This window comes from Vicia villosa, linkage group LG7 (assembly GCF_029867415.1).
Source record: "Vicia villosa cultivar HV-30 ecotype Madison, WI linkage group LG7, Vvil1.0, whole genome shotgun sequence".
In the NCBI taxonomy this organism is placed as follows: Eukaryota; Viridiplantae; Streptophyta; class Magnoliopsida; order Fabales; family Fabaceae; genus Vicia; species Vicia villosa.
The window spans coordinates 112,090,726-112,162,814 of record NC_081186.1 but is presented as its reverse complement, the minus strand read 5'-3'; the positions used below and the strand labels follow the sequence as shown (position 1 = coordinate 112,162,814).

At 35.1% G+C, this 72,089-nt stretch overlaps 2 protein-coding genes and 1 non-coding gene across 3 annotated transcripts in view; 2 read left to right on the top strand and 1 right to left on the bottom strand.

Moving 5' to 3' along the window:
* Positions 1–19,581: 19,581 nt before the first annotated feature.
* On the bottom strand, positions 19,582–19,688 carry LOC131621143 (small nucleolar RNA R71). Its single transcript, XR_009289472.1, has one exon. It is a non-coding gene; the product is annotated as a small nucleolar RNA R71 (small nucleolar RNA).
* A 17,899-nt stretch (positions 19,689–37,587) lies between these two features.
* On the top strand, positions 37,588–39,907 carry LOC131618300 (jasmonoyl--L-amino acid synthetase JAR6-like). Its single transcript, XM_058889552.1, has 4 exons — positions 37,588–37,877; positions 37,981–38,082; positions 38,452–39,242; positions 39,350–39,907. Exons 1-4 carry the CDS (start codon positions 37,588–37,590, stop codon positions 39,889–39,891), a joined length of 1,725 nt encoding a protein of 574 aa, XP_058745535.1. The 3' UTR covers positions 39,892–39,907.
* Positions 39,908–61,227: 21,320 nt separating this feature from the next.
* The window catches only part of LOC131618299 (jasmonoyl--L-amino acid synthetase JAR6-like), a 10,942-nt gene continuing 80 nt past the window's right edge, over positions 61,228–72,089 (top strand). The window contains exons 1-4 of the mRNA XM_058889551.1: positions 61,228–61,517; positions 61,622–61,723; positions 62,093–62,883; positions 71,612–72,089. The exon at positions 71,612–72,089 is cut by the window's right edge and continues 80 nt beyond it. Of these exons, the coding sequence (XP_058745534.1) occupies positions 61,228–61,517; positions 61,622–61,723; positions 62,093–62,883; positions 71,612–72,089 (1,661 nt within the window). The remainder of the gene's footprint in view (positions 61,518–61,621; positions 61,724–62,092; positions 62,884–71,611) is intronic.

Here is a 72,089-nt window from a genome sequence, read left to right as displayed (position 1 = left end):
TTTCAATCTCTGATTCATAAGACTGCCCAGTCAACAGTTCAAATGGTCAACAGTCGACTAGTTTGACCTTAAAGTCAACTATGGTCAAACCACTGTCAAAACTCCTGATTTTTGATCAATATCAATATTTTGAAATCACATTCATCATTTGATCAAGGGTTGATTATGATTCGTGAAGAAAAGCTCAAAAATCAACAAAAGATCAAGTTACTAAATTAGGTTTTTGAACTGAAAGTAAACCCATCTTTGACTGGCCATAACTCTCTCATACTTTATCATAAATTCCTCAACCAAAGCTTATTCTCAAGGAAATTCAATTCTCTACAACTTTGACGTTGGGCTCAAGACCAAGAAATGCATCATTTGAGAAATATGGACTACGACATTATAGGTCCTTCTAAAAGTCAACAAAAAGTCATCTTTTTATAAAGAAGCATACATGAACATGGAAGACTCTATTGAGATGAAACCAAAAGGGTCATTTAGAGGATTCTTTGAGATTTATAAAAAGTATAAGAACACCTCCATATGATTAAAAATGAGAGAAATATGATTGGCGCAAGTTGGTCGATTTTCAATAAAAGCTTGAAACCCTAATTGGCTAAATTCAAATTTTTAAGTATTGGGCCCATATTTTTGGATTTCCCACGTGATCATAAGCTTATAAGAGGCCCATGAGTTAATATTTATTTATTTTATGATTTTATTCCAATTATTGTTGATTTTATTCATTTAAAATCAATTTAATCCAAATAAAACCATAATTAAATAAAAGGATATTCTATGAATCATCCTCATTCACTTATTCAGATCCAAATCTCATCTAAGGGCTAATAATACTTGGAAAATATGTAACAAATAGGGTTGCACTCAAAATAGAAAGATTTGGTGCATGAATCAAACCAAATTTTTTCCAATCAAAGGGCATTGTTTCTTTCCAAAGTCATTGACCTAATATCACACCCTATATATGGCCAATACATTCAGCCTCAAGGGACACGAATGAGCAGCCTCCAAAACATGTTCCAAATAGCCAAACTTTCAAAAACGTACAAAACCTAGGGCATAACAAAAAAAGATATTTTGCAGCAAGTTTCGGCCGCCTACAATTATCCTATCAGCTTCCCGAGGTTCTCAAGGGTATATCTGTATCCTCCAGCAAGACCAAGCACGCCCAGAACACCATTGTTCAACTGCACCAGAGGTAAGGTCCTTGAAGTATTGAATCCATTTATTTACGTCTTACTAATTGATTTGGTGTTCATGATTGTGTTTAGGAGTTCAATTAGAACTAGTTTGACGTGTCACATGTGGGAGTTGGGTCTTGAATCAAAGATTGCCATTGTTAGGGCATCAAGAACCCTCACTCTCGTTTTCCTAGTTGCAGGCCATTTCAGACGAAAGTAACCCCACCACTGAACTCGCAGCCCCCAAAATATGCGATCTGGGTGGTTTCCTTTTGTTGCATCGTTTTTTTTCGCAGGTTTTGGTGTGATGGCTCGTCGGAGATGGTGACCGGAAGTCACTATTCCGGTGGTCAACGTTCCATGGTTTTTTTGACTCTGGCGTGGCAGTTTCTCGCGATGCAATTGGTTGCTTACAATGTTGGGGCCCACTTTGACTTATATGTTGAATTTTTGGTTTTACTCTGTTTTTTATATTTATTTATTTGAGATTATTTTATTAACGATTAACCAATGTAGCATTGTTGGCAAGAGTGAGAGAGACGCAACTTAGATGACCTGGGTTCGAGACCTGTCCAAGGCGTTTACTTTTTAACAATTGTTTGATTTCAGATCCAATACACGCGGCTGCACATGTCCATTATACACTCGCATGCGCTAACCATTGGATCTTCAACGATCAGATCAGAAGGACCAAAATCGTGCCCCCACCATGAACCTTCAAGAGACGGCTACACAGAATCAGGCGCTCACCTCCTTTGGGCCTAAATATTTTCTGATCCACACCCCTGTTTTTGGACTGCACCCCTTGGCCCATGGTTCTTTCTATTTCTTTTAATTTTCTTGATTAGTTTTTACTAATTTATTTTAATTGATTTTTTTTTTATAAAAGTCAACCAATAAAAAAATCACAAAAAAAATTAGTTTTAGGTTTTATTTTAACTAATTATTTTAGAACTAATAATTTAGGGTTGGTTTTAATTTGGTAAATAACTTTAATCAACTTAATAATTAGACATAGATTTTAATCAATTAAATTTTATTTTTGTATATATTTTAATTAAATCATTAATTTTAATTTCCTAATTAAATAATTAATTAGTAATTATATTAAGAGCAGGTTTTAATTAATTCTAATTTTAATTCTCCTTAACCCTAATGTTTCAAACTCATATTTTTCTCCCGATTCTATTCTCATCTCAAACTCTGATGTTTGGCGCATGTATGTTTAATTTTCGTTATTATTATTTAAAATTCTAGAAATCGATGTATAGGTTGCAAGGACATTTTTGTAATAGCGTAGGATTTATCTTTCTGCTTTTTTACTTTCCGCACTATAACTGCTACTATTATCTGTTTAGATGCATGGCTAATAGGATTGTATGGCAAGATAAAATCAATCGTTCGATCACTAACATCAAAATTAAATATAGGAACATAACACACTCTCTTTTACTGTTCACACACTCACCTCTAGGGTTTCCCCTCTTGGTTGCCTTTCGGAAAATAATAGTCAAGTCCCTTGAAGCGTAGGGATACCTTAGAACATGCTGCCTACGATTCAAGATCATTATTGTCCCTTCGGAATAAAGATCATAGTCCCTTCGAGCTGCCTACGATGAAATGATCTAGTCCCTCGAGTTGCCTTCGATAAATGATGATAGTCCCTTCGGATTGCTAAGGTATCCTTACATGTTGCCTTTATGACTATTCACATCTCATAGGACTTCCTACCCTCTTTATGGTATGGATAGTCTCTATGACGATTTGATGACCCTTCGATGACCCGCACATCCAATGTATAAGACTACCCACCCTCAAATGGTATGGATAGTGCTATCGCCCAAGGAAAACTTTAAAGTATGGGAAAGACCTTTCGAACTTAGGGGTAGGTAGCTTTTAAGTTCTTGCTCACAACAATTCAAATCAAATACTTTTCACATCATGTTTTCTAACATTGTCTTTTCAGACATTTCAAAATCAAACTATTTTTCTAAACACACTACTCTTTCTAACAAACAAAGTGAGCCAAGCAATTAAGAGCCCATGGATAACCATGGATGCAAAGGGTGCTTACACCTTCCCTTTGCATAACCTACCCCCGAACTCAATCTCTTTTCAAAGAAGTGTTAGAACAAGAATTGTTTTGATCAATAATCTTAGTTTTGATGATAACAATGTATATGAATTTTGCTTAAGATAATGTGGTACTCCAATCCTATGCAATTTCCTTTTCAGGAAATATATATAGAGTATGCACAAATCAGCGCTCAGAAGCTTTAACTCAGAAGGTTCAATATGCAACTTCAGTACATGGTCTGGCAAGACATCAGAAGATGGTCAAGCAGAATCAGAACATGGTCTATAGAAGCATCAGAAGGACTTGAGTTCAGAAGCAGAAGCACTGAAGTCATGGTATCACGCTCAGAAGCACTTCAAGATCAGAAGATCAGAAGATGCTCTGCACCAAGCTGTTTGTACTCTGATGATATTCAAACGTTGTATTTACAAAGAACAAATCAGAATCAAGTACTAGATGGCAGGCTACGCTGACTGACAAAAGGAACGTTAGAAGCTATTAACGGCAACGTCAGTAGTCACAGCAAAAGCAAGGCTCGAGGTAGTTGACAAAAGAGTGAAACATTAAATGCGATGCTGTAAGGAATACGCAAAGCATTAAATGCTCCCAACGGTCATCTTCTCAAACGCCTATATAATGAAGTTCGGATAAGAAGCAACGTTAACGACTCTGAACAAACGCTAATACAATCTTGCTGAAACGCTGCTCAATTCAAAAGCTATCAAACTTCATCTTCAACCTCACTACATTACTGTTGTAATTTTTTAGTGAGACTAAGCTTAATTCTGTAAGAGAAATATCACAGTTGTGATTATCGCTTTTAAGAAGCATTGTAATACTCTTAGAGTTTGTTTACATTAAGTTATAAAGGACTAGAGTGATCAGGTTGTGATCAGTATACTCTAGAGAAGTCTTAGAAGGTATCTAAGCAGTTGTTCCTAGAGTGATCAAGTTGTGATCAGAAGATTCTAGAAGACTTAGAAGTTGTCTAAGTGGAAAACCATTGTAATCTCGTGTGATTAGTGGATTAAATCCTCAGTTGAGGTAAATCACCTTGTCTAGGGTGGACTGGAGTAGTTTAGTTAACAACGAACCAGGATAAAAATACTTGTGCAAATTGTTTTTATCTTACGAGTTTTGAAACTACACTTATTCAAACCCCCCTTTCTTAGTGTTTTTCTATCCTTCAATTGGCATCAGAGCGCCGGTTCTAAGGTGCAAGCACTTAACCGTGTTTAGAAAAGATTCAGGAAGAGAAAAACGCTAATTCAAGATGGTTGAAACTCCACCTCCAACATCTACATCTGGCTCCGCTGAGCAATACAATGGTAATGGTAACAATGGTTACACTAGACCACCAGTATTCGATGGTGAAAACTTTGAATATTGGAAAGATAGACTTGAAAGTTATTATTTGGTCTAGATGCTGATCTATGGGATCTTCTGTTGGATGGTTACAAACATCCTGTTAAAGCTAGTGGTGTAAGGCTCACTAGAAGCGAAATGACTGATGAGCAAAAGAAGGAATTCAAAAATCATCACAAATGCAGGACTGTTTTGCTGAATGCTATCTCTCATGCTGAGTATGAGAAGATATCTAACAGGGAAACGGCCCATGACATATATGAGTCTTTGAAAATGACTCATGAAGGAAATGCTCAAGTCAAGGAGACCAAAGCTCTTGCTTTAATCCAGAAGTATGAAGCCTTCAAGATGGAGGATGATGAAGACATTGAGAAGATGTTTTCAAGATTTCAAACTCTAACTGCTGGATTAAGAGTTCTGGACAAAGGCTACACCAAGGCTGATCATGTGAAGAAGATCATCAGAAGCTTGCCCAGAAGATGGGGCCCAATGGTGACTGCATTCAAGATTGCGAAGAATCTGAATGAAGTCTCCTTGGAAGAGCTGATCAGCGCCCTGAGGAGTCATGAGATTGAACTTGACGCAAATGAACCTCAGAAGAAAGGTAAGTTTGTTGCATTAAAATCTAATTCTAAAAAATGCACTAACGCTTTTCAGGCTGAAGAAGAAGATTTTGAAGAATCAGAATCAGAAGAAGAAGAAGATGAACTGTCCATGATTTCCAGAAGAGTTAATCAACTCTGGAAAAGCAAGCAGAGGAGGTTCAAGAGCTTTAGAAGCTCAAAGAAGCCTGAAAGAGGAGAATCTTCTGGAGGCAGAAGATCTGACAAGAAAAAGGTCGTTTGCTATGAGTGCTATGAGCCAGGACACTTCAAGAGTGAGTGCCCAAAACTTCAGAAGGAGAATCCCAAGAAGAAGTTTCATAAGAAGAAAGGTCTTATGGCAACTTGGGATGATTCAGAATCAGAATCAGACTCTGAAGACGAGCAGGCAAATCTTGCACTAATGGCCACAGTGGATGATGGATCAAAATCTGCATCAGAATCGGATTCTGGAGAGGTATTTTCTGAACTATCTAGAGAAGAGTTAGTTTCCAGTCTAACAAAACTTCTGGAACTCAAGTCTCAGATTAGTATCAAATACAAAAAGCTGAAAAAGTTATTTGAATTTGAAACTAAGAAACTTGAAGTGGAAAATTCTGAACTGAAGGAAAAAGTTTTAAAATTATCCAAAGATATTGGATCTCCTTCTGTTTCTGAAAAATCTACTCCAAGTCTGAACAATATTCTGAAAGAATATGACTTAAGTTTCATAAAGTTTTTATCTAGAAGTATTGGCAGAAGTCAACTTGCTTCTATGATATATGCTGTGTCTGGAAACAAAAGAGCTGGCATTGGTTATGAGGGTGAAACCCCATACAAGCTTGAATCTGTGGATGATATGAAAATATCATACAAGCCTCTGTATAACCAATTTAAATTTGGCCACTCCCATGATATTAGGCACACATCACATGCTCAAAGCTTTCACATAACACACACTAAGAAGCATGTGACACAACCTAAGAAATATCATGGAACTCAGAACAAAAACTATCATGTTGTTCCTCCGATTTTTTATAATGCTAAACCCAAGTTCAATCAGAACTTTAGGAAAACTAACAAGAAAGGACCCAAGAAAATGTGGGTACCTAAGGAAAAGATTATTCCTATTGCAGATATCCTTGGCTGCAAAGAAGACAAAGCACAACATGTCATGGTACCTGGACTCTGGGTGCTCGCGACACATGACGGGAAGAAGGTCTATGTTCCAAGACCTGGTGCTTAAATCTGCTGGAGAAGTTAAGTTTGGAGGAGATCAGAAGGGCAAAATTATTGGCTCAGGAACCATAAAGTCTGGTAACTCTCCTTCTATAACTAATGTTCTTCTAGTAGATGGATTAGCTCATAACTTATTGTCCATAAGTCAATTAAGTGACAATGGTTATGACATAATCTTCAATCAAAAGTCTTGCAAGGCTGTAAGTCAGAAGGATGGCTCAATCCTGTTTACAGGCAAGAGAAAGAACAACATTTATAAGACAGATCTTCAGGATCTTAAGAATCAGAAGGTGACTTGTCTCATGTCTGTTTCTGAAGAGCAATGGGTCTGGCACAGAAGATTAGGACATGCTAGTTTGAGAAAGATTTCTCAGATTAACAAACTAAATCTTGTCAGAGGACTCCCTAATCTGAAATACAAATCAGACGCTCTTTGTGAAGCATGTCAGAAGGGCCAGTTCTCCAAACCTGCATTCAAGTCTAAGAATGTTGTCTCTTCCTCAAGGCCGTTAGAACTCTTGCACATTGATCTGTTTGGCCCAGTCAAAACAGCATCTGTTAGAGGGATGAAATATGGATTAGTCATCATTGATGATTATAGCCGCTGGACATGGGTAAAGTTCTTGAAACACAAGGATGAGTCTCATTCAGTGTTCTTTGAATTCTGCACTCAGATCCAAACTGAGAAAGAGTGCAAAATCATAAAGGTCAGAAGTGATCATGGTGGTGAATTTGAGAACAAATTCTTTGAGGAGTTCTTCAAAGAAAATGGTATTGCCCATGATTACTCTTGTCCTAGAACTCCACAACAAAATGGAGTTGTAGAACGAAAGAATAGGACTCTACAAGAAATGGCCAGAACCATGATCAACGAAACCAATATGGCTAAGCACTTCTGGGCAGAAGCAATAAACATTTTGTGTTATATTCAGAATAGAATCTCTATAAGACCTATTCTAAATAAGACTCCTTATGAATTGTGGAAGAACAGAAAGCCTAACATTTCATATTTTCATCCTTTTGGATGTGTTTGTTTTATTCTGAACACTAAAGATCATCTTGGTAAGTTTGATTCTAAGGCACAAAAGTGTTTCCTTCTTGGATATTCTGAACGCTCTAAAGGCTACAGAGTATATAATACTGAAACATTGGTTGTTGAAGAATCAATCAATATCAGGTTTGATGATAAGCTTGGTCTTGAAAAACCAAAGCAGTCTGAAAATTTTGCAGATATTGATATCTCAGAAGTTGAAGAACCAAGAAGCAAGGTTTCAAAAGCTGAAAACCAAAGTAGCAAAGAATCTGAAGATCAAGTTGCTGCATCCTTGGAGAATCTGAGAATTTCTGAAGAACCAACTGTCAGAAGATCGTCTAAACTCACGTCTGCTCACTCAGAAGATGTCATTCTTGGAAAGAAAGATGATCCTATCAGAACAAGAGCATTCCTCGAGAACAATGTTGAATGTCAATTAGGTCTGGTTTCTTTGATCGAGCCAACTTCTGTTGATCAAGCTCTAGAAGATACAGACTGGATAATTTCCATGCAAGAAGAGTTAAATCAGTTTACAAGGAATGATGTTTGGGATCTTGTTCCAAGACCTAAAGGATTCAACATTATAGGAACAAAGTGGGTCTTCAGAAACAAGCTGAGTGAGAAGGGAGAAGTGGTAAGAAACAAAGCCAGACTGGTTGCTCAGGGTTATAGTCAGCAAGAAGGGATTGACTATACAGAAACCTTTGCACCAGTGGCCAGGTTAGAATCTATTCGTCTATTAATTTCGTTTGCCACTCAACACAACATCACTCTTTATTAGATGGATGTTAAGAGTGCCTTCTTAAATGGTTACATAGATGAAGAAGTTTATGTCCATCAACCTCCTGGTTTTGAAGACTCCATGTCTCCAAAACATGTCTTTAAATTAAAGAAATCATTATACGGATTGAAACAAGCTCCTAGAGCTTGGTATGAACGTTTAAGTTCTTTCCTTCTGGAAAATGGTTTCACTAGAGGAAAAGTGGACACTACTCTCTTCTGTAAAACATTTAAAAAGGATTTTTTAATTTGTCAAATATACGTTGATGATATTATCTTTGGAACAACTAATGCTACGCTTGGAAAGGAGTTTGCTGAGTCTATGCAGGCTGAGTTTGAGATGAGCATGATGGGAGATCTCAAGTATTTTCTTGGGATTCAAATCAATCAAACATCAGAAGGAACGTATGTTCATCAAACCAAGTATGTGAAAGAACTTCTGAAGAAGTTTAATCTTTCTGACTGGAAAGAAGCCAAAACTCCTATGCATCCAACATGCATCTTAGGTAAGGATGAGGTAAGTAAGAAGGTAGATCAGAAGCTGTACAGAGTTATGATTGGATCACTTATATATTTAACTGCTTCTAGACCTGACATTCTGTTCAGTGTTTGTTTGTGTGCTAGATTCCAATCAGATCCTAGAGAATCTCATTTAACTGCTGTTAAGAGAATTCTAAGGTATCTGAAAGTTACTACTAATGTTGGTTTAGTCTACAAAAGATCTGAAGATTACAACTTAGTAGGATTCTGTGATGCTGACTATGCTGGAGATAGAATTGAAAGGAAGAGTACTTCTGGAAGTTGTCAATTTCTTGGAAGTCACCTAATCTCCTGGTACAGCAAGAAGCAAGCAACCATTGCTCTTTCAACAATAGAAGCATAATATGTTGCTGCTGCTGGTTGTAGCACACAAATGCTCTGGATGAAAAGTCAGTTAGAAGATTATCAAATATTGGAGAGTAACATTCCTATCTTCTGTGATAATACTTCTGCTATTTGTTTATCTAAAAATCCTATATTGCATTCAAAAGCTAAACATATAGAGATTAAACATCATTTCATAAGGGACTATGTTCAGAAGGGTGTTTTATCTTTAAACTTTGTGGATACAGACCATCAATGGGCTGATATCTTTACAAAACCCCTGGCTGAAGATAGGTTTAAATTCATTCTGAAAAATATCAGTATGGATCTATGCCCAGAATGAGAAGATGAGAAGATCTTATGTATGGTTATCTTTTGAAATGTGACTGGATTAGTCTTTTATAAGAAGTTCTGATTTTAATCAATTAGAAGTAGTGACTCGGTTATTACTAACGCTTCATTGTCTAAGTTGATTCAGAATATCTTTTAAAGTAAAACAACTGTATCTAGCTTTCCAGATGGTAAACACGTGTCTACCCTATTTGGACAAGCATGCGTGCAGTTGAGGAGGCGCCTTTCCTAGGTAACTGTGCTAATCACTTCATTTGTCATAGTTCTCTCTCCTCTTGTCACGTAACATTAAATGCCATTCATCATTTCTTTTATTTCTTTTTCGTTTTATATTCTTCAAACATTTCATTTTCCCTCTTTCATTTCTCTCTCTTTGCATTCAGTGTTTCTTTGTTTGCTATCTTTCTCTCATTCTCTGCATCAAGCATAAACCCTAGTTTTTCGTCTTCAACCTAGCATTCATCATGAATCCATCTTCAAGTATCTCTCCATCTGAAGGAATGTCTTCTTCTCAACTGGTTTTCAACAAGTTTGGTTTTGCTCCTCTGAAAACGTGCTCCATGTCACCATCAAAAATGGAAGTACTGTGTGAGTCCCCTGTGGACTTTGAAAACTTGGCAGCATATGATTTCAAGCCAGATGCTAGGATTATGGCTCAAGGGTGGGCGAACTACCTGAATAGATTGGTTGGACCAATTTATCCGGCCCTTGTGAAGGATCTCTGGGCGCATGCAACCGCCAGGATAAGGAGGCAGATCTCGTGGTTCATAGGAATAGATTTCAAGTCTGATCTCACAGGAGATCCAAGTTCCCAAGAAGTCTCAAGTCAAGCTCCTTCTTTGATGCTGTTATCAACATTTGTCCAAAGGAAGAAGACTTTCTTGAGATATTGGATGAAGTTAAGCTCCAAAAGAACTTGACTTCTATGTTAAGGGAAAGTCCTATGAACTGACATGCTTCCTCTTCCTTGAGCAAGAAGGGAAAGTCGTTTTTTTTCCAGTTCCTACTTGTATTCATTTATTTTCTCTCCGAAGAACTTCTCGTCTGGACAAGCAAGAAGAGACCAATGCAGAGTTCAGAGCCTTCATGGCAAGGCAGACTGAGAGCAACAATGGGATTCATGAGATGCTAGCCAAGATTATGTCTAAGCTAGGGTCTTAGTCTTTGAGTCTTAGTTGTTTCTTTTTTTTGTTGCATCTGTTATTCTGCATATCTCTCTTGTACTTCTGTTTGCCCTTTCAATGAAAAATCTTTTTGTTTCTTTCCTTTTGTCTTGTTTTTACATCTGAATCTTTTATTCTTTTTGATGTTATGACAAAAAGGGGGAGAAAAGTGATAAATGATCTGATTTATATTATCAGTTGCTAGGAAGAAAAGCCCCCACATTTCTAACAGAAGTTGCAAGCTTTGTGTGTTTCTAAGTGTTTTGCAGGATTGAAGATATCTTTCAAAGTTCAACATTAGAAGCAAAACCCTGGGAAACGCAATTTTGTAAAAGGAATAAGCTCATGGAAACTAAAGCAAGCTGAGTGCTATGAAGCTTCAGAATCAAAAGCAAGAAGGAAGAAGTGTTATGATATTCTGATAGAATATGCATTAACTTATTTTCTGTCCTTACATGTTCTGATAACCTTATGTTTATACTATATATGATCTGATGCATTCTGTATGCTCTGATATATATATATATGTGTTATGTTCTGATTCATTCATGCTTTGACTTTTGTTGTATAGTTTGTTCTGTAACATTTCAGAATGTAGAAGATGCTCTGATGATGCTCTGGTACATTCAACAATGTTCTGATACAATCTAGCATGGAATGATTCAAGAAGAAATTCAAGCTCTGAAGCTGTCCTCTGGAAGCAAGAATCAGAAGCTGTGAATGTTCTGAAGAACTAAGCATGTGTGTTCGTCTCAACTGAATCAGAAATACTCAGGGAAGTCCTTTATATTTAAATTTCTTCTGGTATTTATTTCAGGGGGAGATTGTTAATCTCAGGGGGAGACATATTCACACATTATGTTTATATGCTTATGCTATAACTGTGTAATTGTCTTTAGCCGTCTGTTATTCTGATTGCAAATTCATATCATTTATATATGTTTTTGTCATCATCAAAAAGGGGGAGATTGTTAGAACAAGAATTATTCTGATCAATAATCTTAGTTTTGATGATAACAATGTATATGAATTTTGCTTAAGATAATGTGGTACTCTAATCCTATGCAATTTCCTTTTCAGGAAATATATATAGAGTATGCACAAATCAGCGCTCAGAAGCTTTAACTCAGAAGGTTCAGTATGCAACTTCAGTACATGGTCTGGCAAGACATCAGAAGATGGTCAAGCAGAATCAGAACATGGTCTATAGAAGCATCAAAAGGACTTGAGTTCAGAAGCAGAAGCACTGAAGTCATGGTATCACGCTCAGAAGCACTTCAAGATCAGAAGATCAGAAGATGCTCTGCACCAAGCTGTTTGTACTCTGATGATATTTGAACGTTGTATTTACAAAGAACAAATCAGAATCAAGTCCTAGATGACAGGCTACGCTGACTGACAAAAGGAACGTTAGAAGCTATTAACGGCAACGTCAGTAGTCACAACAAAAGCAAGGCTCGAGGTAGTTAACAAAAGAGTGAAACATTAAATGCGATGCTGTACGAAATACGCAAAGCATTAAATGCTCCCAACGGTCATCTTCTCAAACGCCTATATAATGAAGTTCTGATAAGAAGCAACGTTAACGACTCTGAACAAACGCTAATACAATCTTGCTGAAACGCTGCTCCATTCAAAAGCTATCAAACTTCATCTTCAACCTCACTACATTACTGTTGTAATTTTTTAGTGAGACTAAGCTTAATTCTGTAAGAGAAATATCACAGTTGTGATTATCGCTTTTAAGAAGCATTGTAATACTCTTAGAATTTGTTTACATTAAGTTGTAAAGGACTAGAGTGATCAGGTTGTGATCAGTATACTCTAGAGAAGTCTTAGAAGGTATCTAAGCAGTTGTTCCTAGAGTGATCAAGTTGTGATTAGAAGACTCTAGAAGACTTAGAAGTTGTCTAAGTGGAAAACCATTGTAATCTCGTGTGATTAGTGGATTAAATCCTCAGTTGAGGTAAATCACCTTGTCTAGGGTGGACTGGAGTAGTTTAGTTAACAACGAACCAGGATAAAAATACTTGTGCAAATTATTTTTATCTTATGAGTTTTGAAACTACACTTATTCAAACCCCCCCGTTCTAAGTGTTTTTCTATCCTTCAAGAAGGTCTTTCCTGTTCTTTTATGCCTTTCCTAATTGGATAAAATAAAAGTCGGTGGCGACTCTTGCTCACCGCAACATTGTTGCTTATAACAATAAAAGTCAGTTCACCGAGTTATAACCAGACTATATTGGAAGGAGAGAGTCGTACATTAGACTATATGAATGTCAGAACGAGTCGTATATTAGACTAAGTCTGAAGACGGGAGTCGTACATTAGACTACCTTTGAATGAGTGATATTTTGGATGAGTAACTGAAAGATGAGTCAGAAGGAGTCGTACACTAGACTATATCTGAAATGTGCCCACAAAATAAGTCATACACTAGACTGTATTGGAGATGAAGCTTTTCCGAATGAAGATTGGCAATATAATGTTTTGCAGGATGGGAAACTTGAAAGAGAATTCTCCTCAAAATGAACCTTTGTCTTGATTGTATCTGATGACGAATAAGTTGTTAATAACATTCGTCTGTTCGAGAATTAACCTGAAAAACCAAGTTAGTTTCATGCAATGTTTTGATGCATGGAATATAATGTTCTCAAAATAAAATGAGAATGCTATATGTATGTATTTGTCATGATATGTTATGAATGATGTATAAATGTAACCATGCAATTGAAGCATGTTGATGACTCCATATAGAAAATTCTAATTGGGAAAATAAATCCCTGCGGGAGATGATGACAATGTTTCTTTGCCCTGATCTTAGAATGTCCTTGATGGGGATTCCTTCCTCATGTGCAAGGATACTCAGTTGAGGATTTTAGTTGTCGCTTGGGGATGAAAGTAACTTGAAGGATCTGATCTTGATATACTCTAATAGGGGATGAAAAAGATGAATAATCATATGATCCATTATCTGACCAAGTTTCAACTATGAGTGTTAACCTTACTGGGAATGGTGAGTTTGAATAAACCATGATGGAGAAGAGACTTGTATCGGAGAAATTGTAGTGTTTGAGATGTGTACTCCGTTGGGGAATCACGTCTCTGTTGGGAAAGAGATCATTTGAAGATAACTTCTTGAGGATTATCCTGTGGGGATATTGCGGTGAAAACCACTCTGTGAGGAAGATTCCCTGAGATTTCAATTTTCATTGCCCCTATGTCTTCAAGTATTTCGTCACTTATTGTTGGAAAACATTTTCTTGACCATATGCGGACCTTCCCATGTGGGAGCCTATCTGCCCCTAGGGTCGGTAGTCTGGTGTACCTGATGCTTGAGGTTATTGTGAACCTTTGATGAGATACTGACATCATCTTATACTAGTCACTAAGTGGCTTTTGCCACATGCCCCAAGTGATAGACTTGCCCTTCTGGCCGTTCAGCGCTTTTGAGATTTTTTTTTTGAATTTGGCTTGGTTGCCCCAGATGAATGGGATCATGTCATGCCAATGCCCCTTGTATATATTTGCCTTTAGCCAAATGAACCAGGCGTGGGAAACATTTCTGCTTTTCGAAGTACTTCTGAAGTTATTTTGTCTATCGGGAAGATTTTTAGTCCTTAGTCATACCCATGCAAATTCTTCCTGATGTCAAACAGTTGGACTTATGTAGACAAAGGTGTTTATTTTTTCATAAAATGCGATGCATATGTCTGGCTTGAAGTCTTTTTTTTTTAAAATAAAAAATAAAATAAAATAAAAGTTTGTAAAAACCGTGACATCAACTCAAGATTTTATGGTAAGCCTTAAGGAGTCAGGATACCTTTTTGTAACAATATGCTTTCGAACTAACCATGCTTCAGTTAGGACTTTCAAGGGTTGTAACGAGGCCAGGATCATGGTTTAAAGAACAAAGGATAATGGCTCGAAATTTATTTGTGCCCAACCCAATCTTCGTGATGTTCTTCAGTCCTATACTCAGTTGACTATATGTTGAAGCTTCAAAAGAGTTTGGAATTGTAACACTGGCACTTGTGATGGTTCAAGAACCAAAGGTTTATTTGCAAAGGCAGTCATTATCATTCTTTTTTTTTTTGTAATATTCCTCTTTTGTTGAGAGTTTGTAGTGACCTCTTTTTGACTTTGTTATCCCTAACTTTTGCCTGAACTATTTATTTTGGAGTTACAATCAGCGGGATGTTTCTCTTTTCACTAAGTCTTATTCAGAGGTTTTGACTTAACGATCTTTTCTTTTTCAGATATTGACTGCCTGACTTAATGATTACGGGGAACCATCGTTGATCGTGTTAAATAACAACTGGCATGATTTAGTCAACTGAGAATCTACCCTGCCCCAGGTCATGATTAAGGGTTTTAATCTGCGCGAGAAAGAAACTTCTACCTCTTAGGCTCAAAGGGGTTTACGAGAGATTAACATCCTTATATCTCCACTGTTTAGGAATTGAAATAATGCCTGTACATCGTCAGCATAGTCTGTTCAAAAGCATATTGTATGAGATTATGGTATCGTTTTCGTCATCCTCCCTCAAAAGGCTTACAACTTTAACAGGTGTTGAGTACCACAAAAAGAAAACAAAGGTAAAGACACAGTTTTAAACATCATGAAAACACAAGAAATAATTCTAGCCAAACATATGCAGTACATTAACAATTATTATCAAAACAACCAGAGTCTGTCATAAGACGAATGTTTAAAAACAGAAGAGAAATTGTAAATGAAAACGAAACTAAATATCTAAAAGTCCATTCTTCTAGACGTCCCCAGAATTAGCGATCTTGTTATGATTAGGCATTGGAGCAGTGATCACATTAGGAGTCTCAGGAGGGTCAAACTCAATTTCCCGAGCATCAATCATATCTTAGATCTTGTTCTTCAACGGCCAACAATCATTTGTATCATGTCCAGGGCTATTGGAGTGGTATGCACACCTTGCATTAGGATTATAGCGAGGAGAGGAAATGTTGGGCTTCACAGGGGGATCCCTCACGGTAATCAAGTTTGCCTTCAGCAGATATTGCAATACCTGAGCCGTAGTCATATTGATCTTTGTGAACTGACGCCTAGGCATGTCTTGCTTGTTTTGACGACTTTGTTGTGGCGCCGGTGTAGAGATCATAACTGCCCCAACAAATTGGCTACGATTACTCTTTTTCTGACCATACACAGCATTGGTTTCATTTCTCCCACTATAGGGCTTCTTCGTAACACCAGAAGAGGTAGCCACCTGAATTTTCCCACTTCGAATGCCACTTTCGACACGCTCCCCAGTCAATATCAAATCAGTAAAACCAGTTGATGAGCTTCCCAGCAAATAACTGTAGAATGGACCAATCAATGTACCCACGAACATATCTACCAGCTCCCTATCACCCAAAGCAGGTCGAACTCTTCCAGCTAAGTCTCTCCACTTTTGAGCATACTCCTTGAAACTTTCTCTCGGACCCATGGACATGCTCTGCAGTTGTGTACGAGTCGGTGAGAGATCAGAATTATATTGGTATTGCTTGTAGAAAGCAACAACCAAGTCCTCCCAAGTACGGATATTGGTACCCTCCAGCTGATAGTACCATTCGAGTTGAGTTCCTGACAAACTCTCTTGGAACAAGTGGATCCACAGCATCTTGTCAGCGGTGTGAGGTTGGATCTTCCTCACATATGATTTTAGGTGCAATTTGGGACAAGAGACTCCATCATACTTTGCAAAGGTCGGAGTCTTGAACTTTGGAGGGATTACGACTCCTGAGATGAGCCCTAGTTCCTCAAAGTCTAGCCCTGGTATCTTTTGGATTTCCACAGCCTTCATTCGTTCCTCCAACTGTTTATACTTATCCTCCGGATACTCTTCGTCATCATAGTAGTACTCTTCCTCTTCTTCATCTTTCTTGGCAGAACCATCATTGCTCTTTTGATCGGTCTTGCCACTATCACCATCATCTTGTTCAGTCTCTTCTGGGATCTCGACTTCTTTGGCTTTTTTGAGAGGGCCTCAAAATCTTCTTCCCATGTTGAAAACACCCACATGTTTCTTGGCCTTCTTCTCCTTCTTAGTAAGGAGTGTCTTCAGCTCCTCCTGCCCCTTTGCCAAATTCAGGATCATGGCTTGGAATTCAACATTTTGTGCTTGCAGATCCTTAACTGATTTCTCGAGAGGATTCATTTTCTTAGCTGAAATAAACAGCGAGAATATGAGTACCCTGTCGTAGAAACCTGTTATGCAATGTTGTGAATGATGTGTATGTTTATGCAATGTTTTCAAGGACCTTGAAATTTAAATTTGTTTAAACCAATAAGAAAGAAACTTTCATTAATAACGTTAAAAAACATAAAATTGTTTGCCATTTTAGGCTTTACAAAGAAAGAAACTGAAATAGCAAAAACAAAAGCATAAAAAGAAGGTCTTCAAGTCTCCCATGGACGCTTTCGCTTTGCACCAAGGAACGTGTTGATGCTTTGCTCGTCCTGAAGTTGCTTTGTGAGCTCTAATACTTTCTTCTCTTTGGTGCGAAATTGAGCTTCAAAGGTGTGATAACATGATTTTATATCGTATATTTAGCTTGAAATCCATAGATATTTATAGCATTTTCCGTTTATTATGTTAATTTATTATGATATTACGCGTGTTTTTGCTTTGTTTCAGGTTTTACACTCTTACTATGCCGAATTGTGAAAAAGAGAAGAAATGGAGCCAAAACGACCCTTTTCTATGCCTAAAAGACGTAAATTGGGTGCTGAAGTAAAAAGGGAGTGCAATTAAAGGCCAAGTGTGCTAAAAGAGGCCCAAAGACTCAATGAAGCAATCCAGCCCACGAAGGAAAGCAGCCCAAGCCACACAAGTAAGCAGAGACGCACGTCTCTGCCACCTCAGCAAAAAGGGAGACGCACGTCTCCACCTCCCTAAATTCTCTCCACTTGAGACGCACGTCTCAAGTCTCCCTGAAGAATAGGAGACGCACGTCTCCACGTCCCAGTCTGCAGAAGTTCCTCTTTTCACGCAAAGCAACTGCAAAGCCCCTCCTATAAATAGGACCAGTCACTTCACTTCAATCTGTCCGATTTCCTGCCAACGAAGTGCTGCCGAAATTGCACCGCGAACTGCTTTTTCCTTATTCTGCTTTCATTTAACCGTTTATTTTCTCACAACGATTTCTACACTGGAAATTGTTGTGAACTTTTCGTAGATCTAGCCTTACGTTAGATTTATCGTTTTATTTCCTTGTTTTTATTTTCTGCCATTTAAATTCCGAAGAACGATCCAGCCAACCTGTGGTGGAAGTTCGAGTACTTCAAGATTCAATTCAATTCAGATTTATTTTAATTCAGGTTTATTATTTACCGCCTTTATTTATATTATTATTGCATGATATATTATATGCCAATTAATATGCCTATTAATATGAACCAAATTTATTTATGCATGTTTAACCATATTAATATGTCTGGCTAAATTACTAAAGGTGTCGGTATGTAAAGTAAGTTAACCGTAGGGATCCGAAATAAATTGGCTTAAATTATGTTTTATTAATTATCACTTATTTTTGGTTTATATGTCTAGTTTAATTAGTAAGTCTTAAAACCAATAGAGCGAAAGTTTGAGGGCTTAAGACGGTCAAAGGTTAAAACCGATAGAGCGAAAGTTTGAGGTGTTTAACTGGATAGTAGACATAGGACATTAGTTTTAAGGATGGCGAAAGCGTATTAAAACTAATTGGAACTTATTTATTTTCAAAAATTGTTTTTACACTCGAGCGGGATGGCGAAAGCATACGTTAGGGTTATTAGCTTGCTCCGAGTCAACAGAGCGAAAGTTTGAGATTAGGAGATTTAAATAGATAACAACCTCGTAAAATAGGCATTTTATTAGTTACATTGTTTCCAAAAAGCTCTTCTAAAATCTAATGGGATGGCGAAAGCGTACATTAGGATTAGGATAGTAGTCTGAATCAACAGAGCGAAAGTTTGAGACGAGGATTTTTAATCAATTGGAATTAGTAAAGATTTTTAATTTAATTATGCAAAAGCCAATGGACCTTCGGATTACCTTTAGTTAAACGAAATACATACTGATACCTGTCTTTTATTATTATTCTTTATTTTCTCACAATCACTTTCCCTTAGGAACAATCGAAATTTTAGTACTCCTAGCTTTACATAGTAACCTTAGATAACGGTAGATCGATTCATAGTCCCTGTGGATTCGATATCTTTTAAAACTACACGACACGACTGTGCACTTGCAGTTATCAGATTTATAGACACGTAAAGTCGCGATCAAGTTTTTGGCGCCGTTGCCGGGGACTATTTAAGTCGATATCGTAACTCACTGTTACACCGTAGAGACTAGGACAATTCTTCCCTTTCTTTTTGAACGATTGTATGCCAAATACTCGTTCAGAAGGAGGAGACTTAATACAACGAATTAACGAGATCGAACGTTTCATTAACGTCAAACGTCGAGCTCGCAATCTTCCCGAAGTAGCAGAAATTCCGATTAATCAGGAATTGATTTTTACTGATCAAATCAATCAAATTACCCTGAAGTTAGAGATGGCTGCTATTCGTCCTCTTAGAGACTATGCCACTCCTTCGCGCGCTGAACCGCATTCAAGTATCGCACCACCTGCGATTGAAGCGAACAATTTCGAACTAAAACCTTCACTGGTCCAAGCTGTTCAACAGGATCAATTCTCTGGAAGCCCTGTAGACGACCCCAATCTCCATTTATCCGTGTTCGTGCAATACGCCGACACTATCAAAGCCAACAACGTTAGTTCCGAAGCTATTCGATTACGCCTTTTCCCTTTCTCCTTGAGAGATAGAGCGAGAGCGTGGCTTCAATCCCTGCCTTCCAATTCCATAACTACGTGGGACGAATTGAAGAGAGTATTCTTAGCGAGATATTTTCCGCCTAGCAAAACTGCTATGCTTAGAGGTCAAATCAACGGATTTACCCAGAAAGATAACGAATCACTCTTCGAAGCTTAGGAACGTTACAAGGACATGCTTAGAATATGCCCTCATCATGGACTCGAACCATGGCTGATCATCCATACTTTCTATGGTGGTCTCTTATATAACACTAAAATGACTATAGATGCCGCTGCTGGCGGAGCATTAATGGACAAACCCCATGATGAAGCATACAAACTCATAGAGAACATGGCACAAAACCATTACCAATGGGGAGGAGAACGAGCCGCTCTAGAGAAAGCCCAAACCAAAGGAGGAATGTACGAAATAAGTGGTATAGACCGCGTTAACGCTAAAGTAGACGCTTTAACTCAAAAGATCGAGAATTTAACCATCACTCCTTCAGCCACCGCTGCCGCTGTAGCACCTAACTGCGAGATTTGTGGATTGACTGGGCATGTAGTTGCTGAATGCCAACTCTTGACTGGAGTCCCATCTGATCAAGTAAATTACGCTCAAGGAAACCCTTATTCTAACACGTACAACCCTGGATGGAAAAACCACCCGAACTTTTCTTATAAGAACAACAATGCGTTGTACGCGCCTGGACAAGCACCTGCTGTACCACCTGGCTACCAAAAAGCGCCTGTAGCTGCTCAAAACACCCCTAGGAAGTCGAACCTAGAAATCATGATGGAGAACTTCATAGCTTCCCAACAACAAACCAATAAAGACTTCCTGAATCAAAACATCCACAATAGCGAGCAACTAAAACAACTATCGAACAAAGTAGATGCTTTAGCTAAGCATAACAAAATGTTAGAAACTCAAATCTCACAAGTGGCTCAACAACAAGCACCTACTGCTGCCCCTGCTGGCACGTTTCCTGCTCAACCTCAACCAAATCCTAAAGGACATGCGAACGCGATAACACTACGAAGTGGAACGAATTACGATGGACCCATAGATCCTAGAACCCAAAACGTACCCATGTCACAACAAGAGCCAAAGGAAACCCAAAAGAAAACAACTGACGAACAAACTGTTAAGACTGATGAGAACAATAACGAAGTGGAACCCGAAAAAGAGAAACCTTATGTTCCACCACCACCTTATAAGCCACCAATTCCTTACCCTCAGAGATTAGCTAAATCAAAAACCGAAGCGCAATTTAAAAGATTTGTAGAACTTCTGAAGCAATTAAACATAACCATACCGTTCACAGAAGCCATAACTGAGATGCCTTCATACGCTAAGTTCTTAAAAGAAATCTTATCAAACAAAAAGAAACTCGAGGATAACGAAACTATAACGCTTACCGCTGAATGTAGCGCTATCATCCAAAACAACATGCCTCCAAAACTGAAAGACCCTGGTAGTTTCTCTATACCCTGCGTAATTGGAAAAACCATCATAGAGAAAGCCTTGTGCGATTTAGGAGCTAGTGTTAGTTTGATGCCTCTTTCGACCTGTAAGAAACTCAACCTAGGTGAGCTTAAAGCAACAAGAATGTCTCTTCAACTAGCAGACCGTTCAGTTAAGTACCCTGTAGGAATGTTAGAGAATATCCCTGTCCGTGTAGGTCAATTCTACATCCCAACTGACTTCATCATTATGGATATCCAAGAAGATTCTAACATCCCGATCATATTAGGAAGACCATTTTTAGCAACCGCTGGTGCAATTATAGATGTAAAGCGAGGAAAGCTTACTTTCGAAGTAGGAGAAGAGAAAATAGAATTTATACTTTCCCAATTCCTAAAAGCACCTTCTATAATTGACACATGCTGTTCTGCTAACATAATCGACGAGTGTGTCAAGGAAATAAAATCCGAACCAAATAAGGAAACCGACATCCTAAGAATTCCTATGCCGCCAATTTTTGAAGATGACAACTGGCGTGAGGAATATCAAGATAACCATCTGAGTGAATGCTTAGCTTTAACTCCTGATCCTATACCTGGACCTAAGAAACCTGCTATAGAGCTGAAGACACTTCCTACCGATCTTAGATATGAGTTTCTAGACGAAGAACTAAACCGACCAGTTATAGTGAACGCCAACTTAGGACGAAGCGAGACTGAAAAATTACTTAATGTCCTAAGAAAATACCCTACCGCTTTAGGATACAACATATCAGATCTGAAAGGTATAAGCCCTTCTCTGTGTATGCACCGCATTATGCTCGAAGACGATAGTAAAACCTCTAGGGAACATCAAAGGCGAATAAATCCTATTATGAGCGATGTGGTTAAAAAGGAAATCCAAAAACTGCTAGAAGCCGGAATAATATATCCTATATCCGATAGTAAATGGGTTAGTCCTGTTCACGTCGTACCAAAGAAAGGAGGAGTCATTGTAATCACTAATGCAAAAGGAGAATCTGTAGCACAACGTACCCAAACTGGATGGAGAATGTGCATTGACTATAGGAAGTTAAACAAAGCTACCCGAAAAGACCATTTCCCTTTACCTTTCATAGATCAAATGCTTGAACGCCTAGCTAAACACTCACATTTTTGTTATCTGGATGGATACTCCGGATTTTTCCAAATTCCTATCCACCCTGACGACCAAGAGAAGACCACATTCACCTGCCCTTATGGTACATTCGCTTATAGACGAATGCCTTTTGGACTCTGCAATGCACCCGCGACCTTCCAAAGATGCATGATGGCAATATTTGCCGACTTCCTAGATGGAATAATGGAGGTCTTTATGGACGACTTCTCTGTCTGTGGAGGAAGTTTTGAAACATGTTTAGAAAACCTTGAAATGGTGCTTAAACGATGCGTAAGCGTAAACCTAGTCCTTAATTGGGAAAAATGCCATTTCATGGTTCGACAAGGAATTGTACTTGGACACATCGTATCCGATAGAGGAATCGAAGTTGATAAAGCAAAAATCGAAATTATCGAAAACCTTCAACCTCCCAAAACCGTTAGAGAAATAAGAAGTTTTCTGGGACACGCTGGTTTTTACCGACGCTTCATTAAGGATTTCTCTAAAATAACCAAACCCTTAACTGAATTACTCATGAAAGACGCCGAATTTATTTTCACCGATAAATGCACTGAAGCATTTCAAACACTTAAACGAGCATTAATCTCTGCGCCAATTATGCAACCTCCCGACTGGAATGAGCCTTTCGAAATAATGTGTGACGCAAGTGATTATGCTGTAGGAGCTGTTCTAGGACAAAGAAAGGATAAGAAACTACATGTCATATATTATGCAAGTAGAACCCTAGACGAAGCTCAGATGAATTATGCCACGACAGAAAAAGAATTATTAGCTGTCGTATTCGCATTAGACAAATTCCGTTCTTACCTGGTAGGAGCCAAAATAATCATATACACCGACCACGCTGCCATTAGGTACCTCCTAACCAAAAAGGACGCCAAACCAAGACTTTTGAGATGGATCTTGTTACTGCAAGAATTCGACCTGGAAATTAAAGATAAGAAAGGCACTGAAAATGTCGTAGCAGATCACCTCTCTCGATTGGAAAATCTGAAACCCGAACAAGTACCAATTGACGACGATTTCCCTTATGAAAGACTCATCGCCCAATTAGAAGCAAATGAATTCGAACCGTACCGTCCAAACTCTGAAACCGAGAAATTAGCTGAAATAGCTTTAGCCCGATCTGACGCACCTTGGTATGCAGATTTCGTAAACTACCTAGCTGCTGGTGTGCTTCCTCCTGATCTAAGTTACCAACAGAAGAAGAAATTCTTCCATGACCTAAAACATTACTATTGGGACGACCCACTCTTGTTCAAAAGAGGCCCCGATGGAATCTTTAGACGTTATGTACCCGAAGAAGAAATAAGAAGCATAATAACACATTGCCATTCTGCACCGTGTGGAGGACACCATAGCACATCTAGAACCTGCGCCAAAATCCTTCAATCTGGACTATTCTGGCCCAACCTGTGGAAAGACGTCTATTTTGCTGTACTAAGCTGTGATAGATGCCAACGAATTGGAAACATTTCAAGACGCGATGAAATGCCTCAAAAAGGCATTTTGGAAGTAGAAATATTTGACGTCTGGGGAATAGACTTCATGGGACCGTTTCCATCGTCGTTTGGAAATCAATATATACTCGTAGCTGTCGATTACGTTTCAAAATGGATAGAAGCTATTGCTTCTCCTACAAACGATACACGAGTAGTTATCAAACTTTTTAAAAACATCATCTTTCCTAGGTTCGGTGTGCCAAGATTGGTGATTAGCGATGGTGGTTCTCATTTCATTTCAAGAATACTTGAGAAACTCCTTCGAAAATATGGAGTAAATCATCGAATAGCCACACCATACCATCCACAAACAAGCGGTCAAGTAGAAGTATCTAACCGCGAAATAAAACAAATATTGGAGAAAACTGTTGCTATATCTAGGAAAGATTGGTCAACCAAGCTAAATGAAGCTTTATGGGCTTATAGGACAGCTTTCAAAACTCCAATAGGAACTACCCCATTCAAACTCGTTTATGGAAAATCATGCCACCTACCGGTAGAGTTAGAACATAAAGCCTACTGGGCTATTAAGAACTTAAACCTAAACTACACTGCCGCTGGTGAGAAACGACTTCTAGACATAAACGAATTAGAAGAACTTAGACAAGACGCTTACGAAAACGCCAAAATCTATAAAGAGCGAACGAAAAATGGCACGACAAGCGTATATCTAGGAAAAATTTTAGCATAGGCGATAAAGTGCTTTTATTTAATTCTAGACTAAAATTATTTCCTGGTAAGTTACGATCTAGATGGTCTGGCCCTTTCGAAATAACTAACATATTTCCGAGTGGAGCGATAGAAATCAAAGGAGAAACCGTCAAACCTTTTGTCGTAAATGGGCAACGTCTTAATTATTACCATCATCTCGAATACGATGAAAACATCGAAGTTTTTAAACTTGACGAACTGCCCGCTCTTTCGAAAAAATAGTTTTCTATTTTAAAATCGTCGAGCTTACGACATTAAACAAAGCGCTTGGTGGGAGACAACCCACATTTATTTATTCTTTTTATTTTTATTTTATTTTATTTTTAAAATTTTAATTTTTAATTTTCATTTAACTATTCTATTTTTAATTATTCTAGATTTTAATTTTCTTATTATTTTTCATACATCTTATAATAACTATTATAATTATAGCCGCTTTCTTCATTCGAGAAAATACTTCCTTTTTATAATTATAATTATTATTATAACTTGTTTTATTTAATTTTATTTTTAAAATTAACACTAGCCTAGTTCTAACTTAATCTCAATATTTTCAACTTCTAGGTTTTTCATTTAACTACTAACTACGATGCAAGAAGTTGACAATATGGAAGTTGTGTTCCGTGGTAGAGGACAAGAAGCAAGATTTAACAAGCTGGCTGAAAGACACATGGAGTTGACTTGCTATCCTCACCAACCAACTATGGTGAAGCTTGGTATCGAAGAAAGCATCCTACACCTGCTTAACCAAATCGGTTGGAATGGTTCTCACTTGTTCCGCAAGTTTAGCACTTATCGGAAGCTCACCCTGGAATTCTTGAGCTCCCTGACCTATCTTCCAAACTGTGGACAAGGGCTGAAAAAAGGAGTTATTCTCTTTAGACTCTTTGGTATGGAGTTTAATTTCTGCATCCGAGACTTTGCTGAAATGTTAGAACTACCTCATGGACCTGATGCATACGCCCAAGTAGCTGAAGAAAATCTTCCATACTGGGAGTTGGAAAAATACTGGGGCAAGATCACTGGAAACGACAACCCTGAAGAGAATGAATTTCAATCTGAGAACATCCACAATCCTGCTTTCCGCTACTTTCACAAGATCCTCGCTCACTATATTTTTGGCAAGCCTGATAATGTCACTGAAGTTACTAGAGAAGAGCTGTTCATCATGTTTTGTACATCTCAGAATCGCCCGGTCAATGCCATCGCATTCATGCTAACAAACTTCGAACGCATCACGCAAGACGAAGTTTCACCCATTAGGATCGGCGGATTCGTCACTATGATTGCTAATGCCATAGGAATGAGAGTGCCTTTGCTTAGATTGACACCTTTTGGTACCCATACCTCTATGGACATCAATTTCTGCTTTAATCGAGGTATCATCGGTAATCTTGGACCTGATCGTTTTGAATTGCTCATTGATAACAAAGTTTGGTATCAGTTCACCTTACCGAATCCTAGGACGAGTGTGCACAACCCTACCAACTGGCTTTACTATGGTCAGATTCCTGAGAGAGAGCCATCACCTGAAACTCCTCAAGCTTATGAACATTTTGATGAGGAAATGCCTGCATCTGAATCTAAACCTGAAACACCTCCTGGTTATTATGAACCTCTTCCTGTTGATGAACCCATTCCTGATTACGAACCTCTTCCTATTGATGAACCTATATCTGAGTATGAGCCTGAAACTCGTTCTGAAAATTCTGTTGATGACTACACTGTTGATATGACTGATGTCGAGGTCGAGCAACAACAACCCGCTACATCTACCGCATCGGTGAATCAAAGAATGCCTAATCTGAATACGCACGAGCAAGCCATCACTGCGCTACAACAAGATGTACAACATGTGCGCAACGAGCTACACACTTTGCAAATGCATTTCTTCGATTTTATCGACACCGTAAATGCTCAGTTCGACGAAGTTTTCAAACACATTCAGTCTAATCAGAACAACAATAGACGTGGCTAGATGTTACCGTATTAGACTATCAGATTTTATTTCTAGTTTTAGTAATTTCTATTCCTAGTTTAGATTTACATTTTTCTGCACTTTTGCTTTCTGCTTCTGTTAACACTCAGTACTGGTTTAATATTAAATGCAAAATTCTTTTGATTACTGCTACTGTGTTATGTTACACTGCTATTGACTGCTATATATATACTTCCCTATAATTTTTTGCTGTTAATAGTATTAAAATCCGACACTATTATGAACTGATGGACAATATTAATGGTATCTGTCAGCACTGTCTGGTCACTTGCATGCGTGACCCACCTGCCTACAACAGGAGACGCACGTCTCCATCTGTGTGGGGCCAGCTGACACGAACCAAAGGAACAGGAGACGCACGTCTCCATGCTCTGCCCCAGCAGACTGGCTGCCTGAGACGCACGTCTCCCAAGGCCAGCAGTCTGTTTGACCATGCAGACCACTCTCTTTCCCTCTTGAATTTTGAATTTGAATTTCAAAATTCATCTTTCAATCTTCTTCATTCTTCCCCTATTTATTCCATTTAAACTCCATTAACCTCATTCATCCTCCATCATTCACCTCTTAAACTCTATTCATTTCCCACTTTTCTATTCTATTCAAACTTCAAACACCACCATTAATCCATTTTAATTCTCCATTAACCACCCCATTTTCAAACCTCACTATAAAACCACACCACCACCACTCTTCTTCTTCACAACTTTCATACCATTCTCTATTTCTCCTACACTTCATCTCTATTTTTCATTTCCACACTCACCATGCCTCCACGTTCATTAATCCGTAGTGAGCGTCCCGAGAGACCACCTCCCGACCTTTCAAACATTATCTTCCGAGATGATGACAATGATGCTCAACGAACTAAATATGTCGCCTTCTACGAACGTTCGGTTGTTCCCACAAAATTTGTGAACACCGAGTGTCTAGAAACTTTGGGTCTCATTGATGGTGTCACCCGTTTGCTCACTAAATCTAGCCTCCACCATCTTTGTACCGAACCCGTACCTACTTATGAGCCGCTCGTCTTAGAATTTTTGAGTTCCTTCAACTACGACACTCCCTCTAATCAACCACTCTCAACCGGTAGCATCCAATTTCGGATGTTCAACCGTGAATATGCTCTAGATCAAGATGTCGTAGCTTCATATTTGCATTTTAATCATGCACCAATTGCTCACCGCTCAATCTTTCAAGAACTCAATGGTCGATCCTGGGAGGATCTCGCTTTTGAATTTTGGTTCCATCTCACTGGAGAAAATCCTACCGGTTGGAGAGCTCTCCATGCTTCTCACATTCAAAACCCCGCTATACGTTATTTTCAACGTGTTTTGGGGCATATTATTTTTGCGAGATCTAACAACCACAAGGTAAACCAAAATGAATTATTTTTCCTTTACTGTGCGCTTAACAATATCCGTTTCAATGCCGCACCGTTTATGTTCCAACACATCCAAGGCTTAGTCAACGCCCCCGCTACGAACCCATTCTTGCTTGGCGGCATTATTACTACCTTGGCCTGTGCTTTAGGTCTTGGTGACGAGCTCCTCTCACTCTCACATCTCATGAAACCTGCTCAGTCACTCGATCTCACCTACTGCCGTGACTCCCACTTGGTTTCCCCCCGCCATGATGGCCGATACACTTTGGTCGTCAACAAAGTTCCTATTCCTTATGTCATCCTTCCATGTCCTGAAAGAATCAACATCCGTTATGTTCAACGTTGGAGGCTTATTGAAGACAACCCTCAAGATGACCAACAAGAACATCCTAATGAACCTATGGATGCAAATGAAGAAGAACTCAACCAAGGGCAAGCTGATGTCAACCAACCTCCTCCGAACAACCCTCCGCCTATCACTCTTGAAGCCATGTATGCTGCTATTCAACGCCAAGATCAACTCGTTCAAGCTATGCAGACAAACCAAACTGAAACAATTAGGCTCATCCGAGAGATGCAACAGGAGCACCGTGACTATGCTATTAGGAACGAAAGTCAATACGCTGAAATTGCTACATATTTGCATGATCTTGACATTCGTGTGAATGACTCTCCTGATAGACGTCGCCGTGTTCGTACAAGAGGCGCGAGCAGTTCTCGCAACCGCAACAATGAGGAGTAGTTCTTATGCACTGAGGACATTGCATCATTTAAGTCTGGGGGAGTCATATTATTTCTATTTCCTTTAGTTTTATTTTTCCCTTCAGTTATTTCCCTTCCTTGTAATGTTTTTCAAATTCAATAAAGAATATTTATGGAATTTAAGTCTTATATGTATAATTCCGTAGTTATTTCAATTTCTTCCATTTTCTTGAGCCATAACAAAAATTTTGCTCCTAAACGATAAACGCAAACCCCACACGTTCAAGAAATACAAAGCTACTCAAACACTCAACGCACTAAAACTGAATATAGTCAATATCCTTATTGTCCCAACACACTAAAACCCCGAGTATGCGTAACCGATTTGAGTACCCGTTATACCAAAACCACCGACTTTAAGTTTTGAAATAACCCTTAGTAGTTTATTCTAGCAGTCGGCACCGTCTTAGATACAAACTACGCAGAGAGTCGATGAATATAAGTGTATGATCCTCATAATAATAATTATGTGCTCAACCATAAGAAGAAATGTGCCTACTAAGTAAGGTGATCCTCACAAGATCATTTAACCTAACGGTCGCAAATCTCAAATACAAAGAATTTAAAAACTCACTGTCGATTGGTTCAGAAGTCATCTGGTACTGAACTTGGTAGGAAGGACTATTGTCCGATTCCCCACAATCTACAAGTGAATGCCAAGGAGTATACCACATATTGTGCCAGAACTCCATGAGAAGGATCATAGTCACTAACCGACTACTCTGCTATGTGCGTGTCAAGATAATGGGCTTAATGTGATTGCGCGCGAATGAAAAGGGTGAAACATGATGACAAGTCAAAAAGGTCGAGCTATAATGGCATGATTCGGATTGGTATGCATACTGGGAGTTGTTTAGTGTTGTTACTATAAGTTTATTGCTAGATTCATTATCATTATTTCCGAATAAGAACACTATGTAGCTGAGTATGACTGAACGACGTGGTGGAAGTGTGTTTCATTTATCTCTATCTTATTTTGCTTGAGGACAAGCAAAGGTTCAAGTCTGGGGGAATTTGATAACATGATTTTATATCGTATATTTAGCTTGAAATCCATAGATATTTATAGCATTTTCCGTTTATTATGTTAATTTATTATGATATTACGCGTGTTTTTGCTTTGTTTCAGGTTTTACACTCTTACTATGCCGAATTGTGAAAAAGAGAAGAAATGGAGCCAAAACGACCCTTTTCTATGCCTAAAAGACGTAAATTGAGTGCTGAAGTAAAAAGGGAGTGCAATTAAAGGCCAAGTGTGCTAAAAGAGGCCCAAAGACTCAATGAAGCAATCCAGCCCACGAAGGAAAGCAGCCCAAGCCACACAAGTAAGCAGAGACGCACGTCTCTGCCACCTCAGCAAAAAGGGAGACGCACGTCTCCACCTCCCTAAATTCTCTCCACTTGAGACGCACGTCTCAAGTCTCCCTGAAGAATAGGAGACGCACGTCTCCACGTCCCAGTCTGCAGAAGTTCCTCTTTTCACGCAAAGCAACTGCAAAGCCCCTCCTATAAATAGGACCAGTCACTTCACTTCAATCTGTCCGATTTCCTGCCAACGAAGTGCTGCCGAAATTGCACCGCGAACTGCTTTTTCCTTATTCTGCTTTCATTTAACCGTTTATTTTCTCACAACGATTTCTACACTGGAAATTGTTGTGAACTTTTCGTAGATCTAGCCTTACGTTAGATTTATCGTTTTATTTCCTTGTTTTTATTTTCTGCCATTTAAATTCCGAAGAACGATCCAGCCAACCTGTGGTGGAAGTTCGAGTACTTCAAGATTCAATTCAATTCAGATTTATTTTAATTCAGGTTTATTATTTACCGCCTTTATTTATATTATTATTGCATGATATATTATATGCCAATTAATATGCCTATTAATATGAACCAAATTTATTTATGCATGTTTAACCATATTAATATGTCTGGCTAAATTACTAAAGGTGTCGGTATGTAAAGTAAGTTAACCGTAGGGATCCGAAATAAATTGGCTTAAATTATGTTTTATTAATTATCACTTATTTTTGGTTTATATGTCTAGTTTAATTAGTAAGTCTTAAAACCAATAGAGCGAAAGTTTGAGGGCTTAAGACGGTCAAAGGTTAAAACCGATAGAGCGAAAGTTTGAGGTGTTTAACTGGATAGTAGACATAGGACATTAGTTTTAAGGATGGCGAAAGCGTATTAAAACTAATTGGAACTTATTTATTTTCAAAAATTGTTTTTACACTCGAGCGGGATGGCGAAAGCATACGTTAGGGTTATTAGCTTGCTCCGAGTCAACAGAGCGAAAGTTTGAGATTAGGAGATTTAAATAGATAACAACCTCGTAAAATAGGCATTTTATTAGTTACATTGTTTCCAAAAAGCTCTTCTAAAATCTAATGGGATGGCGAAAGCGTACATTAGGATTAGGATAGTAGTCTGAATCAACAGAGCGAAAGTTTGAGACGAGGATTTTTAATCAATTGGAATTAGTAAAGATTTTTAATTTAATTATGCAAAAGCCAATGGACCTTCGGATTACCTTTAGTTAAACGAAATACATACTGATACCTGTCTTTTATTATTATTCTTTATTTTCTCACAATCACTTTCCCTTAGGAACAATCGAAATTTTAGTACTCCTAGCTTTACATAGTAACCTTAGATAACGGTAGATCGATTCATAGTCCCTGTGGATTCGATATCTTTTAAAACTACACGACACGAATGTGCACTTGCAGTTATCAGATTTATAGACACGTAAAATCGCGATCAAGGTGTCTCTTTCTTCCTTCAACTGGATATAAGATCTCTTCAGCTCCTCAAGGTCGGTAGGCATGTCTGGATGAAGAATAACCTGAGGGACCCTTTCCTCGTACTCCGGTTCCATAATCACAGGTCTGACATATGGATATGGCATGACGAAGCGCTGAGCACGAGTACACACCCATCTGAGATAAGGCTCTGAAGGAATGGAATTCTTTTGACCCCAACTCTTGCTATCGACCTTGTACACTTTGTTCCAAGCGCGTACAAACTCCCGGCGTTGGTTTTTAACATCTTCTTCATAGTTGAAGACAACTCCTTTAATAATCATGTTATGAGGACCATCCCTGCGAGCATAACCAAATTGACGTAGAGCTAATGAAGGATTGTAAGTTATTCCCCCTCTAATTCCAAGGAGTGGCACATTAGGGAATTTCCCACAATGGTCAAAAATAGTGACGTACTCCTGAGATATGACGTGCCAACGGATATCTGAATGAGAGAGTGACATAATCCTTCGCGACCATTGCATTTTTTGATCATTCCTTAACACTGAACGGGGAAGGTGCGAAGTAAACCACCTGGCTAGTAGGGGTGTGCAACACATGAGGGTTCCTCGCTTTTTGCTAGTACGGGTGTGAAGAGAGTGTAGGATATCTCCGAGTAAAGTAGGTACCGGATTGTGAGTCAGAAAGATCTTAATAGCGTGCACATCAATAAACTGATCGAGATTAGGAAACAACACCAAACTATAAATCAATAAAGCTAGTACCTCTTCAAAGGCATGGTAACTCATGGCCTCCCAGAATGATCGAGCTTTCCCAAATAAGAATTTGGCCGAGAGACCTTCGACTCCATTCTTTGTTTCCCAATTGGAAGTAATGTCCGATCTCTTCAAGTGTAAAGCAGCAGCAATAGTCTCGGGTTTTGGGGTTTCTTCCAAACCAGTGAAAGGCAGCTGATCAGGGACAAGTATACCTAGTAGATCTGAGAACTCTTCTATGGTAGGTACCAACTGATAATCTGGGAAGGTGAAGCAATGATGTTCAGGATCGAAGAAATGGACCAAGACTCTCATCATGTCTTTTTCAAACTTAGAGGTGACCAGTTGAAGTAGATACCCGTGTCTTTCTGTGAATTTAGAATCTCCAGGAATCTTTGAAACTAATTCCTTAATCTCGGAAGGTATCCCCATGAAATTGATCCGTATATAATCCCTAGTAGCGAAAGCCATGTCCTACAAAACAGAACAAAAATAAATTTCTTGGTCCTTGAAATTATTAGTGAAGATGATATGCCATGATGTTATGATGTTATGATGCCAAGTAGATAACAAACACAAACAATTCACACAAAGTCCTTAGGTTTAAAGGCCAACATGAAGTCCATAGGTGCATACCCTCCCTTCTTGAGTTTAGTTGGTTCAACCTGTCCTAAAAAAGTAACCGGGTTCTATGGTGCTCATATTCCTGATCTTTCTCGCGGGCATTATCTCAACATGGCACTCAATCGGCCAGCCAAAAACATCCCTAGAGTCCAATCTCAATGAGTGTAGCATCGAGTATCAACCGGCTTCAATCGGTCAGATGATCTCTCATGCCGACAATCAACGTGATAATCTTAAAAGCTTGATACATGTGATTATCAACTCACAAATCTATCTCTAGAGTTTGTTCATTGATAGATGAATACCTTTTAGATCTAGCTTTGAAACATATCTCTCAATAGTGATCCAAAACAACAAATGAAACATACACAACAAGATATTCACCATGTATTGATCATTAACCAAGTTCATACATAATAGATCAAAGAAAATACATATTTACAAACTAACTACCTCTAATCTTAACACAAGATAAAACTTAGCCCTCCATATCCATGGAAGCTTCAACAACAAGCAACAAACCAAGATTTAGTGACATCAAACTCAAGATGATTGAACAAAGATGTTTGGAAATCTTGATTTTCTCTTAAGATATGGTATTTTTCTTCTTCTCTTGCCCTAGCTTTTCTTTCTAAATGTGTGTTATGATAAAAATTATGCTAACCACTCTTAATCATCAATTTTATGTGGCTAAGAACAAAAGTTGAAAAAGTAGGTCCGCTGAGCGGAGCAGCCAAAATATTTGATTTGTCTTCAAGGTCCGCTGAGCGGAGGGGGTCCGCTGAGCGGAGCCAACTATGTTGCTCGTCCCTGCCCATGTCCGCTTGAACTCCGCTGAGCGGACTTGTTGGTGGAAAATATCTGTCCAGGTCCGCTTGGACTCCGCTGAGTGGACCTTCTTGCACAAAACTCCTTCTTTTGGTCTTCCACCCTCATTGCAAGCTTGTTTTGACCATTTCTTTTCATTCCATCTTGCCAAAAATTGCTAAAACCTATAGAACATATTACAAAAGTTAATAAACTAACTTAAATAGAAAACAAACACCAAGTTATTTATTTACATACTAATATATCAAAAAGCAATCAAATTTGGCACAAGAGTGTAAGAAATACCACAAAACTTAAATACAAAATATACACAATTGGGATTCTAACAGTGCACTAGGTTATTATCCTATACTTGTAGGCTTCAATTAGTGAAAATTATATTGTTTGCTATTGCTAACTATTGGCTCCAAAATTTTCCCTTGCCTAAGAAGATTCTTGCCCATGTGGAGAGCCTTTGTAGGAGATTTTTGCGAACTGGTCAGGATACGGACAGCAAGAAAAACCCTATCTCCTGGGAGCTTGTTTATGACCCTATAGCTGCCGGTGGGCTTAATGGCATTATGGGTGTTTGGAATCATGATACCTTAGGTAAAATGTTGTGGGATCCTTGTAACAAGAAGGACCATTTGTAGATTAATTGGGTTAATCATTTTTATATGAAGAGGGATAACGTCAGTACCTATATGCCAAAGCAAACTACATCTTGGACCATCAAAGCCATGTTCAAACACAAGGATCTTCTTCTTAATACTTCAGCATGGCAGAGCTTTAGTGTCACAGGAAAGTACAAAACAAGGACTATGTATTGGGAGCTTAGGGGTGATAAACCTATTGTGCCCTGGAAGAATCTGATAAGGGGGAATCTTGCGAGACCTCGCACTATTTTTGTGCTTTGGATGACTTGCCAAAATCGCTTGTTCACCAAGGACAGATTAAACAGATTCGGTACTGTGACAGATGACAAGTGCCTCTTTTGCGGAGAGCCTAAATCCTGTGATCACTTGTTTTTTGTGTGCAGGGATACGAGCCAAATTTGGAGGCAATTATTAATGTGGATGCATATAGTGCACACTCCGCAGGACTAGAAAGCTGAGTTGAATTGGATCATTGATGCCATTAGGGGAAAAAGCCGTCGTGCTAAGCTGCTGAAGCTTTGTCTTGCTGAAACGATGTATCATGTGTGGCTCTTGAGGAATAGGAAAGCCTTTCAACCTCACAATGAGCAAGAGCTGGACTTCCTTGCGATAAAAGATGTGGTTCTTGAGTGTGCTAAATTAGATAGAAAGCTATGGGGATATTGTAATAATCTTTAGCTTGTTTTTGTCTGTTTCTTTTTTGTCATCTTGAGGCTTGGATCCTTGGATCAACTTGTACTCTCATGTTTTTTTGGAATATATATCATTTTTTTCTCCAAAAAAAACTTATGAAAAGGATGGTGAAAAATGCCTAAATATAAGTTAGTATTAGAATAAAATATGATTAACAAAAGTTTTTATAGTAAAATCTGAATATTATACACCTCAGTTTTATAAGAAAACCGAGGTAAATTATCTTCTTATTTTAACTATCACCTCGGTTATGAAAAAAAATCAAGGTAAATAGTTATTCTTTTATTTGAAATTACATTATTTACACATAATATTAAAATAAATTCTTTACAACGAACATTTACTACTAAATATCTTTGCTGACATCGATCTTCTGATAAGTTATCTGTTCCAACACAGAGAATTTTTTTTTTCAAAGGTTGAATTCTCTTCTTTGTTTAAATTTTCAAATATTAAACTCTCTTTTTTATGTAAGTTGAAGCAATAATAATTTTATGCACTTAATAATCTATCAACCGAATACATTTCAAAAGTTGAACTCCTTTCTTTAACTTAGAATTATTTTAAAAAAAATATATTTATCATTCATACATGCATAATTCGTGACTATTATTTATCACTAATTAATATAAAAATTAAAATAATTATAAAAATAAATAAAATAATTACAAGATAAATTTTTGTGTTTGATAAATATTATTAAAATGTTAGATAAATATTTTTCAATAATATTAAAAATATTAAAAAACAATTGTTTAAACTAAAAAGTTAATCTTAACAAGAAAAAAAGAGAGTCAAATTCTCTTTTAATTTGTCAGAGTTTATCTTAACAATTTGGCATAAGTACTCAAAACAATATGATGATGGCCATGAATATTCATCTAATTACGTTTAAAGTGCATAACAATTTGATTAAAACATATTTGCTACTATTCATCATCGTGTTATTTATCTTCAACTATATAAGTTGAGCTTTATATTCTACTATCGTTCAGACAGACAAACGGATAAAAATTTAAACAATGATTTTATATTTTTATTTAGGGAAAAAAGAAAATATATTGACAGTATAAAATATTTTATACTGTCAATCAATGAGCGATATATATCAGAATAAATCTAATTTCTAATTTTAAAAAACTGAAATTATATGAAAAATTAAAGTATTTTGATTAGTTGTATATATAAAACTGTTTTACACTGATAATGCACTATCTTTAAACTCATTTATTTAATTATTTATAAAATAATAAAAAATAAAATGAAAAAGAAATAAAAACTACCATATAACAATAGATAAAGGAAAGTTGAAATTAAAAAAATTGAAAAGGACATAATTGAAGAAAAATAGGCGTACACAAAAACTATGTTTTATCTTTATATATTATTATATTATAAATTATTTAATTATCATACTAAATTATAATCCTACAACTTCTTCCCTCCAAAATGTTCCCCCAAATTTTCCACCAATAACAAATCATCAGATTTATTAATAATAATAAAAATAATAATATGATAATACTATAATAATAATAAGAAAATAAATAATAATAATAATAATAATAATAATAATAATAATAATCAAGTCACTTATTAGTTCCTATTTTTAATTCAATATTTATTAAATACAGTTACATATTGCATTATAACTATTCCACCACTACCACTAACACATTCAATATATATATTTAGGGCAGTTCATTTGTTTTTTAATATCAAAATTGTTAGGCTTCTTCACCTTTTTGATTTTCATCATTACTCTCTAATTTTTCTTCACATATTGAAGCAAAGATTAGACATCTAGAATATCATGTCTGTTTTACTAATCTGTTTTTAACTAATCAACAAATTTTAAATAACTTAATTCAGTCAAAATGATAACATTTTTTTCTTAAAAGTTTAATAATATTAAATAAAGTTTTCTGTATAAAAGTTTATTAAGTTTTCTAAATTCATGAACCATATTTTTTTTAAAAAATTGTTTACATCTTTAAAAAAATAACATATATAAAAGTAATTACTATAAACTAATATATTCTTGAAAATCAACATATACTAATTGAATAAAAGCAGGAAAGGATGAGAATGATTTTTTTTATAGTAAATCGCAAAATGAAATATCTTTATGACACTCTTAAAAATGTTTTGATTATGAATATACATTTGAATATATTTAATTCAGTACAATTTTATTATTAATCTTTCAATACTATTATTCAAACTTAAATATTATCTTGAAAAATCTAGTCAAGTCTTATTCAAAACTAATAATTATATAAAAAAATTAATATAATATTGGTAAAGAAAAAAAAGGATAACTATCAAGTAAGGAATAATAAAATAAATCTTCAAAAAAAAGAATATTTTGATTAATTAACTATTGACCAAGATATACACTCCCTCATAATTCCGTCCAAATTCCATGGGCAAACATGAATCTATGAATTGATATTAATTTCCTTAAAGTTTTCAAACACAAATTTATTTTAAAGTTGCCTATAAATACTATTCAACATTTAGGAGAATCTTGACCTCAACAACTCACTTTTCTCTTCCTAAATTTCTCTGTCTTGTCTCCAACAAACTTGTGTAAGTTCCTCTTTCTCTCTCTCTTTCTCTCTAACTCTCTCTCATAACACAGACTCTATAGTTTTTCTATATAATTTCCTTTGACTATTGTTTCTTGTCTTGTTTGTTTCACTACTAACCATTTCCGTTATTGTCTATCATTTTCTCATAACGCAGACTCTATAGTTTTTATATATTAATTATTATAGTAAATATAAACTGAGAAATGACACTCCTTTGTTTGACTACATGATAGGTGTAGGATTGTGAAGATGAGAGAAGAAGTTGAAAAGTATGACTTTGAAAAAGTGATTGAAGAATTTGAGAGAATAACAAAGGATGCTGAGAATGTTCAGAAGGAAACATTGAGAAGGATTTTGGAAGAGAATGCAACGGCTGAATATTTGCAAGATTTAGGATTGAATGGAAGAACTGATCCTGAAAGTTTTAAGGCTTGTGTTCCATTGGTCACTTACAAAGATTTGGAGCCTTATATCAATAGATTGGTTGATGATGTTTCTCCTATTCTCACTCGAAAACCAATCACAGCTGTGTCGTTAAGGTATGAGATATATTTTGTTAATTTTTTTCTTTTTTTATATTTTATGTTGAATTTGCAAAAGTTAGGAGTTTTTTAATTTGAGAAAATTGTTATGTTTTTGCAGTTCTGGTACTAGTCAAGGGAATCGTAAATTTATTCCATGGAATGATGAATTGTTTAAAGACATAGTGCAGTTATATCGAACCTCTTTTGCCTATAGGAACAGGTATTATTCATTTAAAAATTCAACTTCAAGAGCCAGAAATTTTATACAGTCTGGGCAAAAATTTTACACCATTAATCATTCATCTGTTTTAATTTTCACACTCTATTTTTACTAATTTTACCCCTGATTTTGTCTAAAAATAAACTATTAAATTGGGAGGAGTACAAAGAAAATAGGGATTGGGCCAGGGTGCCTGCCCGGGCTAGCTGGTGCCCCCTGATTTCATGTATTTTTTCCTTCGGTTTAGGTAGCATGTAAATGATAACACACTGACACGTGCTCTTATTTTAAATCACTTTAAATTTATAACACACCAATACATGCCATTCACAATCTTTGAATAAAATCTAACAAAATTTTATTTTATAGAGATTTTCCTATCCAAGATGGGAAGGCTTTAAACTTTATCTTCAGCAACTATGCATCACAAAGAAAAGGGGGTGTGATGCTAGGAACAACCACTGCAAATGTATTCCGACATCCAGGATACAAGAATTTAATGCAAGCACTTAAAGCACCAAGTGTTAGTCCTCATGAAATAATTTTCAGTCCTAATTTTCATCAATCACTCTATTGCCACCTTTTATGTGGACTACTTTTCAGAGAAGAAGTTCAATCAATTTCAGCAACATTTGCACACAACATTCTCTATGCTTTTAGAACTTTTGAACAAGATTGGGAAGAACTTGTTAATGATATCAAGGACGGTGTTCTTAGCAGCAGAATCACCGTTCCTTCCATTAGAACTGCTATGTCCAAATTGCTGAAACCAAATCCTGAACTAGCTAACTTGATCCACAAGAAATGCAAAGGATTAAGCAATTGGTATGGATTGTTTCCCGAGCTTTTTCCTAATGTTAAGTATGTTCAAGGGATCATGACAGGTGCAATGTTGCCCTATGTGACCAAATTGAGACATTATGCTGGAGAAGTTCCTTTGTTGACTTCGGAATATGGTGCTTCAGAAGGTGGGATTGCTTCAAACGTGAATCCTAAAGTGCCTCCTGAATTTGCCACCTATTGTCTTCTTCCTCAAATTGCTTACTTCGAATTCATTCCGTTGGCACAACTTGATGCAAATCAAGTAGAGCTTAAGCCTGTTGGTTTAACTGATGTCAAGATTGGGGAGGAGTATGAGATTCTTTTCACCAATCCTGCAGGTATCTAATTCCTTTTTCTTTCTTTCTTCTCCGATCTACTAAAATTTTGTTCGTCTCTTCAAATAAATAAAAAACTCTTGTTACAATTAAAATAGCATAATTTGCAGGTTTATACAGATATAGGCTAGGAGATGTGGTAAAGGTTATGGGGTTCCATAACTCGACTCCAGAAATCAAATTTATGCGCAGAAGTAATCTTTTGCTTACGATCAACATTGACAAGAACACGGAGAATGATTTACAATTATCAGTAGAAAATGCGTCCAAATTTTTAGCTGAGGAGAAAATTGAGATGATTGACTACACTAGCTACATAGATTTATCCAAAGAACCGGGACACTATGTCATATTCTGGGAAATCAACGGTGAAACCAGTGATGAAGTTCTTTCTGAGTGTTGTAACTGTTTGGATAAGTCTTTTATTGATCCAGGTTATGTTACTTCTAGAAAAGTCCAAGGTATTGATGCTCTTGAACTCCGAGTTGTTGAGCAAGGAACATTCCAGAAGATTCTCGAGAGTCAAGTTGAAAGAGGTGTACCTGTGAGTCAGTTCAAGACACCTAGATGTGTTGGTCCTACAAACACCTCAATGTTGCAAGTTTTGTTGGATAATGTTGTTAAGAGCTACGTTAGTACTGCTTATAATTGATATATTTTTAATTAGAGAAGAATGAAATTACTAGTCCAATAAATAGTTTAAATGAAATTTTGTTCGTCTAATCAGATTTCATCTCTTATATTTTGTTAATAAAGTGATATCATGGTAAAATCTGATTATTATCACATGTTTTTTACTATTTAAATAGTGTGAAAGTTTGTTTAACTACTTTTTATTTTTCATCTATCGTCCAATTATTTTTATCTTATTCTTAAGAATTTGTCTAATATTCAAATACGTCTATGGTATATCTTCATCATATTTTTTTGCGTCTTATACAATTTTAAATATGTGGTTGACAATAATATTAACAAGAGGAGGGGTACCACATACTCTAACAATCTATCTACATAGTCATTTATTGTTATAATGGGGAATTGTCTACGAGAGACTTGATTGGGAAGTTTCAATTAGCATTCTTCTTTTTTCTGAACAAATATTTATGGGTGATTATCTTTGGTTATTTTTAGTTGTTGCGGCGGTTTGAACCTTCGCTAACTTTGGGTTGAGACAATTTGCCAATTGTTTCAAAATCTTGTGCCGCGAGCGAATTTTGCGACGGTTTAAAAAATTGTCGCCCAACTATAACTTTTTGTAAAAATATAATTGTGACAGTTGAAACGATTGTTAATTGTAAAATAGACGTTTAAATATTACAAAAATTTAAAACCACCCTAAACGGTATTAATTTTAAAAATCAAATTATGACATTGTCTCCTCTCACACTAATGGAAAAAAAGACATTCACAAAAAATAGATGCAACATTATAATTTTATTAAGCAACAACAAGGTTAAATCATAAACACAAACACATGAATTTTATTAAGCAACAACATTATAGATCCATCTCTTTTCATTCACAAGTCTTGCATATACTAACATTTATGATTTGGAATTTCCATCTACTCACATAATAATTTTACCTCTTAATATTTGTATGCCTCAACTTATATATCTCACACTTCCATTACTAAAACCAAGACACTCAAGAATACTAACCTAGATTAACTAATTTTTTCAAAACTAATTTTGTCTCGATGCTTTTCTCATTAAGTATTCCTCCATATATAGTACAATTTTAATAATTACAAATTATTTCATAATTATTACTACAAATTATAAATATATTTTGATTTGAATTCTAATAATATACAATTAGTAACTTTCTATGTCATACAAAATATAATATGAAACTAAAAATATCAGATTTCTTTATTGACACCCCCTCAAATTGATGCGGTTGGTCAAGCAACATCAATTTTTTTACGAGAAATTAATGTCGAGGGCGAGGAAATGCCCTGATGATTATATCGGCAAGCTGAAGTTGTGAGGAGACATGCGGAAAATATTTAATGTGATTCTTAAAGGCTTCCCGAATAGAATGACAATCCACCTCGATATGCTTAGTATGTTTCTGAAAAACAGGATTGGCTGCAATATGAATAACACTAGTATTGCCGGCATAGAGAGGTGTTGTTGTTTGATGAGAGATTGTGTATGGTCTCCAACTGGAAACCCTATATACTAAAATGGAAGATACTCATTCTTACAATGTATCAAATCCGCATAAAGTTAAAGAAAAGGGGGAGGGGTCAACATTTATCCTAATCAAACTAATTTTCTAAAAATTAACCCCGAGGCGCGTGGCAACCATAAAACTCCTCAAAATATCACTGATAGTTCATAAATTCTCAACCGAAGATATCATAAACATATTAAAGGTGAGAGACCTCCAAATTGGAGGGAGGAATTTAAAACTTGAAAAAAGACTGTGCTCAAAAGCCCTTTGAATCATCCCATTCAAGCATTCTGCCACTAGGAGGAAGAGATAAGGAGATAAAGGGTCTCCCTGCTTCAACACTCTATGGAAATTGATTTCTAGAGTTGGGGAACCATTGATCAACATAGCTAGAATACCAAAGAAGACATTGGCTTTGATCGAAGCTCTCCACTTATCATTAAAGAAAAATCTAATAAGAATATAATCTAGGAAACTCCAGCTAATTTAATCATATGCTTTCTCAAAATCAACTTTAAAATTAAGGCAAGCTTTCTTGATTGGCTTAGCAAAATCATTCACCTTGTTGATAACCACTATGCCATCAACCAACATTCTCCCTTTTAAAAAGGAGGACTAGTTAGGGCTAATGATTTTATCCATCACACATCATAACCTCGTAGCCAAATATTTATCCATAAACTTATAAAGGGATATAACCAAGGAGGTTAGCTAAAAATATCCTAAGTAAGATGGGTTCTTAAACTTAGGAATGAGAGTTACCAAAAAAAAGGAAACATTTTAGGAAAGAGAATAGAAACAATGAAAATCATCAAACGTAATCCCCACATCTTCCCTTAAAGAATCTGAAACCTTTTAAAGAATGAAAAAATTAAAACAATAAGGCCCTAAACTTTTATTCCTATTACACTGAGACACCACCACATCTAACTCCTCAAAACGAAAGGTTATTGTCAAGGCCAAATTATCCTCATCAAAGAGATATCTGAAGGCTACCCATCTAGTCTTGGCCGCGCATCATTTAGTTCCTTAAACCTCTCAAAGAAGTAGGAAAAAACCTCACGATAAATCTTGCTCACTCCTTATATAGAATGATCATGTTCCTTAAGTACAAGAACAAAATTACTCATGTACCTACACTTAATAGAAGCGTAAAAGAATCCTTATTTAGCATCCCCAAATTTAATCCATGTAGCCTTAGATCTTTAGGACAATTAGGACCCGTTCACCCTAAAAAGAAACCAAATATCAGCAATGGCTTTAGATCTAGTCTCCACCTCCACAATGGAAAGCATATTATGGTCAGTCAATGGATCTAGATTTCTCACAATTACCATGAGAGACTCCATATGGGAGTCAATGTCACCAAACACCCGCTTATTCCAACCTTAAGTAGCCTTATGGGATTAATGCTTACCCATAAGGGCATATACTTCCCAATCCTCATTGGAAAAAGTAAACTAGGAATTGAGAACCAACTTCCAAAATATAAAAATGGTACAATCAATGGTTATTAAATCAAAAAAGGGAGGTCCATTAACTCCATATGGGTGATAGAGGAAGAGAAGGTAACATGTTCAGCGCTACACGAGGCTAATAAAGTGCCATCGTTTCCTCTCTGCTCATTAGGCGAAATGATCACATTAACATCACCAAGGTTACACAAAACCTCACCACCAAAAATAGATTTTTGGAAGCAAAAGTCATCCCACAAACTCTTTTTATCTTCCAACAAAGATTTGGAATACATGTTAACCACAAAATATACCGACTTCGAAGTTCCCCGCTACAAGAAAACACAAAGAAATTTAAGACCAAAAATGGAGAAGAGGGCTCACCCTTTAGAACTACACCAAAATGAAAGAAAACCTCCATTATTATCTGATGTAAGTCGCAATTGCACGACAATGTGAAGTAGTAAAAGATATCGAATCACCATGAGATATATTTGAGTACCATTTTTTACTCAAACGATGTGTAGCTAAAGTGATCAAAATATTGGGGGATTCAATGCAAAGAAATAAAATTAACACAATAATTAAGCAGGACACGGGGTGCATGCTAATCTATCCCGACATACCCAATTGACTTTCTAAAATCAAATACGAGAAAAAAGAGCGAGTTATATAAAAATAGATAAAATTGTACAACACCTACTTTCATAGTGTGTGTACTCTCTTGGATGCATGATTTGTCTACTTTCACTATCGTGTATCATTCATCTGAGAACTCGTATATTAGCACGACCATACATAGGGATGTCAATGGGTAGGGTTTGGGCAGTGTACTAAAGTACTCGTCCCTATACCCGTGGTTTGAAAAAATCCTTCTACCCGAGCCTATATCCGCGTAGGCACCAATGGTCATACTCATGCCCTTACCCTCTGGGTACCTTAGTATCCATTTCCCTACCCGTTTATCCGCGTTTGTAATAAAATTAAATCAATTAATTACAAAATATCATATAATTTTAAGTTTTTTTTTTACAAAATTAAAAAAATTATAGATGTTATTGTTGAATTATGAAATAAATACACACTTTTATTAAAATGTGTAATAATTTAATAGCGATATATTTTTAAAAAATTGATAAATGTGTATTTTTTATAATAATATAAATGATACTACATAAATATATGTATTGCGGGTTTTCGCACCCCAATTTTGCCCCACCTTTAATTTTACTTATCATTTGGTTATATCATGCATCATTGTGGATTTTAATCCAATTACATGCATACATGCATTTTCATTATTTTAGGTCAAAATGAGTTGTAGATTGTCATTATTTTATGGATTTCACTTGCAAACTGATGATTTTTCAATGTGGAAGCTTAGCTACTTGGCCAGAGATTTCATCTGTGACCAGTCTTGTCATGATTTTTGTTTGGGCTGGTTCTCAATACTAATAGTCATTTAGTTCTGTTTATTCCTTAAAGTTTGGGTATTCTCATTGCTTGCAGCACAAGTTGATGCTATTGGATTTGAAGTCAAGTATTTTTTTTTTTACTTTCCTCGTTCTGATGACCCGTTTGTTTTGGCTTTTTTTTTAAAAAAGATTTTTATAGTGTTACATAATTTTGTGTAAAATAATTTTATTTGAAACTTTTTATAAAAGTTTCAAATAAAAATTTTGTTTGACTAGTTATTCTTAAAATGTGATTTTAGGTATTTCATTTATTTATTGAAAAAAAATTTGGATATCAAAATTTTAAAAAATTATTTAATTTTGAAACTATTTCAAATAGATTTTAATAAAAATCATTTTTGAAATACAACTTTTTGAAAAATTGCAATTTTGACTAAGTTTGGGTATTAATAATGTACTAGCTGTCTACCCGTGCGATGCACGGTAAATTTGATTAAAATACTATTACTAAAAAAAGTAATTTTAAATATTTAATATTAATGGTGTTTTTTATAAAAATATTAATAATTTGTATAAATTAGAAAATAAAAAATATTTTTAATAAAATTACAAAAAATGCAAAGTATAACAATATTTTGAAAAAAGTATTCACTAATTTATATTTAAAAATCATTGATAAATAAGAATTACACAAACCATAATAAAAAAAAGTAAATAAACCAAAAATTAAACATAAGTAAGAAATATAAATAAAGAATGCTAAAAAAAATATATAATAAATTAAAAGTAACAAATGTCAATAATATTAAATAATTTCAAAATCAATGGCTACAAAAAAATATAAAGAATTAACAAACATAAATAAGAATAGAATAAAATCACATATAATAATGTTGAATTATAAAAATAAATTAAAAATAATACTATAATATAATACTATAATATTTATCTCTTAATCCTTCATTTTTCACAAATCCAACTTCTTCATAAAAAAATTTATGAAAATTATGTCTCGTAATACTAAATTTGTACCTAAAAAAATATAATTAAAAATTAATAAACATAAACAAAAATAGAAGAACATTTGTACCTACAAAAAGTAAGAATTAATAAATATCAATAAAATTAGAAGAACTCCATCATTTATTACCTAAAAAAAATCATGGATTAACAAATATTAATAAAATTAGAACAATATATATATATATATATATATATATATATATATATATATATATATATATATATATATATATATCATATTATAATAATGAATAAAAATTAAATTAAAAAATAATATTATAACATTTATCTTCTAATCCACCATATTTCACATTCCAACTTCATTTTTTAATCTCTACCTTTCACAATCCAACTTCATCAAGACATTTTTTCTAAAATATATATTTCATAATGCTTCAAAATTTGTATCTACAAAAAAATCAAAAATAAATAAACACTAATAAAATTAGAAGAACTTCAAAATATTTACCTACAATCAAATAATTAAATATTAATAAAGATCAACAAAATAAAATTAAAAAATCTTTACCTCCATTATTAAAATATTGAATAACAAAAATCAATTAACAAAATAATATTATAACATTATTTTCTAACCTCCATCTTTTACAATTCAACTTCTTCAATAATTCTTTAATAAAAATTATGTTCCGTGTTCCTTCAAAACTGTACCTACAAAAAAAATCAAAGATTAACACATTAATAAAATTAAAAGAATTTCAAAATGAAAGATCTTATATAAAGAGAATAAACATGAAGAAGTGGAAAGAGAAATAACAACATCACTAACTTGAACCTTAAACATGTATATTCAAATGTTAGTAAAATTTAAAAAATTATAATGTTCCAACAAAATAAAGAATTAGACGTTCAAGGATATATTTCAATAAAACTTATTGAACTGTTAAATAATGTTGTCATTTGCAAAGAAGTTGAATAGAATATTGAATATGTAGATGCATGATTTACCTTATTTCAAAAATATGATTTCATTTGACCATATGATCACAAAAGGAAAGAAAGAAAGGGTGTGTTGTGCATGCAAAATATTTGCTAGATTTGAAAAGATTCAGTATTTGACCTCTATAGAGGCTATTAAACCAAAAACAAAATAACAAAATTGTTCTTACTATTTATAAAGATAGATGTTGTTAGTGGTTAGTTATTATTTTGTAAGATGTTAGTGGATATCTATTATTAAATTAAATTTAGAAAAAAACTTTTTTTTGAGCACCACGATGATGTTATGGAGTTAGTGGTTAAATGACTTGAATATCTTATATATATATATATATATATATATATATATATATATATATATATATATATATATATATATATATATATATATATATATATATATATATATATATATATATATATATATATATTGCTAGATTTGAAAAGATTCAGTATTTGACCTCTATAGAGGCTATTAAACCAAAAACAAAATAACAAAATTGTTCTTACTATTTATAAAGATAGATGTTGTTAGTGGTTAATTATTATTTTGTAAGATGTTAGTGGATATCTATTATTAAATTAAATTTAGAAAAAAACTTTTCTTTGAGCACCACGATGATGTTATGGAGTTAGTGGTTAAATGACTTGAATATCTTATATATATATATATATATATATATATATATATATATATATATATATATATATATATATATATATATATATATATATATATAATTAATTAATTTAATTTAAATTATTATTTATTAAAATTTCTTGACAAAATGAAAAAAAAGGTGCTTTTATTACACTATATTTGTTTATTTCTTTTACAATAAATACACATATTTTACAATATAACTAAAGTCTTATATATATATATATATAATTAATTTAATTTAATTTATTATTTATTAAAATTTCTTGACAAAATGAAAAAAAAGGTGCTTTTATTACACTATATTTGTTTATTTCTTTTACAATAAAGTTTTAAATAAATACACATATGTTACAATATAACTAAAATAATACAAAGAGAAGGTTTGCACCTATTCCCATCAGGTTCCCTTCAACCTTCACACCATTAACAGATGCACTGGTACGTACAACCTAAAGAAAACAAAAAGAAGAATTATAAATGAGTAGATACAAAAACAATGAAAATAAGGGCAATTTCCACGCATAGAAGTTTCTCCTTTTCACCATCAAGGGCAACGGATCCGGGTCTAACCCGGCCTGACCCAGGTCCACTGTATTTGTTGTTGTGGTTCCCTTTTTCGTGTGCCTTGACCGTTTATTGGGTAATACACCCTTTGGCCATCTTTGTTTGTAAGTTTTTTTTGTAGTAGTTTCTTTTCATTAAAAAGTGAAAAACAAAAAGAATGATTAGTTTTTTAGAATTTTTTTTCTTTTATATATATATATATATATATATATATATATATATATATATATATATATATATATATATATATATATATATATATATATATATATATATTGTTGAAAAAGGTTTTGTTCATTTAAAATATTCTTATAAAAAATATTTTGTTTAGAATTTAATTTAGGTTATTATTGCCTTCTTTAACATATTCATAAATATTTTCTTATCTAGATATACGTCTAGGACTTTAATTTTCCTTCATAAAAAATGTATGCCTAAAATAAAAAACTTTTTTTTGAGCACCACGATGATGTTATGGAGTTAGTGGTTAAATGACTTGAATATCTCATATATATATATATATATATATATATATATATATATATATATATATATATATATATATATATATATATATATATATATATATATATATATATATATATATATATATATATATATATATAATTAATTTAATTTAATTTATTAAAATTTCTTGACAAAATGAAAAAAAAGGTGATTTTATTACACTATATTTGTTTATTTCTTTTACAATAAAGTTTTAAATAAATACACATATGTTACAATATAACTAAAATAATACAAAGAGAAGGTTTGCACCTATTCCCATCAGGTTCCCTTCAACCTTCACACCATTAACAGATGCACTGGTACGTACAACCTAAAGAAAACAAAAAGAAGAATTATAAATGAGTAGATACAAAAACAATGAAAATAAGGGCAATTTCCACGCATAGAAGTTTCTCCTTTTCACCATCAAGGGCAACGGATCCGGGTCTAACCCGGCCTGACCCAGGTCCACTGTATTTGTTGTTGTGGTTCCCTTTTTCGTGTGCCTTAACCGTTTATTGGGTAATACACCCTTTGGCCATCTTTGTTTGTAAGTTTTTTTTGTAGTAGTTTCTTTTCATTAAAAAGTGAAAAACAAAAAGAATGATTAGTTTTTTAGAATTTTTTTTCTTTTATATATATATATATATATATATATATATATATATATATATTGTTGAAAAAGGTTTTGTTCATTTAAAATATTCTTATAAAAAATATTTTGTTTAGAATTTAATTTAGGTTATTATTGCCTTCTTTAACATATTCATAAATATTTTCTTATCTAGATATACGTCTAGGACTTTAATTTTCCTTCATCAAAAATAAATAAACACTAATAAAATTAGAAGAACTTCAAAATATTTACCTACAATCAAATAATTAAATATTAATAAAGATCAACAAAATAAAATTAAAAAATCTTTACCTCCATTATTAAAATATTGAATAACAAAAATCAATTAACAAAATAATATTATAACATTATTTTCTAACCTCCATCTTTTACAATTCAACTTCTTCAATAATTCTTTAATAAAAATTATGTTCCGTGTTCCTTCAAAACTGTACCTACAAAAAAAATCAAAGATTAACACATTAATAAAATTAAAAGAATTTCAAAATGAAAGATCTTATATAAAGAGAATAAACATGAAGAAGTGGAAAGAGAAATAACAACATCACTAACTTGAACCTTAAACATGTATATTCAAATGTTAGTAAAATTTAAAAAATTATAATGTTCCAACAAAATAAAGAATTAGACGTTCAAGGATATATTTCAATAAAACTTATTGAACTGTTAAATGATGTTGTCATTTGCAAAGAAGTTGAATAGAATATTGAATATGTAGATGCATGATTTACCTTATTTCAAAAATATGATTTCATATGACCATATGATTACAAAAGGAAAGAAAGAAAGGGTGTGTTGTGCATGCAAAATATTTGCTAGATTTGAAAAGATTCAGTATTTGACCTCTATAGAGGCTATTAAACCAAAAACAAAATAACAAAATTGTTCTTACTATTTATAAAGATAGATGTTGTTAGTGGTTAGTTATTATTTTGTAAGATGTTAGTGGATATCTATTATTAAATTAAATTTAGAAAAAAACTTTTTTTTGAGCACCACGATGATGTTATGGAGTTAGTGGTTAAATGACTTGAATATCTCATATATATATATATATATATATATATATATATATATATATATATATATATATATATATATATATATATATATATATATATATATATATATATATATATATATATATATATATATAAAAAATTAATTAATTTAATTTAATTTATTATTTATTAAAATTTCTTGACAAAATGAAAAAAAAAGGTGCTTTTATTACACTATATTTGTTTATTTCTTTTACAATAAAGTTTTAAATAAATACACATATGTTACAATATAACTAAAATAATACAAAGAGAAGGTTTGCACCTATTCCCATCAGGTTCCCTTCAACCTTCACACCATTAACAGATGCACTGGTACGTACAACCTAAAGAAAACAAAAAGAAGAATTATAAATGAGTAGATACAAAAACAATGAAAATAAGGGCAATTTCCACGCATAGAAGTTTCTCCTTTTCACCATCAAGGGCAACGGATCCGGGTCTAACCCGGCCTGACCCAGGTCCACTGTATTTGTTGTTGTGGTTCCCTTTTCGTGTGCCTTGACCGTTTATTGGGTAATACACCCTTTGGCCATCTTTGTTTGTAAGTTTTTTTTGTAGTAGTTTCTTTTCATTAAAAAGTGAAAAACAAAAAGAATGATTAGTTTTTTAGAATTTTTTTATAAAAAATATTTTGTTTAGAATTTAATTTAGGTTATTATTGCCTTCTTTAACATATTCATAAATATTTTCTTATCTAGATATACGTCTAGGACTTTAATTTTCCTTCATCAAAAATAAAAATGCATGCCTAGATGTATATTTAATTTTCATTCAAATACCTTTTAAAAGAACAAAAAATGCTATCCTTAGATGTGTGTTTAGGATGCTTTTCTATTTCAATTAGTCTATTTCAAAATGATTAAAAAAGATTTCCTTTTCCTTTAGTTGCTTATCTTTTAGGAATCGCTTGCCATATTCTTGTGTATGTTTGTTTGTTATGCTTTGATCTTATGCTTATTATACTTCATATCTTGTCATTCATCTTTAGACCATATCACTTGCTAATCAAGATAACATAATTGTGTGTTAAAATAAACCCTTTTTAAACTAACTTCAAACACTTTATCAACGTCAAATTACTTTTCCATTACACTTCTTATTCAAACCTTTCATCCAAATAATTTCACAATAAACCTTAGTCAACACCAAGTGTTTTTTTTCTTTCAATTTTCTTTTCCATAATCAAAAACTTCAAAAAAACTTTTAATGATCAAATCGAGTTTGGTCCATAATGGAGAAATTAAGAAGGGTTTGTACGTACTTGTGCAAATTGTTCTAAAGCATTTAGGTGATGATCGTTAAGTCTTTGGTTGAAGTTTGGATTCCATTAAAGACCCTTAAAACTTGATTTGGCTAACCTTTTACAAAATCCTAAAAACCATTTCCAACTCATCATATCACTATTTTTCTCGCCCAAGTGCGAATCACTTTCATCGCCAAAGTGCAAACCTTTTTAAAATCAGCCAAACCACTAACATTTTTAGTTCAGTCCGAAATACGAATGCTCTAACTTTCTCATTGCACGAGGGAATACGTAGGCACAAGATGCGATGTCTTGGCATGCACAATAATAAAAAACCTAAAAATCCTTTCTTTTGTTTCTCGTAATAAGTAGAGAACGATGTGGCAACCGACTTAAAATTTTAATAAAAACAGAGCCGCCACCTTAATTTTATTTTTAAAGGAAAAAACCTTTAACTGGTGAAATCTGGGTTAGTAGGTAATTTAGGCAAGTGGAATGTGTCAGGCACCATTTGCCTTCCTTGTAATCAAGGAGACCCATTTAGCCTTTAGGTTTTTTAAATGAGATTTTTGGGTTTTTTATCGTCGTTGTACGTCAAGATCAACAACCTTGTTGTTCGCCAGGAACAACAACTTTGGGGAATTGCTTTTTAAAAAAAACAAAAAATATATTAAAATTATACCATATGGTTAAATTTAAAAAGAATTGAAATTCAATAGGAGAGGCCTCATAAAAATTATTGGCCAAAGGGGTCAAATCCAAACGTTTAGAAAAGTGGATTGTAATTTATGAAAAACCCAAAGTGTAGCAACAACAAAATAAAGGGAAAAAGGAAGGCCTCTGGTATCATCATTGGTCAAAAATAAATATTTAAAAAAAAGGAGGCATCATATGAAATCATCGGCCAAAGTGTTTGAAAATAACATAGTGTAAATAAGGTTTTGAAAAAGTGAGTTGAAAGTGTGAAATTGTGTAGAGAAATGGTAAGAGATTGTAGATGTTAGCGTAGTGTGCAAATGGGAGAAATTATCCCTCCAAAGTGTGAAAAATAGGTCCTATTTATACTAAAACATTAGGTAAATAAAAATAGCATAAATAAAAAATTAATTAAAATAATCAAAGTTTTAAGTCAAATGTGATTTGATTTTGATTCTTGACACATTTAACAAATCATATTTTTTGATGATTCTTTTATTAAAAATACAAAATAGTCTCCTAAATAGATTAAAATCTTTTTAATTATTTTTTATTTTATGATATTTTGGGAATTTTTGTGAATAAAATAGAAAAAAAAACTTAAATAATAAATACGAAAATTAAAAATAAAAATGATTAAAAATGCTATTTTTGTGACTTTTTTGAATAAAATAAAGTTAGAAATAAATTAAAGAAAAAAATGCAAAATAAGGCAAAGGTCGGATTTGAACTCATGACCTAATGCTTGCAACTTCTGGTTCCTTACCAACAGTGCTACCTTATTTAATCAAAATAGAGAGCCGGTTGAAAGTATATGAAGGTTATGTGATATTTTGTTAAAAATACAAATAATTTTAAATAAACTATTTTAAATTTTTAAGTAAGCGAAACGAAATAATATCCAAACCAAGTGTTTAATAAAAACCCAAAATAAACCGAATACATTTGATTTTTCTTTCGAAATGGGCCGGACAAATTTGGGATATGACAAACACAAGTAAACATCACGCTAACATTCGATCACAAGACTAGCTAAATGGGTTCCATCAAGTACGATGGATGTGAGGGGTGCTAATACATTCCCCTTGCATAAATGACTCCCGAACCCTCTCTTGGATGCGACGACCATCTTATCATTTCTTTATGGGTTTTATCGATATTTTTCCTTTCCTTTTAGAATAAATAAATTTGGTGGCGACTCTGTAGTATTTCGAGAATGCAAACACTCGAGTATTTTTTGCTCCGCAACACGAGTATAGGGTGGGGTGGGTATTAAGATACTCGTGCCCGCACATATACTCGTTTATTTTAGTGGGTATTACCCATGTTCGTACCCATTTTGCAGGTTTTTATCCTACCGGTTATGGATATTTTTTGTAGGTAGCCATTGAGTATGGACAAAATTGCCATCCCTAGCCATGCGGTTTTGTCAACCAAGAGCGATACACCTTTTCTGTTGCACCACAATTTGGTTTTTTCTCATCTGAGATTAAGTCACCTTGTCAGTAGTTTCACTACATGATCGGTATCTGAGTTGTCTTTACTTTCGCAACAGACACAAATATATTTAAGCGTCGGATTTTAAAATAAAATTTTGCTCATGTTTTCTCATTATTCGTATATAGATGATTCAGTTAGTGTTTTCCATGAGATATGTTTCACGACTCCTTGTCCCTAATGGACTAGGGACATAACAATAAAGTACAATAGAGACATAGCATGCATAAAAGATTAATGCAATAGTATTGGAAAAAGTAAACCTGGATGACGACAATGATTTGAATTATAATAAGAAAAAGCTCCACAAACACTTGATGCTCTTACAAGAAATTAGTAATTTCAGCAAAGTAACACAAAGAAACTTAAAACAAGAGCTTAATGCGGGAAAATAAACTTCGATAGTGAAAAAATAAAGGTTGGTAATTGGTAACAATGATTCAAGGATTATTTATAGCCACTAACCACATTCAAGGCGCTTAATTCGTGTAAATGGTACTTAAGGTCATTAAGTACTTGAATTTGAACAACTTGGAGACACCCACAGTCATAAAAGTTCCAAAACTTCAAGAGTTCATAACTGTCGATGTGCTGATCACGAGAACTATCAAGAAACATTGCCTGTCCTATTTTTATTTGAAAATATATGGTGGAAGTTTCGGAACAACAAGGCCCGTGCTAGGGAACATGGCCTTCCCGTGTTGTTACTGACTGTGATGTATGGGAGAGGCATATCAAGCTAACACGACCCAAATGTGTTGGCCTTTGGCTTTGTGTATGCAAACAGAAGATGAAAAGAAAATTTAGGATGGGTGAACCACAAAAGATAAAGATCAAAATATTTGGAATAAAAATTAAGATTTATAAAAATGAAGATTAAAAATCTGAATTATTAAGTTATTGGATTAATCATTCTATTTTTATATAATTATAATAGTTTAATATGTTTGAAAATTAATAAAAAAACATTAACATATATATTAAATTAAAAAATGAATTGGATTAATTTTTAAATGACTTGACACCGACACATCAGTAAATTAAACGCCACATCATTAAATATAAGTTTTAAATTGGAGAGGGGAATAAAATCCAATACAAAACTTAATTAAGGGATTAAAATCGTGGTTTTAAAAGTGGAGGGACTAAAATAAAAAAATGATATAATAGGAGGGGATCAAAGTTACAATTAAACCTAAAATATAAAAATTGGGATGTTACAGCAAGCACGTGGATCCATACATGAGACTACCTTCTTAGGTCCACTAAAATTATTCAAGTACAACAATTTTTTTTTTGCAATTTTAAAAAATAAAATAAATATTTATAATAATTTTTTAAAATAAAAAGTATAAAGAAATATAAGATTGTATCATTAACCAAGTTTCAAGCACTCTCCCACTCCTAGTTACAACCGCTTTGCAATGCTCCTTAGGATTGGTTTGAGTGTTTGCCGTGAATAATGGTCCGGTTTGCTTCTCGGCTAATTGTTTTGCAAGTTGGCCGACTTGAGTCTCTAAATTCTTTATTGCCGCTTCATTACTCTTTTGATTCGCCATTGATGCTTGCATGAATTGATTTAGAGTCTCGTCCAACTTTGAAGGCTTGTCTTGAGGTGGTGGTTGTTGAAAAGGATTTTGTCTTTGTTGGTAATTGTCTTGTCTCCACCCTTGGCCATATTGTGGTGCATTAGGCCTTTGTTGGTATCCACCTTGATTTTGGTAAGGATCTTGTCTTTGTTGATAGCCTCCTTGATTTTGATTCGCCATATAATTCACTTCATTCACCGGTGGATAATATCCGGTAGGGTGGTCTCCACTACAAAGCTCACACAAAGCAACTTGCTTATTCTTGTTAGGATCTTGTAGCTCCTTGAGTTGTTGAGGTAACCTTCCCATTTGTTTTGTAAGCTCCTCCACTTGTTGAGAAAGAAGCTTATTCTGAGCAAGAATAGCATCATTGGTCCCTAATTCAATAAGCCCCGGTTTCTTTTGAACAACTCCCCGGTTATGTTGCACTTGATGATCATTTCTGGCCATTTTCTCAATTATTTCAATTGCCTCGACTGCTGTCTTAGCCATCAAGGAACCTCCAGCAGTAGCATCTAACATAAGCTTAGGTTGTGGTTGTAAGCCATTACGAAAAATGTGAATCTGGGTGAGTTCATCAAAGCCATGACTCGGACATTTTATTAACATTGACTTATACCTTTCCCATGCCTCATTGAGAGTTTCATTCACACCTTGAGAGAACACTGAAATTGTTGTTTTTACTTCAAGCAACCGTGACTGAGGAAAGAATCTCTCAAGAAACTTTTCTTCTAACTCATTCCAATTTGTCATGGTTTGAGTGGGTTGATCAAGGTACCAATCCTTTGCTTTGCCAATCAAAGAGTGAGGGAATAATCTTTTAAACACCTGCTCTTCCTCTCTTTTAGGGGCTCTGACTGCTCCGGCAATTTCATAGAACTTTGTCAAGTGTGTATATGGGTCCTCATGATCAAGTCCTGCAAAAGGACTAGCATAAAGTAACTGAAGAATGCCAGTCCTCCTCTCAGAATTTCTGGCGTTGTTGTTGTTTCTTGCAAACTGGGCTGTTCTTCTTGGACTGTTAGCACATGGTGGTCTCGGATCTGGTGGTGGTGGTGGATCGCCATTCCCCGCCATCTCTTCTTCTATAACTTGTGGTTTATGAAGTAGTTGCTTCTTGGGCTAGTCTTTGTTCTTTGGCTAGTTTCCTTCTTCTCCTGGTTTTGTTGTTAAGTCTCCTTGCAGTTCTTTCAATTTCTGGATCAAAATGTAGCTGATATGCTTCTACACTCCCACGCATAAACCAGAGCTGAAACACTAACCAAAAAGTGAGGCAAGCCTAGATAATATTAATAATAATTATGCTCAAAACTCACAAAAGCTATTTCTATGCTTATAATATCTTAACGCCAATCCCCGGCAACGGCGCCATTTTGTTAGAAAGTATAGGATAAGTATTTCTATATTGTCTCCTCAGGGATTGATGCGATATTATCGCTGTTCTACAGCTTAGTGTATCTTGAGTTAGGTTTTGAGTAACTGTTTGGTGACATGAAATGTTAATAACATGCGAAGTAAATAAAGACAATAAACTAGGGTTTGAAAATGATTTGGGAAAACTGTGTCAAGGTTAGTGTTCGTTAGTTTGCTTCATATGTACTCTCACGATCATATATATGAATCTATTAATGATTAATACAATCACGTATCCTCTCGATACCGTTTATCTCTAAAGCAATATCGTGATTATTATCATACTAACCGTCAGATGATCTCTCATGCCGACAATCAACGTGATAATCTTAAAAGCTTGATACATGTGATTATCAACTCACAAATCTATATCTAGAGTTTGTTCATTGATAGATGAATATATTTTAGATCTAGCTTTGAAACATATCTCCCAATAGTGATCCAAAACAACAAATGAAACATACACAACAAGATATTCACCATGTATTGATCATTAACCAAGTTCATACATAATAGATCAAAGAAAATACATATTTACAAACTAACTACCTCTAATCTTAACACAAGATAAAACTTAGCCCTCCATATCCATGGAAGCTTCAACAACAAGCAACAAACCAAGATTTAGTGACATAAAACTCAAGATGATTGAAGAAAGATGTTTGGAAATCTTGATTTTCTCTTAAGATATGGTATTTTTCTTCTTCTCTTGCCCTAGCTTTTCTTTCTAAATGTGTGTTATGATAAAAATTATGCTAACCACTCTTAATCATCAATTTTATGTGGCTAAGAACAAAAGTTGAAAAAGTAGGTCCGCTGAGCGGAGCAGCCAAAATATCTGATTTGTCTTCAAGGTCCGCTGAGCGGAGCCAACTATGTTGCTCGTCCCTGCCCATGTCCGCTTGAACTCCGCTGAGCGGACTTGTTGGTTGAAAATATCTGTCCAGGTCCGCTTGGACTCCGCCGAGCGGGCCTTCTTGCACAAAACTCCTTCTTTTGGTCTTCCACCCTCATTGCAAGCTTGTTTTGACCATTTCTTTTCATTCCATCTTGCCAAAAATTGCTAAAACCTATAGAACATATTACAAAAGTTAATAAACTAACTTAAATAGAAAACAAACACCAAGTTATTTATTTACATACTAATATATCAAAAAGCAATCAAATTTGGCACAAGAGTGAAAGAAATACCACAAAACTTAAATACAAAATATACACAATTGGGATTCTAACAGTGCACTAGGTTATTATCCTATACTGGTAGGCTTCAATTAGTGAAAAGTATATTGTTTGCTATTGCTAACTATTGGCTCCAAAATTTTCCCTTGCCTAAGAAGATTCTTGCCCATGTGGAGAGCCTTTGTAGGAGATTTTTGCGAACTGGTCAGGATACGGACAGCAAGAAAGTCCCTATCTCCTGGGAGCTTGTTTATGACCCTATAGCTGCCGGTGGGCTTAATGGCATTCTGGGTGTTTGGAATCATGATACCTTAGGTAAAATGTTGTGGGATCCTTGTAACAAGAAGGACCATTTGTAGATTAATTGGGTTAATCATTTTTATATGAAGAGGGATAACGTCAGTACCTATATGCCAAAGCAAACTGCATCTTGGACCATCAAAGCCATGTTCAAACACAAGGATCTTCTTCTTAATACTTCAGCGTGGCAGAGCTTTAGTGTCACAGGAAAGTACAAAACAAGGACTATGTATTGGGAGCTTAGGGGTGATAAACCTATTGTGCCCTGGAAGAATCTGATCAGGGGGAATCTTGCGAGACCTCGCACTATTTTTGTGCTTTGGATGACTTGCCAAAATCGCTTGTTCACCAAGGACAGATTAAACAGATTCGGTACTGTGACAGATGACAAGTGCCTCTTTTGCGGAGAGCCTAAATCCTGTGATCACTTGTTTTTTGTGTGCAGGGATACGAGCCAAATTTGGAGGCAATTATTAATGTGGATGCATATAGTGCACACTCCGCAGGACTAGAAAGCTGAGTTGAATTGGATCATTGATGCCATTAGGGGAAAAAGCCGTCGTGCTAAGCTGCTGAAGCTTTGTCTTGCTGAAACGATGTATCATGTGTGGCTCTTGAGGAATAGGAAAGCCTTTCAACCTCACAATGAGCAAGAGCTGGACTTCCTTGCGATAAAAGATGTGGTTCTTGAGTGTGCTAAATTAGATAGAAAGCTATGGGGATATTGTAATAATCTTTAGCTTGTTTTTGTCTGTTTCTTTTTTGTCATCTTGAGGCTTGGATCCTTGGATCAACTTGTACTCTCATGTTTTTTTGGAATATATATCATTTTTTTCTCCAAAAAAAACTTATGAAAAGGATGGTGAAAAATATTTCATCCCTTTGGGACGCCTAAATATAAGTTAGTATTAGAATAAAATATGATTAACAAAAGTTTTTATAGTAAAATCTGAATATTATACACCTCAGTTTTATAAGAAAACCGAGGTAAATTATCTTCTTATTTTAACTATCACCTCGGTTATGAAAAAAAATCAAGGTAAATAGTTATTCTTTTATTTGAAATTACATTATTTACACATAATATTAAAATAAATTCTTTACAACGAACATTTACTACTAAATATCTTTGCTGACATCGATCTTCTGATAAGTTATCTGTTCCAACACAGAGAATTTTTTTTTCAAAGGTTGAATTCTCTTCTTTGTTTAAATTTTCAAATATTAAACTCTCTTTTTTATGTAAGTTGAAGCAATAATAATTTTATGCACTTAATAATCTATCAACCGAATACATTTCAAAAGTTGAACTCCTTTCTTTAACTTAGAATTATTTAAAAAAAAATATTTATCATTCATACATGCATAATTCGTGACTATTATTTATCACTAATTAATATAAAAATTAAAATAATTATAAAAATAAATAAAATAATTACAAGATAAATTTTTGTGTTTGATAAATATTATTAAAATGTTAGATAAATATTTTTCAATAATATTAAAAATATTAAAAAAACAATTGTTTAAACTAAAAAGTTAATCTTAACAAGAAAAAAAGAGAGTCAAATTCTCTTTTAATTTGTCAGAGTTTATCTTAACAATTTGGCATAAGTACTCAAAACAATATGATGATGGCCATGAATATTCATCTAATTACGTTTAAAGTGCATAACAATTTGATTAAAACATATTTGCTACTATTCATCATCGTGTTATTTATCTTCAACTATATAAGTTGAGCTTTATATTCTACTATCGTTCAGACAGACAAACGGATAAAAATTTAAACAATGATTTTATATTTTTATTTAGGGAAAAAAGAAAATATATTGACAGTGTAAAATATTTTATACTGTCAATCAATGAGCGATATATATCAGAATAAATCTAATTTCTAATTTTAAAAAACTGAAATTATATGAAAAATTAAAGTATTTTGATTAGTTGTATATATAAAACTGTTTTACACTGATAATGCACTATCTTTAAACTCATTTATTTAATTATTTATAAAATAATAAAAAATAAAATGAAAAAGAAATAAAAACTACCATATAACAATAGATAAAGGAAAGTTGAAATTAAAAAAATTGAAAAGGACATAATTGAAGAAAAATAGGCGTACACAAAAACTATGTTTTATCTTTATATATTATTATATTATAAATTATTTAATTATCATACTAAATTATAATCCTACAACTTCTTCCCTCCAAAATGTTCCCCCAAATTTTCCACCAATAACAAATCATCAGATTTATTAATAATAATAAAAATAATAATATGATAATACTATAATAATAATAAGAAAATAAATAATAATAATAATAATAATAATCAAGTCACTTATTAGTTCCTATTTTTAATTCAATATTTATTAAATACAGTTACATATTGCATTATAACTATTCCACCACTACCACTAACACATTCAATATATATATTTAGGGCAGTTCATTTGTTTTTTAATATCAAAATTGTTAGGCTTCTTCACCTTTTTGATTTTCATCATTACTCTCTAATTTTTCTTCACATATTGAAGCAAAGATTAGACATCTAGAATATCATGTCTGTTTTACTAATCTGTTTTTAACTAATCAACAAATTTTAAATAACTTAATTCAGTCAAAATGATAACATTTTTTTCTTAAAAGTTTAATAATATTAAATAAAATTTTCTGTATAAAAGTTTATTAAGTTTTCTAAATTCATGAACCATATTTTTTTTAAAAAATTGTTTACATCTTTAAAAAAATAACATATATAAAAGTAATTACTATAAACTAATATATTCTTGAAAATCAACATATACTAATTGAATAAAAGCAGGAAAGGATGAGAATGATTTTTTTTATAGTAAATCGCAAAATGAAATATCTTTATGACACTCTTAAAAATGTTTTGATTATGAATATACATTTGAATATATTTAATTCAGTACAATTTTATTATTAATCTTTCAATACTATTATTCAAACTTAAATATTATCTTGAAAAATCTAGTCAAGTCTTATTCAAAACTAATAATTATATAAAAAAATTAATATAATATTGGTAAAGAAAAAAAAGGATAACTATCAAGTAAGGAATAATAAAATAAATCTTCAAAAAAAAGAATATTTTGATTAATTAACTATTGACCAAGATATACACTCCCTCGTAATTCCGTCCAAATTCCATGGGCAAACATGAATCTATGAATTGATATTAATTTCCTTAAAGTTTTCAAACACAAATTTATTTTAAAGTTGCCTATAAATACTATTCAACATTTAGGAGAATCTTGACCTCAACAACTCACTTTTCTCTTCCTAAATTTCTCTGTCTTGTCTCCAACAAACTTGTGTAAGTTCCTCTTTCTCTCTCTCTTTCTCTCTAACTCTCTCTCATAACACAGACTCTATAGTTTTTCTATATAATTTCCTTTGACTATTGTTTCTTGTCTTGTTTGTTTCACTACTAACCATTTCCGTTATTGTCTATCATTTTCTCATAACACAGACTCTATAGTTTTTATATATTAATTATTATAGTAAATATAAACTGAGAAATGACACTCCTTTGTTTGACTACATGATAGGTGTAGGATTGTGAAGATGAGAGAAGAAGTTGAAAAGTATGACTTTGAAAAAGTGATTGAAGAATTTGAGAGAATAACAAAGGATGCTGAGAATGTTCAGAAGGAAACATTGAGAAGGATTTTGGAAGAGAATGCAACGGCTGAATATTTGCAAGATTTAGGATTGAATGGAAGAACTGATCCTGAAAGTTTCAAGGCTTGTGTTCCATTGGTCACTTACAAAGATTTGGAGCCTTATATCAATAGATTGGTTGATGATGTTTCTCCTATTCTCACTCGAAAACCAATCACAGCTGTGTCGTTAAGGTATGAGATATATTTTGTTAATTTTTTTTCTTTTTTTATATTTTATGTTGAATTTGCAAAAGTTAGGAGTTTTTTAATTTGAGAAAATTGTTATGTTTTTGCAGTTCTGGTACTAGTCAAGGGAATCGTAAATTTATTCCATGGAATGATGAATTGTTTAAAGACATAGTGCAGTTATATCGAACCTCTTTTGCCTATAGGAACAGGTATTATTCATTTAAAAATTCAACTTCAAGAGCCAGAAATTTTATACAGTCTGGGCAAAAATTTTACACCATTAATCATTCATCTGTTTTAATTTTCACACTCTATTTTTACTAATTTTACCCCTGATTTTGTCTAAAAATCAACTATTAAATTGGGAGGAGTACAAAGAAAATAGGGATTGGGCCAGGGCGCCTGCCCGGGCTAGCTGGTGCCCCCTGATTTCATGTATTTTTTCCTTCGGTTTAGGTAGCATGTAAATGATAACACACTGACACGTGCTCTTATTTTAAATCACTTTAAATTTATAACACACCAATACATGCCATTCACAATCTTTGAATAAAATCTAACAAAATTTTATTTTATAGAGATTTTCCTATCCAAGATGGGAAGGCTTTAAACTTTATCTTCAGCAACTATGCATCACAAAGAAAAAGGGGTGTGATGCTAGGAACAACCACTGCAAATGTATTCCGACATCCAGGATACAAGAATTTAATGCAAGCACTTAAAGCACCAAGTGTTAGTCCTCATGAAATAATTTTCAGTCCTAATTTTCATCAATCACTCTATTGCCACCTTTTATGTGGACTACTTTTCAGAGAAGAAGTTCAATCAATTTCAGCAACATTTGCACACAACATTCTCTATGCTTTTAGAACTTTTGAACAAGATTGGGAAGAACTTGTTAATGATATCAAGGACGGTGTTCTTAGCAGCAGAATCACCGTTCCTTCCATTAGAACTGCTATGTCCAAATTGCTGAAACCAAATCCTGAACTAGCTACCTTGATCCACAAGAAATGCAAAGGATTAAGCAATTGGTATGGATTGTTTCCCGAGCTTTTTCCTAATGTTAAGTATGTTCAAGGGATCATGACAGGTGCAATGTTGCCCTATGTGACCAAATTGAGACATTATGCTGGAGAAGTTCCTTTGTTGACTTCGGAATATGGTGCTTCAGAAGGTGGGATTGCTTCAAACGTGAATCCTAAAGTGCCTCCTGAATTTGCCACCTATTGTCTTCTTCCTCAAATTGCTTACTTCGAATTCATTCCGTTGGCACAACTTGATGCAAATCAAGTAGAGCTTAAGCCTGTTGGTTTAACTGATGTCAAGATTGGGGAGGAGTATGAGATTCTTTTCACCAATCCTGCAGGTATCTAATTCCTTTTTCTTTCTTTCTTCTCCGATCTACTAAAATTTTGTTCGTCTCTTCAAATAAATAAAAAACTCTTGTTACAATTAAAATAGTATAACACCCATATATAAATACATGCATCAAATCATATAAGTATACATGAATCCAAGTATTTGGTACTGAAATACCGATAAGTTCCTAGTCAACACATTATACATATTAATGCCAAATACAAAAGTTCTACACAATGGCATAATACATACAAGATGTTCAAAATAAAAAATATACTAAGAACTAGATCAACAATGATCTCAAAAGAACTCCACAACGGAAGCTTCGCCATATCCAAAATAAGTACAAGGAATAAGGAAATCAAACTTCTTTCTCCTTACCCTTCGCGGAACCTGTAGTACCTGAAATCAATATATAATGGGGTGAGATATAAAATCCCAGTGAGTTCCCTATCCTATGGATCCTCTCGGCTTTACAAGGTTCTAACCTATAAGTCTCAAGTCATAAGGAACTAGACCTTGAGTTCTCACACTAACATTATATGGAATCATACCTAGAGTTCAACAACTCAACACAAGATTACTAATCGGAAACCAATACCAAGGCATCCCCATATTTCCGTCCCCTTCTACGTCTAGGAGGTGGCACGAGTCATGGATCCTTTGGAAAAATCTTGACATACGACATGGATTCGGACTCATGAGCCTTTCCCCATGAATCGTCACTTCACATGGCCCGTACACCATCACAAGTCTCTACCCGTAGGTTCCATTCGTACACAACAGCGGGAATCAAACCTGCCAAGATTATTGTGCCTCTCTGCACGGTGAATGCCTGTTAGCATTCAAAGGAAAAATAAAGAAATAAAGAAAATACAACGGTTCCGATTAATACATCAACAATGGTGATCGCTTCCGCAAACCACTAGGCCTGTTAGCCTTTCCTCATAAGATTCCAACACGTATGTTCCATATAATGACTCATCCTAGGTTTCTTTGTTAAGCTACACAACCTAACAATTCCTAGTTTTCCTCACTTATTCTTTATTCACATAACAATGTAGTTATCAACCCTCTTGATATAAACACATATAACAAGGTATTACCAATCCACCTGCAATAGAACTCAAACAACAATTATAGAGTACATAAGCAGCATACCAAGAGCATAACGTCCTCATGGTTCCAAAATCTACACTACTACAAGTACACACTCCTAGTCTATTACTGCTTCGAACGGTGGTTAAAACAGAGTTACGGTTCAAAAGTTATGCTTGAAACAATTTTCATTAAGTTAAGAAAATTTGGTTAAGGAAGCTTCAGTTCGCGCCGCGCAACAACTAGGTCGCGCCGCGAACCCTCTGGCAGAAGCAAACCATCATAAGTTCCAACAATGTTCGCGCCGCTAACTAATCTACGCGCCGCCAACCTCTGGCAGTAGCAAAACTCTAAGATTTCCAAACTGTTCGCGCCGCGACACCCAGTACGCGCCGCGTACTGAAGGCAGAAGCAAAACCCCTAAAAACCTGCATAGTTCGCGCCGCGCAGCCCCGTTTGCGCCGCGAAGCGCGCGAGAACTCAGTTCTCAGCTCTGCCTCATACACAGATCCATGGTTCAAAAACCATCTAAATCCATTCACACCTGTTCCAGATCATAATAAGGCATAGATACAACCTATAGATGATATATTTATGGATTGTAACACTTATTCATAATCATAGATGAATTCGATCCAAAACCTAGATTTCCTCTATACAAAATCCCTAAATCAAAACTTATGATTTCTCATCCACAATCAAAGTTATAAGTTTCTAACTAGAACCCACCTCGATTAAGAGTCGTTGATGTCGAAGATGAGTTGATTCGGCGGAGAAATGGTGAAGATCCAAGCTTTTTCCTCTTTCTCCTCTTGCTCTTCCTTCTCTCTACTTCTTCTCTCTATCTTTGGCTTTCAAGAAGAATAATGAAGAAGAAAAGCAAAATGAAGGATATAAGAAAAATATCTTTAAGTTAACACTACTAACTTAATGTCCAAAAGTATCTCTATCGTATCAATTGATAAAACCTCAGTGTCAGTTAATACATTAGAGCATTTGATTAATACGGGGTATTACATCCTCCCCCACTTAAATAGAAATTCGTCCTCGAATTTAAGAATTACCTGAAAAGGTGAGGGTAAGCATCCCGCATTTCCGATTCAAGTTCCCATGTAGCATCGCCCGGATGCGTCACATCCCACTGAACCTTGACAAGAGGAATCTCCTTGTTGCGTAACACTTTAGTCTCTCTTCCTACGATACGGCTCGGTAAGGGTTCAAAAGTCAAATCTGATTCTATCTCAATTGCATCTGGTAACACCGGCTGGAGAGGATCGGGAATAAACTTCCTCAGTTGAGACACGTGGAAAACATCATGCATTTCTGATAGAGAAGGTGGTAAGGCTAAACGGTAAGCTACTTCACCAATCCTCTCTAGAACCTCATACGGTCCCACGTATCTCGGACTTAACTTCCTTGACTTAAATGGTCCCTTCAACCTCAACCTCGGAGTAACTTTCAAAAATACATGGTCACCTTCCATAAACTCCAAAGGCCTCCTACGGTTATCCGCATAACTCTTCTGACGATCCTGTGCTTGTTTAACCTTCTCACGAATCATTCTAATCTTGTCCGTGGTCTCTTGAATAATTTCGGGTCCCAAAATTCTATCATCACCAACTTCTGACCAACACAACGGCGTTCTACATTTTCTCCCATACAATGCCTCATAAGGTGCCATACCGATACTCGCATGATAACTATTATTGTATGCAAATTCAATCAATGGTAAAAGCTCCTTCCAATTTCCTCTACTTTCAAGCACGCAAGCTCTTAACATATCTTCCAAGGTTTGTATCGTTCGTTCCGTTTGACCATCCGTTTGAGGGTGGTTCGACGTGCTCAAACATAATTTAGATCCCATCGCTTGTTGAAAAGCTCTCCAAAACCTTGAAGTAAACTTTGGATCTCTATCCGACACGATACTAGAGGGTACACCGTGCAACTTCACAATCTCTGCGACAAACAACCGTGCAAGATGACTTGCCTTGTAGGTAGTCTTCACGGCTAAGAAATGTGCAGATTTCGTCAACCGATCTACAATCACCCAAATAGAATCATATCCACCTTGAGTACGAGGTAAACTAACCGCAAAATCCATTGAAATACTATCCCACTTCCATATTGGAATCTCTAGTGGTTGTAACAATCCACCCGGCCTTTGATGTTCAATCTTTACTTGTTGGCACACCGCACACTCTGATACGTACACTGCGACATCTCTTTTCATTCCGGACCACCAATAATCCCCTTTTAAATCTTGGTACATTTTTGAAGAACCCGGATGTATAGTGAAAGCACCCTTGTGAGCTTCATCCAAAATCCTTCTTTTCAATAACGCATCATCCGGAATACAAATCCTCTGATTAAACATAATCACCCCATCTGTAGCTCGAGTAAAACCTGGTTGAACCAACACCTCTTGTAACTTAGTATCAGACGCTTGTGCTTGTTGGATGTCGTTTCTCAAAGTAGAATTAACATTCAAGTTTCCCATCAATACTCCATTTTGGGTCCAAACAAATTGAAGGTTGAGATCTCGAAATTTCTCCAATAATGCATACTCTGACATCATTAATTCGGCCCTCTTTAACACCTTCCGACTCAAAGCATCCGCCACTTTATTTGCTTTGCCTGGATGATACTTCAAGTCAAAATCATAATCCTTTAAGTATTCCATCCACCGCCTCTGACGCATATTCAACTCCTTCTGGTCGAATAGGTACTTTAAGCTCTTGTGGTCGCTGAACATTTCAAAATGAACTCCATACAAGTAATGACGCCACACCTTCAGAGTAAAAACAACCGCAGCCAATTCTAAATCATGAGTTGGATAATTCTCTTCGTGAACCTTTAACTGTCGAGATGTGTATGCTACCACCTGACCATCCTGCATCAAAACCCCTCCTAATCCTTTCTTGGAAGCATCGCAAAATACTTCATAGGACTTATTTGGGTCAGGAACGATCAAAACAGGAGCAGTCGTCAATCTTTCCTTCAAGCCCATGAAACTCTGTTCACACCCCGAATCCCAATCATAAGGACACTCCTTCCGAGTAAGTCTAGTCATTGGGAAAGCCAATTGAGAAAACCCTTTTATAAATCTTCTGTAGTAGCCGGCTAAGCCCAAGAAACTTCGGACTTCTGAGACATTGCTCGGTCTCTCCCAATTAATTACCGCTTCGATTTTTGTCGGGTCCACTGCCACACCTCCTTGAGATATAACATGACCAAGAAATCTTACCTCTGTCATCCAAAACTCACACTTACTTAACTTAGCAAACAATTGATTTTCTTGCAGTACCGACAGAACAATCCTCAGGTGTTCTTCGTGCTCTTGTGGAGTACGAGAATAAATAAGAATGTCATCGATAAAGACTACCACAAATTGATCTAAGTAAGGCTGAAATAACCGATTCATATAATCCATGAAAACAGCTGGAGCATTCGTAACACCGAAAGGCATCACCAAGAATTCGTAATGGCCATAACGGGTTCTAAATGCAGTCTTTGACACATCTGAGCTCTTCACACGGATTTGGTGATAACCTGACCGCAAATCAATCTTCGAGAACACACAGGCTCCTTTCAATTGATCTAACAAGTCGTTTATCCTAGGCAAAGGGTATTTGTTCTTGATGGTGGCCTTATTCAACCGACGGTAATCAATACATAGTCTCATCCCACCATCCTTCTTCTTTACCAACAACACTGGAGCTCCCCACGGTGAGACACTAGGTCGCACAAAATGTTTAGCCATCAGTTCTTCCAATTGCCCCTTCAATTCTCTTAATTCAAGTGGTGCCATCCGATACGGAGAAACGGATATAGGAGCCGTTCCCGGTACCAGGTCAATAGAGAATTCCACTTCCCTTTCCGGAGGAAGAGAAATGACATCCTCGGGAAAAACATCGGGAAATTCTCTAACGACAGCAATTTGTGAAACCTCTAACTTGTCACCCGTCTCCTTAGTGAGAACCAACAGAACAGACTTCTCTTTCTCAAACAAGAAATTAATCATACCTACCGTACCTTCTAGTATAGTAGTCAACACATCCTTCGGAGTAGCTTCTTCAGTTGGAATAATGATTAACTTCTCCTCACACCCAATGAACACCGAATTAGCAGAAAGCCAATCCATTCCCAATACAACGTCTACCTTCTTAAGTGGTAAGCAAACAAGATCAATCCGGAAATTCCTACCACCCACAGATAACACACAATTTTCACACACCAACGGTGTCTCTACCATCTCATCCATAGCAGTAGTAACCGCCATAGGAGGAAATAAAGGAGTAGCTTGCAACCCAAGTCGCTTCATACATTGTAATGACACAAAAGAGTGTGTTGCTCCACAATCAAATAGAACAAAACAAGAATGCCCATTAATGAAACACGTACCCGCAATCAAAGAGTTATCACCCTTGGTCTTCTTAGCATCCAAGGTATAAACTCTACCAGTACCCCTTCCTTGAACTTGATTCCTATTCTGAGGACAATTCCTAGCCATATGCCCTTCTTGATGACAATGGAAACATTTCGCCCCTTCAAAGGCACATCTTCCAAGGTGATTCTTACCACAACTACGACACACCGGAGGTGCACTAGACCGAGGACCTTGCACTTGCTTTCCTTTGAAAGCTTGTGGCCTAGGTAGAAATTGTTGGCTTGGCCTTCCTCTTTCATGTTGATTCTTCTTCTTCAAATCTTCCTCGGCTTGAACTTTCTTCAAACTAGTCTCAGCCACATAACATTGTCGCAACAACTCCGTATAAGTAGTGAACTCCCTCTGGGACACACTATGTGAGATATCAGCCCTTAAACCAAACAGAAACAGGTCCACCTTCCAACCCTCATCAGGAGCATACGCGGCCTGCCTAGAGTAAGCAGCCAAAATTTCAAACTTCTCAGCATAAGTAGCTACTGACATATTGTCCTGCCTTAACTGCTGGAACTCCAATTCCTTCTTAGTCCTTAGTGAACTAGGAAAGTATTTCTCCATAAAAGTGGTCTTGAAATTCTCCCATTCCTTAGGTACTCCCTGAGTAGTCATCAAAGCAGAAGCACCCTTCCACCACCTCATAGCTGGACCTTTCAGCGAATGAGAAGCAAACACTACCTTGTCCTCTTCACTGCAATGCACGATCTCAAAGATCCCTTCTACATTGGCCACCCACTCATGCGCCTTTATAGGATCTAATCCACCATGAAATTCCGGAGGATTCATGCGAATGAAATCCCTATAAGTCCCACCTACAGCTTCGGGCACAACCATTGGAGCATTATGACCGCCATTCATCTGTTGCATCATCTGCAGCATGAACTGATTCTGCTGCTGTTGCATCTGTTGCATGAACTGGGGCCATGGAACATTCGCACCGCCATCTGGTGTATTCACTTGTGGAGGTCTTGTGGGGGGTCGACCACGAGTCCTGCGTCCGTCCGCCATGTTCCTGGAGGTTATCAAAATGGGATTAAGTTGATCAGGCTCAATGCCATAGTCATAACACAACAAAACTCATGGGAACACAACACATCTTGGACAGAAAGAAACACTTATAATATCTCATGGCTAGGTCGAGGATACGACCTGCTCTGATACCAACTATAACACCCATATATAAATACATGCATCAAATCATATAAGTATACATGAATCCAAGTATTTGGTACTGAAATACCGATAAGTTCCTAGTCAACACATTATACATATTAATGCCAAATACAAAAGTTCTACACAATGGCATAATACATACAAGATGTTCAAAATAAAAAATATACTAAGAACTAGATCAACAATGATCTCAAAAGAACTCCACAACGGAAGCTTCGCCATATCCAAAATAAGTACAAGGAATAAGGAAATCAAACTTCTTTCTCCTTACCCTTCGCGGAACCTGTAGTACCTGAAATCAATATATAATGGGGTGAGATATAAAATCCCAGTGAGTTCCCTATCCTATGGATCCTCTCGGCTTTACAAGGTTCTAACCTATAAGTCTCAAGTCATAAGGAACTAGACCTTGAGTTCTCACACTAACATTATATGGAATCATACCTAGAGTTCAACAACTCAACACAAGATTACTAATCGGAAACCAATACCAAGGCATCCCCATATTTCCGTCCCCTTCTACGTCTAGGAGGTGGCACGAGTCATGGATCCTTTGGAAAAATCTTGACATACGACATGGATTCGGACTCATGAGCCTTTCCCCATGAATCGTCACTTCACATGGCCCGTACACCATCACAAGTCTCTACCCGTAGGTTCCATTCGTACACAACAGCGGGAATCAAACCTGCCAAGATTATTGTGCCTCTCTGCACGGTGAATGCCTGTTAGCATTCAAAGGAAAAATAAAGAAATAAAGAAAATACAACGGTTCCGATTAATACATCAACAATGGTGATCGCTTCCGCAAACCACTAGGCCTGTTAGCCTTTCCTCATAAGATTCCAACACGTATGTTCCATATAATGACTCATCCTAGGTTTCTTTGTTAAGCTACACAACCTAACAATTCCTAGTTTTCCTCACTTATTCTTTATTCACATAACAATGTAGTTATCAACCCTCTTGATATAAACACATATAACAAGGTATTACCAATCCACCTGCAATAGAACTCAAACAACAATTATAGAGTACATAAGCAGCATACCAAGAGCATAACGTCCTCATGGTTCCAAAATCTACACTACTACAAGTACACACTCCTAGTCTATTACTGCTTCGAACGGTGGTTAAAACAGAGTTACGGTTCAAAAGTTATGCTTGAAACAATTTTCATTAAGTTAAGAAAATTTGGTTAAGGAAGCTTCAGTTCGCGCCGCGCAACAACTAGGTCGCGCCGCGAACCCTCTGGCAGAAGCAAACCATCATAAGTTCCAACAATGTTCGCGCCGCTAACTAATCTACGCGCCGCCAACCTCTGGCAGTAGCAAAACTCTAAGATTTCCAAACTGTTCGCGCCGCGACACCCAGTACGCGCCGCGTACTGAAGGCAGAAGCAAAACCCCTAAAAACCTGCATAGTTCGCGCCGCGCAGCCCCGTTCGCGCCGCGAAGCGCGCGAGAACTCAGTTCTCAGCTCTGCCTCATACACAGATCCATGGTTCAAAAACCATCTAAATCCATTCACACCTGTTCCAGATCATAATAAGGCATAGATACAACCTATAGATGATATATTTATGGATTGTAACACTTATTCATAATCATAGATGAATTCGATCCAAAACCTAGATTTCCTCTATACAAAATCCCTAAATCAAAACTTATGATTTCTCATCCACAATCAAAGTTATAAGTTTCTAACTAGAACCCACCTCGATTAAGAGTCGTTGATGTCGAAGATGAGTTGATTCGGCGGAGAAATGGTGAAGATCCAAGCTTTTTCCTCTTTCTCCTCTTGCTCTTCCTTCTCTCTACTTCTTCTCTCTATCTTTGGCTTTCAAGAAGAATAATGAAGAAGAAAAGCAAAATGAAGGATATAAGAAAAATATCTTTAAGTTAACACTACTAACTTAATGTCCAAAAGTATCTCTATCGTATCAATTGATAAAACCTCAGTGTCAGTTAATACATTAGAGCATTTGATTAATACGGGGTATTACAAATAGCATAATTTGCAGGTTTATACAGATATAGGCTAGGAGATGTGGTAAAGGTTATGGGGTTCCATAACTCGACTCCAGAAATCAAATTTATGCGCAGAAGTAATCTTTTGCTTACGATCAACATTGACAAGAACACGGAGAATGATTTACAATTATCAGTAGAAAATGCGTCCAAATTTTTAGCTGAGGAGAAAATTGAGATGATTGACTACACTAGCTACATAGATTTATCCAAAGAACCGGGACACTATGTCATATTCTGGGAAATCAACGGTGAAACCAGTGATGAAGTTCTTTCTGAGTGTTGTAACTGTTTGGATAAGTCTTTTATTGATCCAGGTTATGTTACTTCTAGAAAAGTCCAAGGTATTGATGCTCTTGAACTCCGAGTTGTTGAGCAAGGAACATTCCAGAAGATTCTCGAGAGTCAAGTTGAAAGAGGTGTACCTGTGAGTCAGTTCAAGACACCTAGATGTGTTGGTCCTACAAACAC

What these genes read in the sequence shown, in the direction of transcription:
- LOC131618300 (XM_058889552.1), top strand. Translation starts at nt 37,588, where the DNA reads ATGAGAGAAGAAGTTGAAAAGTATGACTTTGAAAAAGTGATTGAAGAA. An exon ending in ATCACAGCTGTGTCGTTAAG is followed by an intron (nt 37,878 to 37,980) that starts GTATGAGATATA and finishes ATGTTTTTGCAG; the next exon opens with TTCTGGTACTAGTCAAGGGA. An exon ending in TCTTTTCACCAATCCTGCAG is followed by an intron (nt 39,243 to 39,349) that starts GTATCTAATTCC and finishes CATAATTTGCAG; the next exon opens with GTTTATACAGATATAGGCTA.